Source organism: Balaenoptera musculus, chromosome 17, assembly GCF_009873245.2.
Source record: "Balaenoptera musculus isolate JJ_BM4_2016_0621 chromosome 17, mBalMus1.pri.v3, whole genome shotgun sequence".
NCBI lineage: Eukaryota > Metazoa > Chordata > Mammalia > Artiodactyla > Balaenopteridae > Balaenoptera > Balaenoptera musculus.
Genome location: NC_045801.1, coordinates 38,480,715 through 38,551,893, shown reverse-complemented (window position 1 = coordinate 38,551,893; position 71,179 = coordinate 38,480,715). Strand labels below are relative to the sequence as shown.

The 71,179-nt window shown below is 41.6% G+C and overlaps 2 protein-coding genes across 5 annotated transcripts; one reads left to right on the top strand and one right to left on the bottom strand.

Moving 5' to 3' along the window:
- Window positions 1-12,763: 12,763 nt before the first annotated feature.
- Window positions 12,764-20,803, bottom strand: RIDA (reactive intermediate imine deaminase A homolog). Its single transcript, XM_036830602.1, has 6 exons — window positions 20,607-20,803; window positions 18,304-18,409; window positions 16,773-16,827; window positions 15,399-15,467; window positions 14,423-14,478; window positions 12,764-13,439 (listed from the first exon to the last, which is right to left on the bottom strand). Exons 1-6 carry the CDS (start codon window positions 20,669-20,671, stop codon window positions 13,377-13,379), a joined length of 414 nt encoding a protein of 137 aa, XP_036686497.1. The 5' UTR covers window positions 20,672-20,803; the 3' UTR covers window positions 12,764-13,376.
- Window positions 20,804-20,895: 92 nt separating this feature from the next.
- On the top strand, window positions 20,896-62,726 carry POP1 (POP1 homolog, ribonuclease P/MRP subunit). 4 transcript variants are annotated; one of them, XM_036830601.1, is made up of 16 exons: window positions 20,896-20,970; window positions 27,751-27,891; window positions 29,374-29,541; window positions 31,249-31,424; window positions 32,656-32,904; window positions 36,942-37,029; window positions 37,851-38,038; window positions 38,728-38,984; window positions 39,109-39,202; window positions 41,387-41,498; window positions 42,023-42,142; window positions 47,990-48,105; window positions 50,154-50,345; window positions 51,431-51,585; window positions 59,886-60,227; window positions 61,191-62,726. In XM_036830601.1, exons 2-16 carry the CDS (start codon window positions 27,753-27,755, stop codon window positions 61,843-61,845), a joined length of 3,051 nt encoding a protein of 1,016 aa, XP_036686496.1. In that variant the 5' UTR covers window positions 20,896-20,970; window positions 27,751-27,752; the 3' UTR covers window positions 61,846-62,726. The 4 variants fall into 4 exon arrangements, with proteins under 4 accessions (XP_036686496.1, XP_036686495.1, XP_036686493.1 ...); XM_036830600.1 differs by having other exon boundaries at window positions 39,109-39,208; XM_036830598.1 differs by having other exon boundaries at window positions 39,109-39,214.
- Window positions 62,727-71,179: the final 8,453 nt, after the last annotated feature.

The following is a 71,179-nucleotide window of genomic DNA, read 5'->3' as shown; positions in this document are numbered from 1 at the left end:
GGTGTTTTCTTCACTGTGGCAATGGGTCCATTCAGTGTAGAAAATGAGACCCTAAAAGAAAGTATAAACCTTTAAGTATAGGTGGCTGGAGAAAGGAGTTAGCAGAGTTTAGGGAGCTCATGATAATAAAGTCATACAGTTGGAATTAGGATGGAGTAAGAATGATCAACAATAACCGGGCAAACTATACCTAGTATTTCTTTCCTATCACAGAATTTAGAGCTGGTGGGAACCTGGGAAAGTATGTCATCTAATTACCTTCTCACCTTAAGTCTATCTACTACCATACATCCTTATTGATCATGGTGTATTAAATATGGTAACAAAATTCTTCTTAAAGGAATGCAAACTCTGGTGCTGTTATAAGATTAGGTATTTTCACAATGAAAGGTTACACATGTTTTATGTGCCATTTTGAATCGTCTAGTGATTTTATACTTATGTGAGGTGTTTCAATTGGTGTTATCCTTTTGACTGACATTAAAGGTATTTTAAATTAACTGACTTTTAAATGTATTTCAGAGGCAACAAACAGCAAGAATTAAAACCGAGATTTGTTGCCTATGTGGAGTCTATTCCTTGGGCCCTATTTTTTTTGTTTTTAAGATTACTCTGATTTGATATTAGGCTTTAGATGTGGAAAACAGCTGAAAAATCAAGATTTAAAAACCATGCATAATATTTCATTTGTGTTAAAATGATACACCATAGAAAGTCACTTTTCAAGTATTCCTCCAAAGTTGCCAAGGGATTTTGGTAAATGATGATATGTGAATAATAATAATGATAGCAATCTTGCCCACCAATGAGTGCCTTGTGTTTATGAATATCAGGATAGAATTATATTCTGGAAACATTTTGTAGTTTTATCTTATTTGTAAATATGTAGTTTAAAGATAACTGCTCAGATGAATTAACTAGACTCTTTTACTTTAGCTTCTGTATTAAACTGACTATTAAGATGATGTAATTAATTTTAAGAATATAGGATAGAGGGAAGAATTATCATCCTTACTCTGATTTTAATGTTAATGTTTCTGACTTTAAAGAGTTGAGGTAGCTAACAAGAGGAGTTACTTGAGTAGATGACTTCATCCTTCCTGCAAAGTAAAGAAGCTGGATTGTGATTTTATTGAGAACAAGGATTGTTTTATGTGTCTTTGAATTCATACATTTAGCTCTTTTAATGGGACATGATAGGTGCTTGATAAGTATTTGTCAAATCAATAAATGAATAATAAATACCAAGTGTTCCCATTTACACTTAATTCATTAAAAAAGAATATAGAATTCTTTATATATTGCATTTGAAATATGAATTTGTGTGACACTAACGTTTTCATTCCAAAGCTGCTCAAGGTTAGTAAGACTATATATTTGGTGCAGTTCCAAAAATAGTAATAATTTGAGGTCAGAAAGTTACATAACTCAGAACTGATATAACATCTTTCAAGCTACATTTTGTAATCCAAAGGTGTTTTTCCTGACCCAAAGGTATTTTTGTATAGATATCTAGTAAATAGAAAATGTCAGAGCTTAGTGTAAAATATGATCACCTTAAAAAGTGATTGTACTTTGTATCAAATACTGAAATAGTAGGATTCATTTACTAGGCATAAAGGTCCATTCTCCATTGTGTGGATTTTTAAAAAAATCTCTAACATATGTTAAAGAGATCTCTATTCAGAGCTCATTCTTGAAAGAAGTCTTTCTCAAAAGCATTATTATATAGTTGTAATGTAAAAGTTTTCAAATTACTTATTAATACCATTATTTTCCATAATAACTAAAATCATTTATTCTCAGAAAAATTTGGAAATTTGTATAAATTTCTGATACTTTCTATACTTTTGTCTTTGGCCTTTAATGTGGTTACTAAGACATTTTTAGAAATTATTCTTTTAGATAATATTAATAACTTTGTAATTCAAAACCTATAAAGAAAATTGAAATGTTCCATAATATTTGAATATTCCAAAATTAAAACATTTCATCTAAATAATCTGCTAATTTATTTTTTTAAACAAAATTAAAGTAATAAGTGCCTGTAGTAAAACTCAAATAATAAAGAAAGGTATAAAATGGGAAGTAAAGTTGTTCCTCCCATATCCTTTAGTCCTTCTATGAAAAGATGATAAAGCTTCTTGTGTTTACTTCCATAAGAAGGTAATGTAGGGACTTCCCTGGTGGTCCAGTGGTTAAGACTCCGTGCTCCCAGTGCAGGGGGCCTGGGTTTGATCCCTGGTCAGGGAAGTAGATCCCACATGCATGCCACAACTAAGAGTCCACCTGCCGCAACTAAGAGCCCGTATGCCTCAGCTAAAAGAGCCCGCATGCTGCAACTAAGACCCGGCACAGCCAAATAAATAAATAAATTTTTGAAAAGGGTAATGTATAAGCCAGGCTATATGGATATGCTAAAACAGAAGTGTATGCTTACACATCCACATTTTAAAACACAAATGACGGGCTTCCCTCGTGGTGTAGTTGTTAAGAATCTGCCTGCCAATGCAGGGGACACGGGTTTGAACCCTGGTCTAGGAAGATCCCACATGCCGCGGAGCAGCTAAGCCCATGCATCACAACTACTGAAGCCCGCGTGCCACAACTGCTGAAGCCCGCGCGCCTAGAGCCCATGCTCCACAACAAGAGAAGCCACCACAATGAGAAGCCTGCACACCACAATGACGAGTAACCCCTGCTGGCCGCAACTAGAGAAAACTCCCACTCAGAAACAAGACCCAACGCAGCCATAAATAAATAAGTTAATTTAAAAAAAAACCACGAATCACTATTTTGTCCTTACATTGTGAAAAAGTGCGTGTAAAACCATGAATCCATCCTTTCCTATGCTAGAATTTTTTTCTTTTGCCTAAAACTGGTATATAGACTTAGCATAGCAAAGTGCATTCTAAGTCCCCAGACTCTGAGAGGAGTTTATCAATTTTGCTTCCAGATTCAAAATGCACAAGTTGGATAAGGCTTGAGCTATTTATAATGAATTAATAGAAAAACTACCATCAGGGCTGGATTTTCCACTGGATTTTCTAATTCCAGTGGCCATACAACCACTTTGTAACCCAGTTTTGTGATCTATTAAGATGATTGCAGAATTCTCTGTATCTAGCTGGGAAGGAAATGGTGAACAAACGATTCGCCAGCTGGCATCCCCATTAGGGAGTGAACGTTGGCGTTTACTGACAGAGGGTGCCAGTTGCAAATCTAGGAAATTCCCAATCCAGATTCCAAAACTCTTGGCCAGATGTGCTCTGTACCATCTCCTGATACCAAGCAGGGCCCTGTGGGGCTCCTGGGCACAAAGCCTTTCTGTGTCCCCCATTTCTTTGATTACAGGAAACAGCCTTCATTCAGCCTCCATGACCTTCCCTGAGTTCCAGCGGGCAGATTCAAGCAGTTGTAATTAGGGAAGGGAGGGGATGCGAGACCAGGGAGAAACAAACTGTCAAGAGCAGCCTTGGGGCAAGGCTCTGTTTCCCCATCAATGGATGCACACAACAATATCTTTGAGCTATTTCGCAGATACTGAAACCCCCTCCAGGTGAGAGAAGTTAACGATTAACGATGATATGCTGCCCACAAGCATGTAGACCCCAGACCAGTTGGACCTGAAGGTTGATGATGCCGACTCCTACTTACCTCACCACCAACCCATCAGAAGAATGTCCATGAGCTGATCACGCCGTATTTGAACAATTACTATAAAACTTCTATCTTCTCCAAGTGAGGACACACAGTTTTTTGAGGCAGAAGCCTGCTGTGTCCCCCTTTGCCTGGCAAAGTAATAAAGGTATCCTTTTCTACTTCACCCAAAACTCTGTCTCCAAGATTTGATTCGGCACCGGTGTACAGAGAAGCTGAGCTTTCTGCATCACTCCTGGGGGACCCACAGGATAGGAGTGTGTGGCCAACATGTGACCTCATTGCTTTTTCCATTTAAACTTTGCAGTAAGAGTCCTAGCATAGCTAATAGCCTTTGAGCAGTCGAAACACCCACGTCATTATTTAAAAAAAAATTTTTTTTGCCCATGCGGCACGGCTTGTGGGATCTTAGTTCCCTGACTAGGGATCGAACCCAGGCCCTCAGCAGTGAAAACACAGAGTCCTAACCACTGGACCACCAGAGAATTCCCTATCATCATTCTTAACAAATGCTTTATTCCACACTTGGCCTTGAGTTAAAAATGGCTTTTAAAGGAAAATATTTCTTTTCCACATTGAAGTAATCAAAGAGTGTTGGGTGGTCATAGTCAAATAATCTGTGCTCTTTTGGTAAATACAATAGCTTCTTAGAGCATCTAACATTACAATCATCTCATTTTTATAAAGCTAATCTGGTGACCCAATTCTGAATTGTTTCACAAAAGTCAGCAATGTGAACATCATAAAGCCATTCATGTAGCCCAATACATCCGTTGGGTGAAAGGAGAATGAACCTCTAATAGCAAGGCATGGCTGTATCTGAAAAGTTGAAAGCATTTGCTCACAAGGTGTCATTTAATCTAAAACTTTGTCAGCTCCTCTTGTCCCCAGAGCTTATAAAGTTAACGAGTGAGATTGGTTGTAATCGCAAGGTTTTAATTGCAGAGTCAGTGTAATCTCAGAGAACTGTTGACAGGTGTGGAATTTCTCTTTTCAGTTCTTGTTACTTTCAGCAAAAGTTAAGGAATTCCCTGTCAGTGTTAACCCATATGGAGTCAAACTGGAGACCTTCAGCTTTACTTCAGAAATACCACCCAGCAAATGTATTGGGCAATAGTTGAGATATTGCAAGCTAACAACCATATCGTTACTTCCGCACCTAATGAAAGAAGTCTCCAGACATCAGCCAGGCTTTAATAACTTTTGAAGGTCGAAGAGGGGCCAGTCTGTATTATGTTAATGTAAATTACCCTTTCTGTTTAATAATGTGCAACTGACGTGAATAAACATGTAACTCTATCCACTATTGGGACAGAGATCTGCAAGCCTCACCAGTTTCCAGAAAAAGAGTTCTGAGAAACCAGTTAGGGACAATAATTTTGGTTTGAAATCTGCCTCATTTTTTTTTCCTTGTAAAATATAGGTAGTTCTCAAATTTTTCTTAACAAAATAAAAGTAACTGTAACAAAACATAATTCATGCTATCATATAAATTGATGAAAAAAGTAATGCATATTATACTGAATCAATTTATGTGACCCTGATTCCAAATACTTAAAAAAAATATATTCAGTGATAAAGAGAAGAGGCTCTCCACAGCAGCTGTACTGTTGTAGAGGGGCTTCGGGCTGGGAGGGAGTTTCAGCCCCAGCACCTCACTAGGAAGACACAAGGCCCAAAGGTGAACTCATAGCAGTCCACTGTGAAAACAAGTGAAAAGTTTATTTCAGCTAGTGGTTATTTAGTGGATCAGTATGGATTTGCTTCAAGTTTTCTGGATATCAGAGCTTTGTTAAAAAGTGTGGTTTTTTTTTTTTTTTTTTGGTAAAAACACTGCTTCTGTCTAAGTACTTGTATATGACACAGTGATTATTTAGGTAATAATTGCAAGGAAGAACTCCTTTACTATTAAAATAATAATTTTTTCTTAGTAAAAAATGAATACATGTTCATGGTAGAAACTTCAGAAAATATAAACTTTAAAAAGAGGAAATCTAACATTACACATAATACAATCAGTCAAAAATCATGTTGATGCATCTGAGGGATTATTATTATTTTAGTGTTGCAATAGCAAGTTAGCCAAAGCACAACTATTAATAGAACTTTATGTCTGTTGAACTGCTGAGCATAGCACTTCTGGATTTTCCTCACTGGAATCTATTGGAGATAGCAGGTTACAGAGAATGTTCCAATAATCCTTGCTATATTAGTAAATATTGATGAGTGTTATAAAGAGAGCAACTATGCCCAAGTATATTAGCACTTAGCTGACCACAGTTTATGATAACTAATTTTTTGATATCTTAGGAAAAAACACAAACTAAAAATTTTATTTGAAGTTATTGTTAATGCTTTCTAATTGTTGACCAAATGTTAGTGAAAAGATTGTAAGCTCTTTAGAGAGCAGGAAAAGTGTCCTACAGGGCCTAGTACAAATTTTGCACTCTAAATGCTTGTTGATGACAAATGCTCTTTATTCTTATATAATCATGATAATTTCCTCAGAACTGAATATAATTGGCTATAGGGAAAATATGGCCAAAATTTTTATAAAATTATTTTGTACTGCTGGTTCAATATTTACAATTTTGATTGAATGTTATTAGAAATAAAGTGTTTGAAAGCTTTTCTCTGTATTTATGTGAATTTTTGTTATAGAAACTTATTACTTTTGACTCATTGTGTCCTTCAGAAAGAAAAGCGTTTTTTAGGGCTTCCCTGGTGGCGCGGTGGTTGAGAGTCCGCCTGCCAATGCAGGGGACACGGGTTCGAGCCCTGGTCTGGGAGGATCCCACATGCCGCGGAGAAACTGGGCCCGTGGGCCACGACTGCTGAGCCTGCGCGTCTGGAGCCTGTGCTCCGCAACAAGAGAGGCCGCGATAGTGAGAGGCCCGCGCACTGCGATGAAGAGTGGCCCCCGCTTGCCGCAACTAGAGAAGGCCCTCGCACAGAAACGAGGACCCAACACAGCCAAAAATAAATAAATAAATAATTAAAAAAAAAAAAAAAGAAAGAAAAGCATTTTTTAAATTACCCACTCCCTCAAAGGTAACGAGTATGACAATAGCAGGGAAATATGGGTGACTCTTTAGACATTTTATGATCATTTATTTAATGATAACACACTTCAAAGAGATTGCTATTTCTTTATGTTTAAAAGGTTAACGTGCAATGTGTTCCTTTTCATGTTTAACAAAATCATGATTCTCCTTGTGGAAAGAAGACTCAAAAATCCCAACCCAGCCACTAACAAACCAGCTTGGATACCAGCACTTTATTTCCAGCTTTCTCATTGTAGGGTTAGAATTTGAAGTCATGACCTATCTGTAACTGTGCCCCTTAGACTGTGATTGGCCAGAGTAGTATCTGATTTCCTGGCTACAGTGACTGGTTTAGGAATGCGTCCCTATCCTGGGCTGGACCAATCAGAGGCTTCTCTGAGACTCTCCTGCCAGAGATATCAGGAAACGATGTCTTTCTGCTGGGTTAGTACCTTGGTGGTCTCTCTCTACGTTGGTGGCCCTGCAGCATCTTCCCCTAAGAGACAGATGGAGCCGGGAGGTTTCTGGAACACACATGCTTAAAGCCAGCTGTACTCTGGATTTCTCTGTTACATGAGCCTATGAACTCTTTTTTTCTACTTATACTAGTTGAGTTGGGTTTCTGTCACATCCAAATAAGAGTCTTAATATTCAAAGTAGAAAGAAGTGTCATAAATGAGCTGAAGAAAATATTAAATATAAGAGCAGAAATTAATGCTAAAGAAAAGAAAGGTAATAGAAAGAATCAAAAGAGCCAAAAAATGGTTCTGTAAATAGATTAATAAAATTGATAAACTTCTGGGCAAGATTGATTAAAAAACAATAGAAGCACAAATTATGTTAGATGAAATGAGGGCACTTGAATACAGACAGATGCAAGAGATTAAAAAGGTGAAATTTAGATGAAGTGTGCAAATTCTACAACAATGTAAATGACCCCAAACTGAAGTAAAGACTAGAAAATCTGAATGTTCCTGTTACCATGAAACAAATTGAATCAGTAATTTAAAATTTTTTCCCAAAGAAAATACCAAGCCCCAACAGTTTTATAGGTAAACGCCATCAAACATTCAAGGATAGATATTTACAACCATAAACTCTTTTATAAAAGAAAAAAGCCAGTCTCACAGATGAACATAAATGTAAAGATCCTAAACAAAAAAAAAATACATCATTCTGAATTTGAGTGTATAAAACATACATTATAATATATATGTTGACCAAGTTGAATTTATCTAGGAACGAGAGGTTGGTTCTACATTATAAAAAATTCATTACTATAGTTGTATTTTACCATATTAGCAAATTGAATGAGAAAAATCATATCATGACCTCTTAGATAACAGAAAAAATTCAACGAATTTCAGCAACCATTTTAAACTCCAATGTCACCTTCTCACTGACCCTATTAAACCTGCAATCCCCTATACTCTCCAACTCCCCTTGCTTTGCTTTTCCCTATAGCTCTTAACAATCTAACATACTTTTTTGTGCCTGGTTTTTCTTTCTTACTTCAAAAATTGTGATAAAATATAGATAACAAAATTGACCATTTTAACAGTTTTTAAGTGTACAATTCAGTGGCACTAAATACATTCACAATGCTGTGCAACCATCCCAATTATTTCCAAAACTCTTCCATCTCTTCCAACAGAAACTGTAACCCATTAGGCAATAGCTCCCCATAGCTTGCTACTCCCAACCCCTGGTAAGCTCTAATCTATTTTCTGTCCCTATGATATATATTTCCCTAGTATATAATTTACTTGCTTTGTTTGTGTAAATTCCCTGAGGGCAAGAATTTTAGGTTGTTTATTGTGGAAATCACGGCACTCATGACAATATCTGGCTTATTAAGTATTTGTGGAAGGAAGGAAGGAAGGAAGGAAGGAAGGAAGAGAGGGAAGGAAGGAAGAAAGGAAGGAAGGAAGGAAAGAAGGAAGGGAGGAAGGGCTTTTAGCAAAGTAGGGCTAGAAGGAAATTTTCTTGATCTAATAAAAGGGATATATAAAAAACAATAGTGGGGCTTCCCTGATGACACAGTGGTTAAGAATCTGCCTGCCAATGCAGGGAACACGGGTTTGAGTCCTGGTCCAGGAAGATCCCACATGCTGAGGAGCAACTAAGCCCTCGAGCCACAACTACTGAAGCCTGCGCGCCTAGAGCCCATGCTCTACAACAAGAGAAGCCACTGCAATGAGAAGCCTGCGCACTGCAACGAAGAGTAGGCCTCGCTCCCCGCAACTAGAGAAAGGCCGCGCGCAGCAACGAAGACCCAATGCAGCCAAAAATAAATAAATTTATTAAAAGAAAACCAATAGGAAGCATCATACTCAATGGTGACATGTCAAAGACATTCCTTTAAAAACAAATAACAATGCAAATATGATTTCATTTTTGTTTCAGCTCAGAGACTTAAAATAATTCAGTGATTCAAACATATGATAACAGAAGAAAGAAGAAATGATAAATCAAAATTCAGGTTTCCTCTGAGATGGGAGGGAAAGGCACATCCAGATTGGAGCATCATATCTGGTCTTATTATATAGCAGTAAGAATGTTCTTTTTCTCAAACTGTGTGGTAGGAACGTGGGTGGTCAACATTCTTTTGTATCTGCTTGGTATTAGATGTTTAAAATTTTTTTAGACCATAATATTGAGTGAAAACAAGTCAGACAAATATATTCTGTATATTATTAATATAAAATTTAAAATCAGGCAAAACTAAATGATCTTCACTTCTTATTTGAATGCATAACTTCTAAATGGCAAAACTATAAAGACAAGCAAGAATAATTCATATAAAATTTAGGACCGTAGTTACCTTTGGCAGAAGTGAGGGTAAGGGTTTATGCAGGGCTCCCAGAGTATTGGTGATGTTCCTTTCTTGGGCTGGATTTGGTACGTAGGTGTTCATTTTATTATTGTTTAAACCATGCATATAAATTACATAGCTTCTTTGATAAGTGTGAAGTAGTGGATAATAAACCAGTTTTTGATGGGTAACATAAACTCAGGTATTGTCCTAGAAAAATTTCATCACCTGCCAACATTTTTCCAAGCACACTTTGCTGGGGGTGTTTGTCACCTGCTGATTTTCCTACGTCTTTTTTTAAAAAAAATAATTTATTTATTTATTTATGATTTATTTATTTTTGGCTTCATTGGGTCTTCGTTGCCGCGCGCGGGCTTTTTCTAGTTGCGGTGAGCCAGAGCTACTCTTCGTTGCAGTACACGGACTTCTCATTGCAGTGGCTTCTCTTGTTGCGGAGCATGGGCTCTAGGTGCGCGGGCCTCAGCAGTTGTGGCACGCGGGCTTCAGTAGTTGTGGCTTGCAGGCTCTAGAGCGCAGGCTCAGTAGTTGTAGCGCATGGGCTTAGTTGCTCCTGCGGGATCTTCCCAGACCAGGGCTCGAACCCGTGTCCCCTGCATTGGCAGGCGGATTCTTAACCACTGTGCCGCCAGGGAAGCCCTTTCCTAAGTCTTTATATTTTTAGGCAATACCAGTTAACTATGAGCAACATTTTTTAACTGAAAGGGAAAAGACTTTTCACTTAACAGTCTACCATAGACTGCATTACTACAGTCCTTAAAAAAAAGGTTTAAATTTTCTAGGGCATTTGTATGTACAAAGAGTACCCAAATACTCCTCCCCCTCACTGCACAGTTTCCCCAATTATTAACGTCTTTAATTAGTGTGGTACCTTTGTTTCAATTGATGAACACCGACACATTATTATTAACTAAAGCCCCTAGTTTACATGAGGGTTCACTCTTTGAGTTGTACATTCTATGGCTGATAAATTCATGATATGTATCTACCATTACAGTATCATACATAGTAGTTTCACTGCCCTAAACATCTCCTGTGCCTCACCTGTTGCTCCCTCCCCTACTTCCTCCGCCACCCTGGCAACCACTGATCTCTTTACTGTCTCCAAAGTTTTGCCTTTCCCAGAATGTCACATAGTTGGAATCATACAGTATGTTATCTTCTCAGATTGACTTCTTTCATTTAGTAACGTGCATCTAAGGTTCCCCATGTCTTTTTGTAGCTTGATAGCTTATTTCTTTTTTCTTTTTTGGCTGTGCCACACGGCTTATAGGATCTCAGTTCCCCAACCAGGGACTGAACCCAGTCCATGGCAGTGAAAGTGCCAAATCCTAACCACTAGACCACCAGGGAATTCCCTCATTTCTTTTTATTGCCAAATAACAGAAAGGTTTCTATCATTATCATCATAGCTATGTGCCAGGCATTATTCTAAGTGCTCTATACATATTAACTTATTTAAACCTTACAACAACTTTATAAGGTAGGTCCTAGTAATATCCCCATTTTACAGATGAAACAAAGGAGATATTTTACAGAAGAAACAGAACAGAGAGCTTAAGTAACTAGCCCAAAGTTACAAAGCTAATAAGTGGTGGAATAGAATTTGAAATCAAGTAGTTTGGCTCCAGAGCCTACACCCTTGACTACTGCACTGTACTGCTTCATGTAAAAATGTCTAAAATAATTTTCAGGGCCTAATCTTGTTTATCAACTTATAGTGCTATACTCCCCAACTCTACATCCTTGAAGAATCCTCATCCTTATCTTTTATGTCAATAAATTTAGGTATGTAAATAGCAGAAACTTTTCCATCTAGCACATTATTCTATATGATAATTATTAAATACTGATGAATAGTGACAGCTTTTTTGATCCTTTGCTGTATGCTAGACACTGCTAAGTACTTTCCATATACATTATCTTATTTAATCCTTACAACATACCTTTGAGAAGGTGCAATTATTATCTCTCAAGAAACTGAGACTTAAAGAGGTTAAATAACTAGCTCAAGATCATACAGCTAGTAAGTGGTAGATCTGGGCCTTGAATCCCGTTAGAATTACTCCAAAGTCTGTGCTCTTAAACTCGTTATTGACTGGGCGATTTTTGCAGAAACTAACTCCTATGGCCGGTGATTTGTTATTAAGTGATATTGATATGTCTCTCTGGTCAATACCGTTCAGGTAACAAAAGACATTAATACATCTCTAGTCAATGTGTTAAAACTGCTCTTCCCAAGTGCTTCTAATATTATCTTTTGGTTTACCAAACTTTTCAAATTAGCATGACATTTCTAAATTAACCTCAAACAAATAGGTATATGTAAAATGTTATGTGTGTATGTAAGAATGTTACAGCAGCATTGATACGATAATTTTGCAAATATGGAATTGTTTGGATCAATGGTTAAATCACCTAAGGCACATTTACACAAAAGATGACTCCGCAACAGCTTTAAAAATGAGGTAGGATCAATATGTAGTTACATGGAAGACCTTCAAGACAAGAAGAAAGCAATCTGTAGAATAATATAAGCAGTAAAGCTCCATTTATGTCAACAAGCAAAAACCAAACTAGATGATTAAGTATATAATGAATAGAAAACTATCTGCTGGTTACACTCAAAACTCTTAGCAGTGGTCGTCTTTGGGGAGGTAAGTGGAATGGACAGTGAGTGAAGGGGAATTTTACTTTTTTTTAATATATAAATTTATTTTTGGCCGCGTTGGGTCTTTGTTGCTGCGCACGGGCTTTCTCTAGTTGTGGCGAGTGGGGGCTACTCTTCGTTGTGTGCGCGGGCTTCTTAGTGCAGTGGCTTCTCTTGTTGTGGAGCATGGGCTTTAAGTGCATGGGCTCCAGTAGTTGTGACTCACGGGCTCAGTAGTTCTGGCTCAGGCTCTAGAGCGCAGGCTCAGTAGTTGTGGTGCACAGGCTTAGTTGCTCCACGGCATGTGGGATCTTCCCGGACCAGGGCTCGAACCCATGTCCCCTGCACTGGCAGGTGGATCCTTAACCACTGCACCACCAGGGAAGTCCTGGGACTTTTACTTTTTAATCTACGTAATTCTGTGTTGGAATTTATTCTACAAGGAGGTATTCATGTAGTAGTTTCTAAAAATGTTAAAAGACTTCAAAGAACAAACACAAAATGGTTATACATAGCCTTATTACCACGGTGTAAAAATGTAAAGGCCGAAGTAAGCTTTGAGAAAAAAAGTTGGAATTTAAACCTCATAGTTCCCCCACCTTTATTTAGGTAATAGGATTTAGTGTATACATTAAACTGTTAAAAAATAAGTGAACAGAATCACACAAAGGAAAATCTGCATGCTATTTTATTTCCATTAGAAAAATATTATCCATATAAAATTTGGTCCAGTTTCTTCTCCTTTACCTCTACCATTCAAACTTAAATGCTTTAATTTTACTCAAGTAAAAGCAGAATCATGTATCTGACATGAGAACTAAATAGTTCACATCATTAAATTAATAGAGTTTAATTGAATTAGGTGTGCTCTTTATTATTTCTCAGGAATAGTAACTCATCTTTCCTACATGCTATTTCCCTTTACTTTTATTTTTCTGAGTAACTATGTAATGTGTGTCTCTTTTCCCACATCCAGTAATATGAGTGCTACAGAAGTGTAATTTATAACATCAGTAACTAGATTCATCATTAATCTTCAACTCATGTTCAATTCCCCTTATTATATGGTATTTTCATAATAACTTCAGATATTTCAGTCAACCTTACACTTTCCAACAAATATTGTAAAAATTAAGACGTTAATTTAAAAACATTATTAAAATTCCAGGCTAAATAACACTGGGCCCACTTAGAGTGATGCTGTCACGAGAGGTCCTTGGACAGCTACTGCTTCAATCTCAACACGGCCTCCCTGTCAGGAAAATAATGAATAAATTAAGAGAGCGCCATAATACCTACTAAAAACATATGCAATTTTTAACATATGCATTTTTAACATTAAACTTATCAAAGAAGTAAAGGAGGGGGCACATGCACCAAGAATCTACAGTAGGCCAGGTTACCATGCTCAATGTGTTCGTCTATGTTAGCTCATGTGATTCCCACAGCAGCTCTGTTATCAGGGGTTCTCTCAATGCAGAGGATTGATACACTGTAGCTTAGAAAGGTTGTTTAACCCATCCCAGGACACAAAACTAAACAGCAGAGGTTCAAACCCATGTCTTATAACTCCAAGTTCGGAGCTCCTTCTATCACATTCTATACCTTAATAAATTTGATGATACTGATCATTCCAAGTAACAACAAATTAAAGCAACAAAAATACCACTCATAGAAGATAAATTTCTTTAGTGGAAAATTGCCAGAAGTCCATGAGAGCTGCTTCTTTATAGGTAGAAATACTGTGCTGCTAAGGGGCATAGGAAGAGCTTCTAGTTCGACTAGAATACCAAAGTAGGAATGGTGAGAAATCTATGAGCCATTGGTTTTCAGATGATTTTTTCTAATAGAAGGTCTAGTGTTTTTTTGTTTTTTGTTTTTGTTTTTGTTTTGGCCACGCTGCGTGGCTTGCGGGCTTAGTTCCCCGACCAAGGATCAGACCAAGGATCAGACCAAGGATCAAACCCGGGTCCTTGGCAGTGAAAGCGCAGAGTCCTAACCACTGGACTAACCGCTAGGGAATTCCCCAGATTTTTTATTATACGATAGAAAAGTAAAATTTTTACTGCAGAACTCACAGACTTGGCTCAATTTATAGTCTCTAAGTAACAGTAAAACAATACAGCTGCTATTTTACTTTTTCTCACAATTTAAGTACTCTGATTCTGTTGTGTTCATGTCCATGTGTGGCCTTGATTTTTAATTTTCTTAATTTTAAGACAAATGTGTACTTACTTTGGGCAAAGCAGCAACCTGGTAAGCAGCTCTTGCAGGAAAATTACTCTGGAAATCTAAATTTAAAAGAATTTCATTTTAGTTTTCAGATACTATGCTGAAACTCAACACTGCAGGATCAAGAATCTGGTAAGTGCTTCAGATATGTGTCAGTTCTTAGATATAAGCGACGTGGAAAAAAAGAAGCTCATACTTATATTTGTTTGATAAAATACTTTGCCATGATTCCCATGATGTTTAATATTTAAAAAAATATCTTAGTTTTCTGGGAAAAAAAATGAAAATACTCACATACTCTGACACTTTGATCTTGTTTGACATGAAGGAGGTTGTTTTTAAAGTGATAATTGTTAAGTAATGATGCCTTTTGCGTGTTATACCTTTGTCTTATCTCACCAGGTGGTAGGGATACTCATTTTCCCCACTAGGACAGCAATGTTAATAATAACAGATAACACTTACTGAGTGCTTACAACGTGCCAGCATCTGTTCTAACATGTTTACATGTTGTATTAACTCATTTAAGATTCCAACAAACTTACAAGGTTTTATCCCCATTTTGCATATGAGGAAACCAAGGCACAGAAATATTAACTAACCAGCTAATGATTCTGAGAGAGTAGAACAGAGGTGGTGGCTAGATCTTATCACAGCAAAAATAAATACAATCTATGTGTTGAAAAATGATTAGGAGGGCTTAGAAAGCCTGAGAAGGGTGTAACAAAATTAAGCTTTAGGGAAATGGATTTGTCTGGTTGTAGTATGTTATTCTAGGGAATGCAATAGAAATATCTTGGATGTTTTCATGGGGGCCACACTGTGTGTTTCTAATCAGGCTATTAATTCTTTTAGGACAGGATCTATGACCATTTCTTTTGCATCTCCCAACATTCCTAATTCATAATGGACACTTATTAAGGTTAATAGATATATTTCTCTTTAAAATGGAAAACAGTAATAAAGCCAAATTACTTACATTGTTTGTAGATGTCATTGACAGTATTGAAGTCGTTTATGTCAGCCAGCAAAACAGTTGTTTTTACCACTAGGAGATATATACATTGTCATTAGGTTTATTTAGTTATTTGGTCTAATCCAAAACGTTACTTAGAAAAACAGTACTGATGAAATAAAATTCATATTTTAAGGCAAGACAAGAAAAATTTAAACATAAAAATTTTTTCTCTGCCCATTTAGTCCTCCTCTGTCCCCTCTAGTGTGCAGTGTGCACCTGCACTGAGCATTAGCCGGACCCCTCCAACAACAGAAATACCTGCCCAACCATAACGTTCAGTTCTTCTTCTGCTGGTGCCAGCCATGTAACCCCTTAGAACATAACATTACTTACTTATGACCTTATTAATGTCACTAGCTATATTACTTGTGTTCTGCCTATTTTACAAGATTATTGTTTCTTGCATTATCAAATGTGACTGAGCCTCCCATAAATAACTAGATGACTTGAAATTATTTACCTAAAATATAGTTCTACAGGATCAATGATTATAATAGTGTAATTCTAGATATGGGAAGAAGCAACAAGAGAGAATCATTTCCTGGCTTTTGGCTACTATGAACAGAGCTTTAGTCCACTAATAGCACATTGAGTGGCATATCAGTGAAACCCTCGCCCGACCTGGGAATGAGCATTTCTAGCACCGCAAGACAAATTGGTCACGAAATGCCTCCCAAACCGTGGCTGAAATTAAGATCGAAAGAGAGGGGATTGTAAAGTAAGAATGTTGCCCACCATCCAGTTCTACAAGAACCAAGTCATTAGCCACTGCAGTCGCTGACCTACAATACATTGAGAAAGGAATTCAGGGAAAAGATCAGGGTAAGGCACTTTGTGCTCTGGGAAAACTGGCAGAACTGGCTCTCAGATATTTTCAGGAGAAAATTTTATGAACCTAGTTTTTCGCATGTTCCCATACTAAGAGAAGCACTAAAACCATTAACTAAGATATCTGTTCCTTGCGAACAGTAGTAACCTTCTACCAAGATGTGTGCCATTTTGATTGCATGTACTCCTTTGCCAAAATCATATATATTCTGGTCTTTCCCCTTACCTCTTCGCAACAGTCCTCTGATCTTTCTGTAAGTCTGCCAGGTTATAATCCTCAGGTTGGGTCAAATAAAATTTTCCATTTTTTTTCTTAGATTGACTAATGATTAATTTCTCATTGATATTATGTATATGGCTCTGGACTCTCTTGATTAAAATGGGACTGAAATTAAACCAACTTCAAATAACAAAGATATGGCATGACATATTACTGGATGCCATTTGTTCTTCAAAAAGACCAAAGAAATATCAAACAGAAATGTGAAATAATATCAAGTTGCTCACCATTCGTGAAGTCACAGCTCGCTGCTTTCAGAATTTCACCCATGTTTGTAAGAGCCTGTGAACAGAGATAAGAAAGGCCTAAGGCACTGATGCTACGTTGAAGCTTTAATTCAATTCAATTAACCGTCTTTACTAATATCTCCTTAAATAGCCTATGTTGCAGAAAAATCTCCCTTTTCTAGGAAATTCTACTCTTTGTAGGCCACCTCTATACAAGTGAATTGCTTCTTGGCTTTCTTTAATGGAATGAATCTTTCTGAAATACAGTGACAGTGAGAAGTTGCCTCCTTTTGTGAGGAAAAAGACTGAAGTCTCTTCCTCAGTGCTAGAATGGTGAAATTCTCAGCCAAAGTCCACTAAGCTAAAACAGAAATTATTACTGGGGCTCCTAATTCCATATCACTCTGAGGATAAGTATGAGCTAGTAAGCATTAAAACCTGTTTTCTTTAAAGCAATATTTGATTTTAAAAAGGTTTTTTTCCTTTTTATTAGTTTTCAATTCATTCTTCCACTTTGATTGGTCACATTATAATAGTTGATGATTTAAAAACATTAATCTTCTAAATAGGTAATACATAGGTATGACAAAATATTCAAAAGCTATAAAAAAGCATATACAGTGAAAAGATGTCTTCCACCCTTACTCCCCCTCCCCAGTTTCCTTCATCAAAGGTAACCACTGTTTCTAGTTTCTTGTATATCCTCCCAGAGACAGTCAATGCTTGTACCAACATAAATGTATGTATCCTTAGACACACACACAGATGGTAGCTTATTGTGCATGCTGTTCTGCCTCTTGGTTTTATTTTATCATATAATAATTTATCTTGGAGATCTTTCCACATGAATTTAGTTGTACAGATCTAGCATGATTTATTTAACTAGCTCCTCATGGATGGACATTTAGGTTGTTTTCTATCTTTGGATATTATAAATGACTCAGTGAATGTATTAAATTATAATTTAATTCCATTTATTGGATTAGAATTATATCTCCCATTCTTATTTAAAAAAATGTACTGCATGTAACCTTTGATATTTCTCTTTCTAACAAAATGTTGACTTTTACTTTTGTGGTGGTGGATTTTTTTTTTTTGCAGGTCATTGGCCCTGATAAAACAATTTCCCAACCCATGTGGAAGTGGCAAGATGTTTTCAATAATTCAGGGTTTTTCCCTCCCATTTTACTGAGATATAATTGACATATAACATTTATTAGTTTTAGGTATATAACATGATGATTTGATACATGTATATACTGTGAAATCATTACCACAATAAGTTTAGTTGATATCCAATAATTCAGGTTTAAGGTCACCTTGGAAAGTAAAATCATTTTTTTTTTTGGTTGTTAAATGACTCATCACATTTCCAACTTTCTACTGACATAAAACTGTCTTAAGTCAACCAGTAACTTAAAAAGTACTTATCTGATTATCTCTATAATAAACAAATCAGCCAAATGGATTCTTAATACTCAATATTAAAAAGGAGTAGAGAAGGGAACTTCAAATGTGGCAAATGACTCACTTGTTTAGCCTCTTCTGCCACCCCTCCTGGCACAAGCTGTCCACTTGCAGGATCCATGCCTAGCTGTCCTGAAATGTAAATGGTCCTGTCGACTAACACAGCCTGACTGCAATGAACAGAAATCCAGGATAAATGTAAAACATAAATATAAAATGTAAAACTCAATGCTAAAAGATTTCTTTGCTAAGACACAGAAAGAACAAAATGTAAAATAAAAAAAAATTGATAATTGGACTTCATTGAAATTAAAACCTTTTGCTTACTGAAAGACATCTTTAAGAAAATGAAAGCCCAAGTCACGGATTAGGAGAAAATATCTGCAAAACACATATTTAACAAAGGACTTGTATTCAGAATATATAAAGAACTCTTACAACTCAATAATATAAAGACAACTCAGTAAAAAATCGGCAAGTGATCTGAACAGACACTTCACTAAAGAAGACATACAAAAAGTGAAGGAGTAATGCAAACCAAAGCCATACTTATGATACCATCACACACAATAAAGCATCACTGATAGTAACAAGTATTGATGAGGATGTGGAGAAACTGGAACCTTCATACTTTGTTGGTGCGAATGCAAAATAGTACACACACTCTGGAAAATATTTTGGCAGTTTCTTAAAAATTTAAACAGGGAATTCCCTGGCGGTCCAATGGTTAGGACGCGCTTTCACTGCCGAGGGCCCTGGTTCAGTCCCTGGTAGGGGAACTAAGATCCTGCAAACTGCGAGGCGCGGCCAAAAAAAAAAAAATACAACCCAGCAACTTCTTTCTTAGACAACTACTCAAAAGAAATACGTCCGAAGACTTTACATGGATATTCAGAACAGCATTATTCATGATAGCAAAAAGGAAAAACAAAAATTAAAAAACACCCACGGATAGATCCAACTAAAGACTACATATTATTTGATTCTACTTATACAAAATTCTAGAAAAACAAACAAAAAAGCAGCAGAAAGTAGATTAGTGGCTGCCTGAGGTCAGGGGTAGGGGTGGGAATTGAACACAAACGGGTATGAGGGATTTTTTTTTTGCAAGGGGGGGTGGTTTGCGGGGGTGATGTAAATGTTCAAAAACTTGATTGTGGTAGTAGGCACAAGACTCGATACATTTACCCAAACTCATGGAACTCTACACTTAAAATGGTGAATTTTAAATGTAACTTACAACTCAATAAAGCTGTAAAACAAACAAAAGAAAGCAATGCCAAGAGCACTCTTAAGAAAGTAAGTAATTAGACAAGGTTAATCACTGCTGAAGGGTCAATTAAGGATACACTTGTGAGGGTACACTTTTCTGCAAAGTGCTTACTTTTGGAACTGATTATTTCTGTAACGAGGATACTAAATATCAGAATTAGGATAAGATCACAGGAAAATGCATAAGCTACATTGAGAACTGAAAGAGAGCCAAACACATCAACTTCAAAGGCAATTTATTTGTTTTTGGATAAAGAAAGCCCCGTCATTGTTTCTCTTAACTGTGATAAAAAATATACATCAAACATAAAATTTCCCATTTTAGGGACTTCCCTGGTGGCGCAGTGGTTAAGAATCCACCTGCTAATGCAGGGGACACAGGTTCGAGCCCTGGTCCAGGAAGATCCCACATGTCACGGAGCAACTAAGCCTGTCCGTCACAACTACTGAACCTGCGCTCTAGAGCCCGTGCGCCACAACTACTGAAGCCCGAGCGCCTAGAGCCCATGCTCCGCAACACGAGAAGCCACCGCGATGAGAAGCCCGTGCACCACAACTAAGACCTAACACAGCCATAAATAAATAAATAAATAAATTTATATAAAAATAAAATTTACCATTTTAAGGTACACAATTCAATGGCATTAAATGTTTAAAAATTTTTTTTGATAAAGAAAACAATATCAATTTAAATTCAGAAGTAAAATTTGTTTTACCCCATTTCACGGTTATTTAGAAAACAAGATATTCTCATTTCTAATTTTCTAGTTCCCTATAGTTTGTTTTCCAACATGCTCCCAACTTTCCTATCTTTCATTTCATGGCATTTCCCCTGATTTGCAGACCGTTATCTTTTTTCTTTATAATTTTAAATACAAAATATATAATTTTATAACACATAGTAGGTCTCTCGGTGGGCTTTCCGCTTTCCCGGGTTCCGTTTCCGGGTTCAGCATGTTGTATGAGGTTGCCCGGTGAACCCCAAAGGCCCGCCGCAGCTCGGACCCGGACTGGCCCAAGCCCCCAACTTCCGACCCCACAACCTCCGACCCCACCGGCCCCGCGTCCTTCTCAGCTCCCAGAGGCCTCCTGTACCTGTAGGGACCAATGGCCGCTGGGGCTTTCGCGGTGCTGATGACCTTTCTGATCAAAGATGACATGGCTAATCCTTTTCCCTTGCCGCCCCTCGGAGACAACTACCCCGTATACGGCTCCTACTCGCGTCTCACGGGTCTAAACAGCTGGGGCTAGAATCCCTGCTTTAAAGAGTCGCTGGTTGGCGGGGGAGGGGGGCTTCGCTCGGCATTCTGGGAGTTGTAGTTTCCGTGCGACTCCGGGCCACGTGGAGGCCGCAGTCACAGTGGCGCATGCGCCCTCCAGCTCTCTCGGCGCTCACGTCGCGTCGGAGACTGTGGTAGAACATTGTCATCCTGACCTGGGACCACGGAGCGTCTGGCAGGTAGGTCGTGAGGGGCTGGCGTCCGCCAGGGTTTGCAAGTATGGGGGAGTGTGTGTGGCGGTCCCCACCGGCGCCCCAGTACTGGCCGGGCTCCCCTCGGATTCTCTCCCTCACACCCAGCTGACCTACTCTTCTTCTCTTGCTGCCTGCGCAGGGGCCCCTCTTCCTGCATGGCACCTCTTTCTGTTATCCAAGAACTGGGTTCACGTCTTGGTGGGTGTCAAGACAAACAAAACTAAACAAAACCAAAAAAAACCAACCAATACAAAGATCAGGAGAAGGAAGGATTTATTACTTGCTGCAAGTAAGGAGAACACCGGGGATCTTTCCCAAAGCAGTATCTCCCCAACAGAAAAATTGTGGAAGTTTTAAGCTAAGGATACATGCATATTCATGAAGGGGCTCCAGCAGAGGGGAATTCAGCATTGTATTGTGGCAAAGGTCAACAGTGTCCAAGCTTTAGTTGAAACCACGAGGGTCATAAGAAAGGTCAACATCATCATCAGTTAGGTTCTGTTGATCTGGTGACTGAGTGCCCGAGGGGGTTCAGATTATGCAAAACAGGTCAAGAAAGTGCTTCAGGCTAACCTTTGTCATGGAAATAGAAATGGGAGTTTACAACTGATTTTTACTATTGTTACTTCTCTTGCCTGATAACAGTCGTTTGTTCTTTAGTTCCCTTAAGATCACTATTACTGAGACCTGTTTAAAGGCAAGCATTGTGGCCAGACTTAGATCACCAAATGGCTTGGGCCAAAAATGGCTTCTCTTATGTCAAGAAATCCATGCCTGGTTCTCTTTCTCCGGGGACCCCCTACTTCATCTACTTACACTTCAGCCCCTGTGACTGAGCCCACTGTGTCTGTCATTTCTCTGCATTGCCCCTCCGGGCAGAGGCCGTCCTGGGAGCAGGCTTGCACATCTTAAAGGAATAAGATGGGTCATTGAGGGGACCACAGTGAGACCTGGGCATTGTTCACCTCTCCCCTCCCATGCTCCCTTCTCTGGGAGAGCTCCCCAAGATTTTCAAGGTGTCTCTGCGTTCCCTTTCTATCTCAGCAGAAGCCTAGCGACTGGGATCTGATTTCAGGTAGGAGATTATAGGTCTTGGTGCAGCAAATGGCCCCAGAGCTGTTCTCTTGGCAGATATTCGGTCATGCTGTATCAGAAGCGGTGGCACTTGGCTAAGTATTTTTTACTGTTAATATACGCACTAGGGCTTCCCTGGTGGCGCAGTGGTTGAGAATCTGCCTGCCAATGCAGGGGACACGGGTTCGAGCCCTGGTCTGGGAAGATCCCACATGCCGCGGAGCAGCTGGGCCCGTGAGCCACAATTACTGAGCTTGCGCATCTGGAGCCTGTGCTCGGCAACAAGAGAGGCCGCGATAGTGAGAGGCCCGCGCACCGCGATGAAGAGTGGCCCCCGCTTGCCACAACTAGAGAAAGCCCTCGCACAGAAACGAAGACCCAACACAGCCATAAATAAATAAATAAATAAATAGATAGATAGATAGAAATGACAAAATTTAATTAAAAAAAAAATAAAGAATCTGCCTGCCAATGCAGGGGACACAGGTTCGATCCCTGGCCCAGGAAGATCCCACATGCCGTGGAGCAACTGAGCCCGTGCGCCACAACTACTGAGCCTGCGCTCTAGAGCCCACGAGCCACAACTACTGAAGCCCACGCCTAGAGCCCGTGCTCGGCAACAAGAGAAGCCAGTGCAGTGAAGCCCGCGCACCACGACAAAGAGTAGCCCCCGCTCGCCGCAACTAGAGAAAGCCTGCGCGCGGCAGCGAGGACCCAACGCAGTTAAAAAAAAAAAAAAAAAAATATATATATATATACGCACTATAGGCACGTTTCACTCCATTTATGCATGCACATGTACATTCAACAAGTATATATATTGAGTCCCTGCTTTGTGCAAGGCTAGGTCCTGGAGATGCAGCAGTGAAAAAGACTGGCAAAATCCCTGCCCTACCCTGCTTCTGAAACGGAATATAAGAAAATCCTCGTTATTCCCCCTCATTTTGTTCTACATACTGCTAAGGTTTTGGCTTTCCAACTTCTGGCTTTTTCATTGGTTTAGAGTTTTGGCCTCCCCTTGCCTACTCAGTTTTATCCCCTTCTACTGTCTCTTCCCGTTCTAGTCTAGTCATCCAGCATCCTCACTCCTGACTTCACAAAGCAGATTCCTGAATACTTTCTTCCCTAAGTTCCAACTAGTGAAATCCTATTTTCTCATTGACTTTTCCTGCAGATTCACACTTTTTCTTTCCCTTATCCAGTTTCCTATTGTGCTATACTGCAAAATTTAGTCTCTTATTATATGTGGTCTTATTCTTTAAGTTTTTTTTTTTTTATTTATTTTATTTTTAATTTATTTTTATTTATTTAATTTATTTATTTTTAATTTATTTTATTTTTGTTTACTTATTTACTTATTTTACTTATTTTACTTGTTTACTTATTTTACTTGTTTACTTATTTACTTATTTACTTATTTTTGGCTGCGTTGGTTCTCTAGTTGCGGCGAACGGGGGCTACTCTTAGTTGCAGTGCGCGGGCTTCTCATTGCGGTGGCTTCTCCTGTTGCGGAGCACAGGCTCTAGGCACGTGGGCTCCAGTAGTTGTGGCACACGGCCCTGGTAGTTCTGTCCTGTGGGCTCTAGAGCGCAGGCTCAGTAGTTGTGGTGCACGGACTTAGTTGCTCCGTGGCATGTGGGATCTTCCTGGACCAGGGCATGAACCCGTGTCCCCTGCATTGGCAGGCAGATTCTTAACCACTGCGCCACCAGGAAAGTCCCCAAGTTTTCTTTGTTTTAAAAATAGTGAATAGAGCCAGACTGCCCGGTTTGAATCCCAGTACAACGACAAGCTTCGTGTGACCTCTCTGTGCTTCAGTTTCTTCATTTATGAAATGAGGATAGTGCTAGTACTTACCTCATGGAGTTGTGAGACTGGATGAGTGAGGCATGGGGAATAGTGCCTGACACAGGAAGTTCTCAGTAAGTGTTGGCTGCCTGAGATGACTAATTCTTTAAGGACGGAGGCCGAATCCGTGTACTACTTTGGTATACGCACAGCCCAAAGCTATTATGCACATAGCAGGTACCCAAAAGCTTGTTAAGTTTGATTAAACTGGATAATTAGGAGGTGTTTTTAACTTCCAAAACAGTTCACCATATGATTCTTTAAATAAGGTGCTTTCTTGGAGCATTACAAATAATTAAACTTGAGTGAAATATTTCTTGTGAAACAACATACCTGTATTCATAAGGCAGACTTTATATTAAGTCTGAGTCACCAGTTTTTTAGATTGAAAGAAATCAGACATAACCCTTTTAATCCCCAGGTTTTCAAACCAGAGTCCACTCTACCAAAGGGTGTGTCTGATCAACCAGGGGATCATATGCTGTATGAGAAAACATGACATGTCCAATTTGAAGATTTGGGAGAAAACACTTTTATAAAGCCTGACACATATTTAGTGCTCATTAAAATTTTGACTAAATGGATATGAAAACAAACACAAACTGTGACTATTAGGAGTAGATGTAAAGTTCACATGAATGTTAAGGTAAGAGTTAAGATTCCTTCTGGAAGCTATTTTAAACTAAATCCTCAGACTTGATAAGGATGTATTCTATATTCATTCTCTCCTGCTGTCAGAACTGTTTGAGGATCATTGCTAGTTCAATCTGCTAATTTTTTGCTCTCGAACCTAAGCTCAGAGATGTGACTTCTGAAGGTTACCCTAACCCTGGTGTCCCACCCAGGGTTCCCAGGTAGTGCTCTGTTTTGCTGGGCAAGTTCTGATTTAAGCAGGTGGATTAAATTGTTTTGTAGGATAATTTTGAATGGTTCTTAATACAGACTGATCTGAATCGTGTCCTTCACTAGCCAACAAGCTCTGTAGAACTCCATTTACCTCCTACATATTTTTTAGTTTGAAAAATGTTTTGGGGTGTAGATCTGGTTGTCTTTCATTTAGGTCAAAGCAGAATGGAGTGAGAAAGTGAAATGACATAAGTCTCTGTTATTTCATTCATTATTTAAGAATAAGAGCTACCATAAACTGAGCCCTTAGTTTATGCAAAGCCCCATGATTTGTGTTATGTACATTACCTTATTTAACACTCATAGCAACCTGCTGATTATTCCCATTTATAGAAGGAGAGACCGAAGCTCAAAGAGGGAAAGTAACTTTCCTAAGATTATACAACTAAAAAGTGTTAAGGAAGATAGTGAAGGCTCTTAAACACTATGCCACATAGGTTACTCTTAATTTTGCATGAAGTCTTGCATTGGAAAGGTGGTAAGTGAATGGAAGGTAGTTAATTCAGTGCTACTTATTGGACGTGGTGCAAATCCGGATGTGGCATTTGAAAGTTTGTGCGGGTGTTTTGGTCGGCATAATGATTGGGGTAACACTGCTGCCATTTACTGGGCAGGGGTCAGGGATGTTAGCCATCCTGCAGGGTGCAGTACCTGACTCTGCTTTGCATGAAAGCATCGGCTTCATGGATTTAATATACACTGAATTTTCCAGGAATACAATAAATTAGGCAAGATTGTATTTTTTTTTAAATTTTGTACTTTACCAAAGAGTGTTTACCAATTTGGGAAATTATGTCGCCAGTGGCATTACTACCTTCTCTTAGAGGTACTAGTACAAGACACCGGTATTACTTTGCCTCTGTAGCTGTTGCAGACATGTAATCCTTTTTTTTTTTTTTTTTTTTTTTAAAAAGAGCCTCTGTTTTTTTTTTTTTTTTTTAAATTTTATTTATTTATTTTATTTATGGCTGTGTTGGGTCTTCGTTTCTGTGCCAGGGCTTTCTCCAGCTGTGGCAAGCGGGGGCCACTCTTCATCGCGGTGCGCGGGCCTCTCACTATCGCGGCCTCTCTCGTTGCGGAGCACAGGCTCCAGACGCGCAGGCTCAGTAATTGTGGCTCACGGGCCCAGTTGCTCCGCGGCATGTGGGATCTTCCCAGACCAGGGCTCGAACCCGTGTCCCCCGCATTGGCAGGCAGATTCTCAACCACTGCGCCACCAGGGAAGCCCAGTAATCCTTTTTTTAAAAATAAATTTATTTATTTATTTTTGGCTGCGTTGGGTCTTCATTGCTGCTCACGGGCTTCTCATTGCGGTGGCTTCCCTTGTTGCAGAGCACGGGCTCTAGGTGCGCGGGCTTCAGTAGTTGTGGCACACAGGCTTCAGTAGTTGTGGCTCACGGGCTCTAGAGCACAGGCTCAGTAGTTGTGGCCCACAGGCTTAGTTGCTCCGCAGCATGTGGGATCTTCCCGGACCAGGGCTCGAACCCGTGTCCCCTGCATTGGCAGGCAGATTCTCAACCACTGTGCCACCAGGGAAGCCCCAGACATGTAATTCTATGTTTAGGTATGAGTAAAGACTAGTGTTAAAACATTTAAATGCTTGGAGAATAGCTTGGTTCTGCTACTCTGAGCTTCCCAGCCTCCTAGTGTCCCCCTTTTCCTGCAGGACCATTCCCTGTGTCTGACCTCCCTACAGTCAGCAAGGAAAGAGTTAATGACTGTTGCATGGGGGCTTCAGGACCTTTCTCCAGCTCTACAGATTGTGCCTGTGCCTGTGTTGGTGCCTGTGTCAGTGATTATCTCCCTGGGTTGAAAATATCTCTATTTCATAATGCCATCTAGTTATGGTGAAATATTTACATACAGAAAATAGATATTATTTTATTAGAATTACTTTTAGGGGGCTTCCCTGGTGGCGCAGTGGTTGAGAATCTGCCTGCCAATGCAGGGGACACGGGTTCGAGCCCTGGTCTGGGAAGATCCCACATGCCGCGGAGCAACTGGGCCCGTGAGCCACAACTACTGAGCCTGCGCGTCTGGAGCCTGTGCTCCACAACAAGAGAGGCCATGACAGTGAGAGGCCCGCGCACCGTGATGAAGAGTGGCCCCCACTTGCCACAACTAGAGAAAGCCCTCGCACAGAACGAAGACCCAACACAGCCATAAATAAATAAATAATTAAAAAAAAAAAAAGAATTACTTTTAGTTCTCCTTTACATCACAATGAGGACACATATTGTAGGACATGTTTTGATAAAAGTTATGTGTCTAGTAGGTTACGTAATTAATGAATTTCATTTAAAAACAGGTGTTCAAACTATTCAGTTAAAGAAAGGGGGCATTGAGTTTGAGAGTTGAGAAACTACTGTGTAATTAGGCTCTACTAGGTTTTTGTCCTTTGTCCTTCTTACTTCAAACTGAAATCTTTTTGCTATTCTAAATTAAAGGTACACCTGGCCTCATCTCAGCAGTAGAAATGAAAACATCCATAATTAATGTTCAGTTTTTGGTGAGGTTACCACATATCTGAATAGTGTGTCCCATATTTCATTGATTCATGTGACTCGTTTCACCTAAGAGTTTTGATAAACAGGTTTAGCTAATTTAATTTTTTTTACCGTGGCATAGGGATCTTATCTCACACTTCATTTTTCATTCTTCCAACAGACTTTATGCAGTGTCAACACTGGTATGTGACTTAATTATTTGACAGTGCAAAACAAAATTATTATTTTCTGTTGAATCGGGCTTGGGGTCCTTGCTGTAGATCAGTATCATGATAACATTTTGATATCATTAATCCAGCTATAATAAATGGAGATTTATTATACTGAAGAATCAAATTTTGAGTCACATGAACATTTATTCATTACATTTATTTTTATTTTTGAAAGGAAGTTCCTTCTCCCTGTACTAAATTTATTACTTTCTTTCCAGAAATGTCTAATGCAAAAGAAAGGAAACATGCTAAGAAAATGAGAAACCAGCCCACCAATGTGACTTTATCCTCTGGCTTTGTGGCTGATAGTGGTGTAAAGTACCATAATGGAGGTGGAAAACCTTTCCAGACTCAAAAAGGTAAGATATACATGGTGCTCTCTACACATACTTCCATTTGGATCAGATTGCTCTTGTCAGCTCCTTTTGATAGTCATAATCTAAATGATAAAGGAGTTGAGTTAAAAATAGATACAGTTGACCCTCATTATTTGCAAGTTTTGTATTTGCAAATTCACCTAGTTGCTAAATTTGTAACCCCAAACTTAGTACTCATGGCACTTTGATGGTCATTCGCGGAGGTGCAAAGAGTGGGAAAAATTTTGAGTCACCTGACGTGGGTATTCCCAGTGGAGGTTCCCAGTGCCTTCCTGCTTCAGCTTCTTACGGAGATGACCGGAGGAAGGAGACTGGTGGGACAGGGCAGTGTAGTGCAAGAAGCTCCAGCTCTCACCGGGGTTTGAATTCCGATTGTGGGGCAGCCTCAGGCAGGTCACTTAACACTTCTGAACCTCATTTTCTCTTTGTAAGAGAAAGGAAGTAGAATCTACTAGGATGAGTTGCTCTTACGATTTAAGATCATAATCTCTGTGAGATGTATATATACATACATACATAGATACATACTTATTTTCTCTAGGAGCAGTGGTTCAGTGTTCACTAGTTCAGTGTTGGCTGTGACTTTCTAGAACATAACTGCTGGGAATAATGAGAATTGGCTGTAGGTATTTTAGAGCTGATATATTTTATCTGTACCTTAACAGTTATTATTAAATGACACTTCTATATTTCCTAAAAGAAATGCAGTGCATTCATCTTATCTGCGTTTAACTTGTGTGCTGATTTTAGAACCTTGTAAGTGATATGAAGGGGATAGCTGTTCATCAGGCAGCAATAGAAAATTGATTCAGATCCAACATTGATGCCCACTGTGCTAATGAGAAGCTGTAGCACACATTATCTCATTTAAACCTCACAATGACAGACCTTGCAACATGTTTCATGATTATAGGGGCTTTATAATTATCACTGCCATGGAAATAAGCAGGAAGGCTGTAAAATTCTCTACTGATCTTTCCCTGTATTCATAGAGATATTGTGTTAAAGTCAGAATGGTTTGAATGCCTAGACATTTGTATAGAGACTCTGCTTTTATTTCTTTCTTAGCATAGTGGCTCTCAACTTGAGTGTGCCAGAGCATTATGATGAAAGACTGAGTATGCAAAATCATGTGGATTATAGTATTTAAGGGAGCTTAGGTGTAAAAGCCACATTGCACTATTTATATGGAGAAAATTTCCCTCGTATCTGTTATACCCAAGGTTCTTTCATGTGTCACACTGACATGATTAGCTAGTGTGCTGCCTCCTAGCTATGTGACCTTGGGCAAGTCAACTCACCTCCCTGCCTGAGATCCCTCCTCCTTAAGGGGAGGACAGTAATAGCCACTTACAGGGTGGTTGCAGGATTAAAAACCTGATCAGTTTTCACCCAACACTCTAATCCTTATCTCTGATAAAAGTGACGTTTTTCTTTCTGTTTTCTTTTTTGAAAATGTACTAGAGCCTCATTCTGGAACTTCACGACAGCGGCAAACCAGAACGACCCACCATTCACTGGCCGAATCTGATGCGAAGGAGCAGTCTTCCTCCAGGGTAACCTTTAAAAAAAAGGGAGGATGGAAAGCAGGTCCCGAGGGCACTTCTCAGGAGATTCCCAAGTATATAACCGGTAGGTATTTGTACGGAAGCCAAGTTTGATTGTACCGGGAGCTCTGTTTCTCCTGCAGCCAGATTTCTAATGCCTTCTCTCCGCCGGGGCCTTGGCCCTGCCTCCCCGTCTCTCTCCTCCCCTCCGTCCACATGGGCGCATCTCACCTCCAGCCTGGACTCAGGCCAGCGCCTCCCTGGGCCTGCTAGCTCTCCCTCCTTCGGGCTCCCTCCTCTCTCTTACTGTCTTCTTAGAGGTTCTGATTTGTGAGCTGTTCTTTTTTGTCTTAAAGTCGTCTCTGCCACCCCCTCCCCCCTTTTTAAAAAATATAAAACACTATCCACACTCCTCAGCACAGCATCTCCAAAGATAAAACCCAACTTAACGCACTCTGAGGGCAGCCAAGACCTGTAAGTACCTGTCTCCAGGCCCTTTCCAGTCTCATTTCCCAATACCCCCCTTCACGCTCACCCCTCACTACCTGGTAACCCTGTATTCCTTGTACACACCTTAAGCGTGCCTTCTGGTGTTTCTTTATGCCTTCTTGGAGGAATTCACTTAAATTTCTCCAGTGCTCTGTTTATTATTCAGAAAAAATAGTCTATTTTTCAATAAAGAAAACTAAAAATAGGTATGGTCACATATTTGTAAAAAAACAGGAAATATTAAGGAAGAAAACCCCTGGAGTCAAAATCATTTAAAATTTTGTTTTTTCTTTGTTTTCTTGTGGGATTATTACACTTAAGAATGGTTGTGATTATATTGCATGTAGCTTTCTATTTTTATTATTTTTTTAATAAATTTATTTATTTTATTTATTTTTGGCTGCATTGGGACTTCGTTGCTGCACGCGGGCTTTCTCTAGTTGCAGCGAGCGGGGGCTCCTGTTCGTTGCGGTGCGCCGGCTTCTCATTGCGGTGGCTTCTCTTGTTGCGGAGCACGGGCTCTAGGCATGCGAGCTTCAGTAGTTGTGGCACATGGGCTCAGTAGTTGTGGCACGTAGGCTCAGTAGTTGTGGTGCATGGGCTTAGTTGCTCCGCAGCACGTGGGATCTTCCTGGACCAGGGCTCAAACATGTGTCCCCGGCATTGGCAGGCAGATTCTTAACCACTGTGCCAGCAGGGAAGCCCAGCTCTCTGTTTTAAAAAAACTCTTTTTTACCTTATTTTTTAACTAAATTTTTTCTGATTAGAAAAGTAAAACTGAATCCTTAGTTTCACAATCATATAACACAGAAATAACTACTATTGGTGTTAATCTATTAGAAGTTAGGGTAGTGGGTGAATTGGAAGCTCATGTGCTTCAAATCTGTTTTCCTTCTGAAACCTACCAGGAAAAGTGTCAATTCAAGATCAGTTTTTTTTGTTTTTGTTTTTGTTTTTTTTTAAAGGAACTCCTTTATTTATTTATTTATTTATTTATTTTGGGCTGTGTTGGGTCTTCGTTTCTGTGCGAGGGCTTTCTCTAGTTGCGGCAAGCGGGGGCCACTCTTCATCGTGGTGCGCGGGCCTCTCACTATCGCGGCCTCTCTTGTTGCAGAGCACAGGCTCCAGATGCGCAGGCTCAGTAGTTGCGGCTCATGGGCCTAGTTGCTCTGCGGCATGTGGGATCTTCCCAGACCAGGGCTCGAACCCGTGTCCCCTGCACTGGCAGGCAGATTCCCAACCACTGCGCCACCAGGGAAGCCCCAAGATCAGTTTTTAATGACGGTGGTGTTTTCTTCGACAGCTTCTACTTTTGCTCAAGCTCGAGCTGCTGAAATCAGTGCCATGTTGAAAGCAGTGACCCAGAAATCTTCTAATTCACTGGTTTTCCAGACGCTGCCACGGCACATGAGACGAAGAGCCATGAGTCACAATGTCAAACGCCTTCCTCGACGGTTACAGGAGATTGCCCAGAAAGAGGTATAAGTGTCCCTTAATGTAAATGTTTAGGTTAGTGGTTCTTAAAGGAAATTGAGAAGTATTAACCTAACAGAATTTATTAAAATGAAGACTAAAAAATAGCGTGCTCATTTTGCATATTTTTTGGTTTAATCATTATCTTCCCCACCTCCACCTCCACTCCCCTCCAAAATTAGCAGGCCGTTGGATATTACAGCTACTTTTAAATACAGCATTTGGAACCTCTCTCTCTTTATGATGTTAAACAGTTGATGTTCCCCTGCCAGATTTAAAATGAAAATTTGACCTTCTTACCAGATAAGTAATTTTAGCTCTGCACTTTGTGGGTGTGACCAGTTGAGAGTTGGAAGGTTAAAAAAGGCAGCATCAATGCCTAGTATTTGCCTTTTGTCTTTTTTTAATGTTGAAAACTTGAACTTGGATTTAATTTTTTGTTCAAGTCCAATTGTTTTTGGCTTTACCAAAATTCTTGGCTTGGACATTCTATGATTGTCTAACCACCCTATGTCTTTACTAATTTATTCAAAATTTCTTTATCAAGTACCTTTTGTGTACTGGTATTATGCTGGTGGTGGGGTTAGGGTCCATTAAGGTAAAGTCCTTATTCTTAAGGGGCCCACAAACTAATGGAAAAGAGTTTTTCCCACAAAAGTTTAGCTTAGCTATGGAAGAAATGAAGAATGAACACTAAACAGGAATTTTGTTCTCTAGATTTAATGTGAGGTCTGTTTCCTAGTGATAGCATTTAACATTTGTCTGTCAGTACCTAAGTGATATGAAATGTGCAGGTTCTCCCCACTTTTATATCTTTGGTCCTAAGTTTTGGGTTTAGCTATATTCTTCGATGTTAAAAAACAATAAAAAAATCAACACAAAGCTAGCATTTGATTTATTCTTTCTTGCTTTCTAATATTAATAGCTGCAAATAAGTTTGAGTTACTGTGTTGAACATTTTATCAATATTCTAATCTTCCCAGTCCCCGAAGCTTCCCCAGTTAGTAAGTGATAGAACTGTGTTTCCTTCCTAAGTTTGCCTTTTTCTAAAATCTTCACTCTTTCTGTTGCCTCCTCTACTTTCATTGGAGAAATCACCAAGTTAAAAAATTAAGCAAACTAATGGAGTCTGTAAGGTACTCCACGTCACCTAAAATTAGCTGTTTGAATTCCTAACGTTTAACTTTGTTTTGAGATGGTTACAAACTAGGATCTGCCTGTCTTCTTGAAACTATAGGCAGAGAAAGCAGTTCATCAGAAAAAAGAACACTCAAAAAATAAGTGCCATAAAGCTCGACGATGTCACATAAACCGGATGCTAGAATTTAACCGGAGACAAAAGAAGAACAAATGGCTAGAAACTCACATCTGGCACGCGAAGCGATTTCACATGGTCAAGAGGTGGGGCTACTGCCTGGGGGAGAGGCCGACAGTCAAGAGCCACAGAGCCTGCTATCGAGCCATGACGAGCCGCTGCCTCCTTCAGGTATGCTTTTCCGATTGCTTTCCCCTTTATTTTCATTTAGACCCTTTCTGATTTAGACTTTTAGACTAGTTCATGGTATGCCAAAGCCCTATCTGAGATTATTCATTTTAAAAATAATTGCTGGGCAAGAGGCATTTCGCCAGATGCTGGAGATGAAGCAGCCTAAAGTTATTGGGACACAGTGACATTAATCAAATAATTAGCCAAATATACAATTGTAAGGGAATACTATACAACACCGTGAGCGTTCGTAACAGGAACAGGAGTGCTTCCCCATGGAAGTGATGCTGAGCTGAGCTCTAAGGGGTAAGGAGATGGCAGAGTGGGTGAAGGCAGAGGCAGTCAGATAGGAGGGAAGGATTGAAATACATTCATTGTGACGAAGATGAAGAGAGTGAGAGCAGGGCTAACATAGGGCGAGATTAGTTCTGGAGAATAAGTAGGAACCACATCCTGCAGGATCTTGTTGGTCATGCTCGGGATTCATTCAGCAGTCATTCACCACCACAGATATTTGAGAGCCATCTATGTTGGGAAGTTTGTTTTAAACTCTTTGAGAGGACAGTTGGTTTTAGAGCTGCTGTATTTATTTGGCTGTCCTATCTTCTCCTGCGCCTCCCCCCACCCCACCCCGCCCCCGGTCAGTTGCTAATTCAGTAGCTTTCTCTCTCTTCCAGTACATGTTTAGAAATTTGTTCTTTGCAGAGGGCCTATCTTTCTTTTTTTTTCTTTTAGAAATTCACGTTCTTTTTATTTATTTATTTATGACTGTGTTGAGTGTTCGTTTCTGTGCGGGGGCTTTCTCTAGTTGCGGCAAGTGGGGACCACTCTTCATCGCGGTGCGCGGGCCTCTCACCATCGCGGCCTCTCTTGTTGCAGAGCACAGGCTCCAGACGTGCAGGCTCAGTAATTGTGGCTCACGGGCCCAGTTGCTCCGTGGCATGTGGGATCTTCCCAGACCAGGGCTCGAACCCGTGTCCCCTGCATTGGCAAGCAGATTCTCAATCACTGCGCCACCAGGGAAGCCCAGAGGGCCTATCTTTCAATGGCAGAATGGCCTTGGCCAACTTTTTTTTTTTTTTTTTTTTTTTCATTATTAATTTATTTATTTATGGCTGTGGTGGGTCTTCGTTTCTGTGCGAGGGCTTTCTCTAGTTGCGGCAAGCGGGGGCCACTCTTCATCGCGGTGCACGGGCCTCTCACTATCGCGGCCTCTCTTGTTGCGGAGCACAGGCTCCAGACGCGCAGGCTCAGTAATTGTGGCTCACGGGCCCAGTTGCTCTGCGGCATGTGGGATCTTCCCAGACCAGGGTTCGAACCTGTGTCCCTTGCATTGGCAGGCAGATTCTCAACCACTGCGCCACCAGGGAAGCTCCTTGGCCAACTTTTGAAAGCCATTAGTATTAGCATCCTCTGCTACCTCTTGAGAGCAATGTAGCAGAATAATCAATACAAGAACCTTAAAAAAAAATTGTGGTAAATTAGACATAACAACAGATTTGTCATTTTAACCATTTTTACGTATACAGTTCTGTGGCGTTAAGTATATTCACATTGTTGTGTAACTGTCATCACCATCCATCTCTAGAGCTTTTTCACCTCCGAGACCAAAGCTCTGCATCCATTAAACACTAACTCCCCATTCTTCTCTCCACCAGTCGCTGTCAACCACCATTCTACTTTTCATCTTTATGAATCTGACTACTCTAGGTACCTCGTATAAGCAGACTCATACAGTAAGCCAGCTCCTTTTGAGACTGGCTTATTTCACTTAGCATGATGTCTTCAAGATTAATCCATGTTGTATCATTCATCAGTTTCCCTCTTTTTTTTTTTTTACATTTTATTTATTTTTGGCTGCATTGGGTCTTCCTTGCTGCACACGGGCTTTCTCTAGTTGCGGTGAGCGGGGGCCAGTCTTTGTTGCAGTGCACAGGCTTCTCATCGTGGTGGCTTCTCTTGTTGCAGAGCACGGGCTCTAGGCGCTCGGGCTTCAGTAGTTGTGGCACGCGGGCTCAGTAGTTGTGGCTCGCAGGCTCCAGAGCACAGGCTCAGTAGTTGTGGCACACGGGCTTAGTTGCTCTGCGGCATGTGGAATCTTCCCGGACCAGGGCTCGAACCCGTGTCCCCTGCACTGGCAGTTGGATTCTTAACCACTGCGCCACCAGGGAAGTCCTCCCTCATTTTTAAGGCAGAATAATATTTCATTGTATATATATACCACATTTTGTTTATTCATTCATCTGTCAGTGGGCACTTGAGCTGCTTCTACCGTTTGGCTATTGTGAATAATGCTGCTATGAACATGGGTGTACAAATATCTCTTCAGTTCCCTGCTTTCAGTTCTTTTGGGTATATACCCAGGAGAGGAATTGCTGGATTATGTGGTAGTTCTATGTTTAACTTTTTTTTAGGAACCATCATACTTTTTTCCATAGAGGCTACACTATTTTACGTTCCCATCAGCAGTGCACAAGGGCTTCAGTTTCTCCATGTCCTACCAACACTTGTTGTTTTCTGTTTTTTTGATAATTGCCATCCTAATGGGTGTAAACTAAATACAAGAACCTTTTAAGAGCCTTTGATTTGAAGACTCAGCAGCAGAAATCATGGATTATAGTCAGATTCTTCATTTTGACTGTTGAGGAGCCTGGGATCCAGAGAGATGAACTGACTTGCCTAGGGCTGCACAGCTCGTTGGTGGCCTACGTAGCAAGATAGGCCCTCCCCAGTGCTACATCGGGAGCTGATTCCCCTGGCCTCTGCTTTTTCCACTGTACTCTGTCATCTCTCAAATCTTAAGGCAGACATATAGTTACTTCTCATTTTGGACAGAAGTTTTGCTGAGGTTATCAGATATCTTCTTTACATTTGATTAGTCCTAAGTAATAAAAATAATAGCTAGTAAAAACAGATATTTTTGAGTACTTAATTTATGTCTGTTTTAGTACTTTACATGTGTTAACTCACTTAATCCTTACAACAACAGTATGGGGTAAGTTTTACCATTATTTCCATTTTACAAATGAGAAAACTGAGACGTTGAGCAGTTTATCCCCGGCCATACAACTGATGAGTGGTGAAGTTGGGATTTGAGCCCAGGTAGTCTGGTTCCAGAGTTCCACGCTCTTAACCATTATTCTCTGCTGTCACCCAGTTGTACACGCTCTGGTGGGGTTCCTCTGCCACTGACAGCTGAGAGTGGATCGCTATTGCTGGGAAGGTTTCTGTGTGTGAGTGATAGCATTGATTAATGTGAGTTTGTCAGAGCCTTACCTATAATTTTAGTTTCAGTTGCTGCGTGTACGGAAATTGCTTAAAGGTGCTATGGCGGAAGGGTTGGTTCAGGGGTCAGTGAGCCTGACTTGAGCGCTAGCTTCTCCACTTACTGATGATATGCCTCTGTTCAAGTAACCGTCTCTGTCTCAGTGTCCTCATCTGTCAAACAAGATTACGATAGTACCTGGTTCATCAGGTCTTGGGAAGATTAAATGGCCGTCCATGTAAGGAGTTAGCCCAGCACTGGCACTCAGTAACCTTCCAGTATCCATTAACCATTATTTTAGTTCTTTAATGTAATTGATTTTATTAGCTCAGTCTGAGCTCTCTTCATCTTATTTAAATTGGTACGGCCTTACTCCGATTGCTCTCAGTTTTCCTTGCACATTGCTTAGCCAAATTTGGATATCATGGTCAAGACTGAGCAGTGGAGAAATACGGGATAAACTGCCACATGTGTCTTTAGGCTCAGTGTTTAGTAATCCTGTGGTCCTGAATTAGGTAACCAAAGGGAGCAACCTTAACATAATTTTGCTGAATTTATTACTGTCTTGCTTATTCTACTTTGATTTTTTTACTTTAGGTAGGTTTTGGGGAGGGATAATCCGTTACTTAGAGGCAGTAGTTTTTACACCCTACTTCGAACTTATCTGTGAATATGGGATAAAACACATATTTTCTTTCTAAAAAGTAAGACATTGCCACTTACATTTTCAATAGAAATTCAAGTATTTGATTGTATCTCCCTCTTTTTGCAGGATTTATCCTACTACTGTTGTTTGGAGTTGAAGGGCAAAGAGGAAGAAATACTGAAGGCACTTTCTCTAATGTGTAGCATAGACACAGGTAAACTTGTTTCAGAGCTGAGTCCCATTTTATTTTATTCTATTTTTTATAAATTTATTTATTTTTATTTATTTTATTTTTGGCTGCGTTGGGTCTTCGTTGCTGTGTGCGGGCTTTCTCTAGTTGCAGCGAGCGGGGCTACTCTGCCTTGCGGTGCGCGGGCTTCTCATTGCGGTGGCTTCTCTTGTTGCGGAGCACAGGCTCTAGGTGCGCGGGCTTCAGTAGTTGTGGCGCGTGGGCTCACTAGTTGGGGCTCGCGGGCTCTAGAGCGCAGGCTCAGTAGTTGCGGCGCATGGGCTTAGTTGCTCCGTGGCATGTGGGATCTTCCCGGACCAGGGCTCGAACCCGTGTCCCCTGCATTGGCAGGCGGATTCTTAACCACTGCGCCACCAGGGAAGCCCAGAGTCCTATTTTAGTCTTTATATATATATTCATTTCATGAACAAGTGTCTGCTGTAAGCATTTTGGAATTTAAACATGCTTTACTGAGACAGTTCTTGTTACCAATGACTATGTTCATATAAGGAGAGCTTGGGGTGGCTTTTAAACCATTCCAAATATTGTTGAGTGTAAAGTGAGAGAACCATTATTCTGGTGGAGTGAATTTAGGCAGGAGGAAACTCAAAACTCATTAAATCATTTACTCAAATATTTGTTGAGAACTTCTTGGGTGGTTTTGATGACTTCTTGATCTAAGCAGTGATCAAAACCAACACCTCATCCATCATGGAGATAGACAATAAATAACAGTATGGCTATCAGGAACTAATACTGCAGTCTCAGCACTTGAAATCTTAGAATTTTGTTTTTGTTTATGTCAGGATTGACTTTTGCAGCAGTTCACTGTTTGTCTGGAAAGCGCCAAGGTAGTCTCATGCTTTACCGGGCAAATAAATATCCTAGAGAAATGCTGGGTCCTGTGACATTTATTTGGAAGGCTGAGAGGACCCCTGGTGACACTTCTGAGAGCAGGCAGTTGTGGATCTGGCTTCATCCAAGTCTTAAACAGGTATAATCCTTGACAGTATTTCCTCATCACTCTGTTACTGTATTCTTGATTACTGTTGGAAATCAGTGCTATAGAAATTTCAGTAGTCTAAAAGTTTGATTGATAGCTTGGTATTTGAATATAGGGAGGATAGTTATGTGAATATTAAGTGGAGCAAATCTTGAGCTGACTTTTAGTAAGCTCTAAGTAGAAGGAGAGATGTAAACCAATCTTATTATGCAAAGGGCTTGAAATGGTGCACTGGGACTAATCCTTCCATCAGCCTGAATTGGTTCATTGGTATTCAGGTGCTTGTGAGAGCCTGTTTGATGATGAGAATCTGTTTTGAGTAATTCTGATGATTTTTTAATACTGCATTTAGCTTAGCTTTCCTTTTTTAGCATACTCACTGTTTTTATACAGTAGACTGTAAATTTTCTCCAAATTCCTCTTTAAACTAGTTTTAAAAAAAAACTGGTCAGAGTATTCATGTTGTTTTCATTAATCTTTGACATTTCGGAGTTCTTTTTTTGTTCTAAGTGCAGAGGAATCAAAAAACCTTTTTGATGATGATAAATTTAGTTTAATTTGTGAAGAATAAAAATGTACATTTTTAAAGGTAGAAAAAATAACATACACTAAACCAGCTTAAATTCGAAACATATTTAAATTCCAGAGTTTAAAAGTAAAATGTTTGAACATATCCTTAGGATATCTTAGAGGAAATAAAAGCAGTGTGCCAGTGTATGGAACCCACCAAGTTGACTGTCTGCCTCCCTGATCCCCTTCTGACACCATCCCAAGAAAAAAGCCAAACTGACCTGCCCAAAGAGAAAATTGGCAAGAAAAGAAAATGGAAAGATGATGAGGAAAATGCTAAACCAATTAAAAAAATCATCGGTGATGGAACTAGAGATCCACTTCAACCGTATTCTTGGGTCTCTCCGACCACAGGCATTGTAATCAGGTATGGGCTGAATTTGCTCTGAACCTACTGACCGTTTTCAATGAAGGTGTGCTCTGTTTTTGCTGGTGAAACAGACATCATATACGATGGAAGTTTCCATTTTAAGACCTTTTCTTTCTTTCAGTGATTTGACGATGGAGATGAACAGATTCCGGCTGATTGGTCCACTTTCCCACTCCATCCTAACTGAAGCACTCAAAGCTGCTTCTGTCCACACTGTGAGAGTAAACGTGCTTGTAATGTTTTATTCTGGTCACCTCCTTCTTAGCAAATTTGTGAAACCTAACGTAATTTGGTAACATTTTGGGCCATGGCTTATAAATGTTTGTTTCCCTACTTACGCTTATGATCAAAGACTTTTATCTTTCCCTTTTCCTAGAAGAGCAAATCTAAGTGAATGTAATAAGTAAACTGACTTGTTCTTATTTAAATACAGACTGCTTCTGCAGCTTCTGAGTCTTGTAGAAGGTTCTTAACTTCTCCATAGGCAGCTAACAGGGAGCCCCTAAAATCCTGGAAAGTATATGCTAGTTTTTTTTTGTTTGTACTTGTGTGATGCATATTTTTGGGGGCTAGTTTTAAGGGTGATATCTAACAGGTTGAGAACAGTGTGTTGAGTGCTTCTCTGTCCACTAGAACGTTCTGCGAGGGTGATGTTTCTTTGTGCCGTCCATTCTGGAGCCACCAGCCACATGTAGCTACCGAGTTGCTAGCGTGACTGAGGAAGTGAATTGGTTCCTTTATTTAATTTTAATTAACTAACAGTTAAATTCAAACTGTTCTCTGTGGCTAGTGGCTGCCATGTTGACAGTGCAGGTCTGGAGAGTAGAGACTAGATTAGGAATCAGACACTTTGGGTTCAGATTCGGTTTGTTTTTCGGTATTTGTGCAATTAACCTCTCAGTGCCTGTGCCTCTCGCAGATTGGACACGTTGAATATGGTGATAGGTCTGAACAGAGTTTGAGCTGTTAGAAGACAGATACTTTAAAAAACAAAGACGACTTCTCTCTCCCTCTTCCCTGTTTCCACAGTAGTCTCAACCACTGTTGTCTCTTTCCTGGATCCTGAAGCAGCTTCTTAACTTTCCTTCATTGCTCTCGCTTTTCACTCTCTTCTCCACGCAGGAGGCAAAGTGATACTTTGACAATTTATTCACATCGTGCTACTTCCTGATTAAAAGCTTTTGGATAGCTTCTCATTGTATTTGAGATAAATTCCAGAGCCCTTAATTTGACTGGTAATCTTATACCTTCATGTCTGTCTGGCCTCATCTCTCCTCACCTTTGGCACTTCAGCCAGCCTGGCCTTCTTCCAGGTTCTAGAATATGTCAGCTCCCACCTCCCTTAGAGCCTGTCTGAATGTCCCACCTCTATCGCTCTTCTTGGCTAAGCCTTCCTCATTCTTTAAGTTTCAACATCTATATCATTTTCCTCTAGCATCCTTTTCTGATCCCCTAAGTTAAATTATATCCCTCCCGTTGTTTTCATCCCATCTTGCACATTTCCTCTATTTACGTCTAGATTTGTTTGCATATCTGTTCGATGTTCGTGTCTCATTAGAGTCTGAGCTTCGTGATGGCAAGGACGGGGCAGTCCCATTCTTTACTCTGTCCCCTGGGCTTAGCACAGTGCCCGGTGCAGAGTTGTTACTCCATGCTAGCTCATAAGTTGCAGAGGGAGGATTCGAACCTAGGACGTTTGGTTCCAGGGCCTGTACTTTGAACCACTAGTTTGTGCCACCTGAGTTTGTGTGAGGTAAAGGGCGCATGTATTACAGGTTAGAATCTGTAGGGGCACATCCTACTTCAGTGAACTTTGGTATGAATCATGGCTGTAGGTTCTCTTCCTGGGCATGCTTACAATACTTGAAGTGCTGTTTGAAACCTTTCCCAATTCCTAGTTCTGTTCAGAAAGAAGGCAAGTAAAATACTTGTGTAACTTTCTTGAAATTTCTAGAAATACTATAGTAGTAATAAATCCTTTTGCTGAAGATTTCTTCAAAAGGTATTGGTTTGGTTTTTCTTTGGTGAGGAAAATTTTATTGCTTCATTCTGTGGTGATGAAGTTGGTAGAGTGGGAGAAGAACAAGGAGCAAGGCATCTCTTGTTGGCACTGTGCTACAGAGACCACAGGTGTGCAGTAAATTAGGTAGGTAGTCTCCCAGAAAACCACGAATGTTTTTCTTAGTTTGTGAAATCTTGAGAGAAGTATAGTCCTGTGTCCTTGTCTGTAATTAGAAGAATCATTAGTCTGATATGACAGTTTCCCTGGTTCCCCTCATAAAAGATTCATTCCCACAAACAGGGAAAAAAGGATGGGGGCCAATAGCACAACCATTTTAACCAAAATTATTAAGTCTGATCCATTATTTGTCTGGTGAACAGGAGTTGTTGTTTTCCAGGAGGGAGAGGACACAGAGAAGACACCTCACTCTTGGTGGATTGAAACCTGCAGGAATCCTGATAGCGTTTCCCTTCATCACAGACAGGAAACCATTTTTGAATTGTTGGGAGGTATAACAGGGGGGATACTGGGTTGTACTGGGGAAGAAGGGAAGAGTGGGAAATGGGTTAAAAGAGCATCTTGCAGTTGAGCTACCTAAATGTAGTGGTGCTTTTTAACTTGTAACTGTTTGTTAAAATACAGCAAGAAAGCACAAATGAGGTGTTAGTATTCTAAATAATTGGCATTCCATTGCTATAGATAAATGTATGTACCAGCTACTAAAATCTTACTTACCTTCACATGATTGCATTTGTGTGTGAAGCTCCTGTAGTTATTGACAGGAACATACATGTTCATGTCATAAAATAACCTGTTATGTTAATTTAATGTTTTTTGTAAGAAACTTCACTCTTTATGAACGTTCATTTATTCTCTGAAAGTATCTTTGGGGAAAAAAAGAGGAATACGTGTCTTTACATAATTAGCCCAAGATGAAAGTTTCATTAGAAAAATTTGAAAATAAAAGCAAATATATATGTATTTGTGAATAACTTTCTGTTTGCTTTTTGTTTTGTTTTGTTGTTTGCTAAAGGAATAACATCACCAGCAGAAATTCCAGCAGGTACTATTCTGGGACTGACAGTTGGTGATCCACGAATAAATTTGCCTCAAAAGAGGTCCAAAGTTTTGCCCAATCCAGAAAAATGCCAAGGTAAAGTTCTTGAGACAACCTGGTTTTCCTTACTATTTAGAGCAGTCAGTCCCATTAAAAGGGTTCTGTCTGTGACACTTTTGAGGTAACTTTATCTGTAGAAGAATTAGGGCAGTCTTTACCTGCCTACCTTTCAAGGTGATAATGATCAAAGGAGATGGTGTATGAGGAAGTATCTTTCAGCTGTAAACATGTAGCCTGATCCTTATGTTCATTTTTTTCCCTGAGTTCTCTATTTTTAGTATCTAGTAAAACCTGTCTCTGCAAACTTGGTTCTCTGAAAATGCCTGGCTTTTCAGAATTTTAATTGTGAGGAAGGGATCTGCACCCGCAGCTGGTCTTGTGCTCTTTGGAAGCCTCTGTCTGACCATACAGATGATCCAGGTTCGAATCCTGGCAAGGCCATCCCAGGTGCCGAAGGGTAAGATGTCTTGGTTTAGACTCAGTAGAGTGGCCTGCAGGAGTTCTTTGGGGTGACACGGTGGGGGATGGGTAGGGGCTGGCTAAAATTTTAGTATAATATTGCGATTTGCAGCAATTGTGATAATGTCTCGTATTTACTGTCATTCAAACACGGTTAATTGGAAGAATAATTAAAATCAGCTTATGAATTTTTGGAGAAAGGATACAGGTGTGTGTAGAAACAACTTCAGAATTTTTTTTTTTTTACCTTCACATGTAGTTAGATAGCTTATTAAGGGGGCAATAAAATACTCTGCCAGAACTTTACATGAAAGGCGGATTGGATGAGGGAGGAGTTTAAGATATATAGGTAAGTTAGTTAATTACGGAGCCGAACACTTTAATCAATGAATTGTTGCCTCTTTCTTTTTTAATAGCAATATGGTCTGGAACAACCATAAAAGTTAACAGCGTCTACTACACCAATAAATGTTTACTGTCGTAATCATCTCAAAACTGTAGTTAAACTCTACTTAGTTTCTCTTGCTGCCTCAAATCCTGTTTTGGAATAAGGCAGTATTAAATTCTTCCTAAGGCTTTTGTCTTAATATAAATCAGTTCAAGGAAAGTTAAAGTCTATCTTGAAAAACATGATTTAATTTCTACTATTAAAGCTTACCATCTTATGAGTCATTGTGTTTTTTAATAATCAAAGTATAATTGATTTACAATATTATATTAGTTTCAAGTGTATAACATAGTGGTTCAATATTTTTATACATTACCAAATGATCACCAAGATAAGTCTAGCTACCATCTGTCATCATACAAAGTTATTTCAATATCACTGACCATATTCCCCATGCTGTCCATTACATCCCCATGACTTACTTATTTTATAACTGGAAGTTTGTATCTCTTAATTTCCCTCATCTTATTTCACTCATCCCCCCCACATGTCTCCCCTCTCACAACCACCTGTTTGTTCTCTGTATCTAGGACTCTGTTTCTGTTTTGTTATGTTTGTTCATTTGTTTTTTAGATTCCGCATATTAGTGATACCATATGCTGTTTGTCTTTCTCTGAGTTATTTCACATAGTGTAATATCCTCCAAGTCCATCCATGCTGTTGGAAATGGCAAAATGTCATTCTTTTTACGTCTGAGTGGTATTCCATTGTATATATACCACATCTTCTTTATCCATTCATCTGTTGATGGGCACTTCCATACCTCGGCTGTTATAAATAATGTTGCAGTGAACATAGGGGTGCATGTATCTTTTCGAATTAGTGTTTTCATTTTCTTTGGAAATACACCCAGAAATGGAATTGCTGGATTGTGTGGTAGTTCTATTTTTAGGTTTTTGAGGAACCTCTATTCTGTTCTCCATAGTGGCTGTACCAATTTACATTCCCACCAACAGTGTATGAGGGTTCCCTTTTCTCCACATCCTCGCCAGATCTGTGTCCCCAGGAGGACTCCCAATTGCCTTCTGCCTCTCTGGGAAACTCTCTAAGATCAGCAAGTGGCTCTTTTCAAATTACTGCCTCTGTGCTGGGACTTGGAACGTGTAGATTTTGTGTGTACCCTTTAAGAGTGGAGTCTGTGTTTCCTGTAGCCCTCCAGCTCTCCTGTTCTCAAGCCCAGCTGGCCTTCAAAGCGAGACGTTCTACAGGCTCATTCTCTCTATGCAGCACCCCCCAGGCTGGGGTACCTGATGTGGAGCTTGGTCCCCCTGCTCCCTCAGGGAAACTCTGCAATTATGATTCTCCTCCTGTTTGTGGGTCGCCTACCCAGGGGTGTGTGTCTTGACTCTACCATGTCTCCACCTCTCCTACCCGGTTCCTTCTTTATTATCTTTAGTCGTGGAGAGCCTGTTCTGCTAGTCTTCAAGACGTTCTCATAGATAGTTGCTCTGTAAACAGTTGTAATTTTGGTGTGCCCTTGTGAGGAGGTACGTTCAGGGTCTTACTTCACCATCGTGGCTACCAATGTTATTATTGTATTTTATTAAAACCTGTTTTAAGTAATTTCTTTGAAGAAGTATCGGCATGTGAGCTATATAAAAAAGTAAACTTTTTAAGGAGTTAGTATTACACAAATATTATTAACAAGTGTAACATACCATCTGGGATGACAATTCAAAACTAATTTTAGAAATATACTTTGATGAGCTGGGTCAGTTAATAAAAGATTAATCCTTGGAAGAATCTTAAGGTCATGATGGTCTTAATTCACTGACATAACTTACAGTCTATCTTTCCATATCTGAAGTCATTCTTCGTTTTGAAGGTCATGATGGTCTTAATTCTCTGACATAACTTCCAGTCTATCTTTCCATATCTGAAGTCATTCTTTGTTTTGACTTGGACAAAACAGATCAATTCTGGTGCTACTTAAACCATAGGTAGGAAGGGTTTGCCTGACTTGCATAACATAAACAATTTATCTTCTTATGTGTGCTGGGAATTATAGAGAGCTTGGAAAAGAGAAGATACAGCAATGTGATACTGTGAAGTAATAAGAAATACATGTTTTGGTGTTTGTCCATGGTTCCTGAAACCTTGCTTCTAAAATTCTTGTCATTTCCTAAGTGACAAGAGCCTTAAAGGCTAAAAGGAGAGCCTTTTCTTATTCCTAACAAGCCCCTTTCAACCACACCTGAGTTTATGTTAATGAGGTGTCTTTTGGTAAAGCCCCTAAGGTTGGGGGCTGGTTGCCAGGGGAACCAACCAAAATGTTGGAACTTTCAGGCCCCACCCCTTCTCTCCCTGAGAAGGGAGAGGGGCTGGAGAGTAAGCTTAATCACTAATGGTGAATCAATCATACCTACCTGATGAAACCTCCATAAAAATCCTAGAGTGGAGTTTGGAGAGCTTCCTGTTTGCTGAACCCTTGGAGGTGCTGGGTGGTGGGGTGCCCAGAGAGGGCATGGTGGGAGCTCCACACCCCTTCCCCTTTACCTTGCCCTGTGCACCTCTTGCATCTGGCTGTTTCTGAGTTGTATCCTTTTATTAAAAAATCACCCAGTAATGTAGTAAGTAAACTGTTTTCCTGAGTTCTGGGAGCCATTCTAGCAAACTATTGGACCTGGCCAATTTATAGCCAGTTGGTCAGGACTTAAAATTGCCGTCTGAAGTGGGAGCTGTCTGTGGGACTGAGCCCTTAACCTGTGGGATCTGATGCTATCTCTAGGTAGGTAGTGTCAGGATTGAGTTAAATTGTAGGACACCCAGCTGGTGTCCCCCTGCTCCAACAAAAGGGATGAAATTTAAAAATACAAGTTCTGCTCTACTATCTGTTCTTTTAGTATTTGCTCTCCTTAACATCTGGTTTGCTTTGTTAGATTATTTTAACTAGTCTTTGTCTTCCAGAGATGAATTTGCTTTGGAAAACACTGACCTTACATTGTGCTCATGGGCTCTTTTTAGTCCTTCTCTTTGCACCCTCTCTATTACCGTGTACCCCAAACAGTTGACTTTCTCAAGTGCCCAGTTATTGGTCATTATTGCCATGACTTCTCAGTTTCTGCTCTTGGGAGAAAAAATATCTGATAGCTTCAGCTGGGAACTGTTCTGCAAATTTAATTTAAAATAGAGTGAATTTGAAGGCTGTAACTTTGGTTCATTTGAATCCCAAATGATTAAATCTTTTATTCATTTCCTTTGCTTCTGTAAGAAACACTTAAGAAAATTTAAAAATCTGGTGATCTTCAAATACATTTAAGAAAGGAGAAGATAAGCTATTCAACCTTTAAGTCACAATTCTGGAGTTATGTAGTCAATTAGCTTTGGTCCGAGATGAAAGAGAATGTGCTTTATGTGAGTCTCGGGGGAAGGACTTAGAATTACGCTCGGAATTGACGGTCATTCTGGGCACACTGAGGGGCGTGCTGACTCAGCTGATAATATTTTTTTCTCAGTAGTGAAGACTGTTGACTTAAAAGGCCTCCTTTGCCTTCAGACATACTCTGCTTTGTCATTATAGTATCACACAGAATAGTTTCACTATCCTAAGTCGGCTGTGCTCTGTTTATTCATCCCTTTCTCACTGCTTCCAACCCCTGCTCCTTCAACAGTCTCTATGGTTTTGCCTTTTCCAGAATGTCACATAGTTGGAATCATATAGTATGTAGCCTTTTCAGATTGGTTTCTTTCACATAGTAATATGCATTTAAGGTTCTTTCTTGTCTTTTCATGGCTTGATAGCTCATTTCTTTTTAGTGCTGAATAATATTCCATTGTCTGGATGTACCATCTACTTTGTTTCATCTATTTACTTACTATATTTTAGAATATTTGAAGATGAAGTTGTGCTTTCCTCTGCCTTTACACCCTAAGTATTAGCCATCTCTTTTGTCTGCAGCCAAATCTGAATAAAATCCCAGCTCTGTCACTCAGATCTGTGGCAGCACTCCACAGGAAAGCCTTCTCGGCAGACAGCTGTTTGATGGGGCTTTTTAGCTCCTAGACAGGCTGTGTGAACTTTTACAGCATACGTCAGTTGAGATGGTGCTGGTTATTCTTTCCAGCAGCACTAGAAGCAGTTGCTGCTTTTAAGGAGCTTTCATCGCAGATCTTTTCATCAGTTTAGTTTTTTCTAACTTGTTTATCCCTGATATCTGTCACATTATGGCCAAGTCACTTCCAACTTATTTTTTTTCAGCCGTCAGACCCATGCAGGTTGAGTGACCTTTCTATGTTGGCATTTTAGGACCTTAGCCTAAACTCATGAATTGTCTGACTTTTTACTTTTAATTCTTCAGTCCAACAAAATAAGATTTGAAAGATTTTTTTTCCCCTAGTGTTTAAGTAATTGCACGTAGGAAGTCTCTTCTATCAATATATATGTTTATAACTGAAAAAATTCCTCCTCCTTTCCCACTAGAGTACTTTTTGTCATGGTGTAGCTCGTTTAAAGGGATGAAACAACATATTTCACAACAAATATATTCATTTTAAAGGACAGAAAAATACATCCTTGAAGTAATAGGACAGAAGAAGAGGATGGTATCTGTTGGCTGAAGACCATTGGGTCAGGGATGATATAAAGAGCCCTGAAGCCAATAGTTAAAATATGATTTGTGCCGTCAGAGCATATAATCAAGAAATGGTTCGCCTCTGCAGTGATGCCTAGAACGTGATTATCTTAAATGTGGAATCAGGCAGATATTTAGAGGCAATTTAATGTAATATTTGCATCTTACAGACTAAAAATAAATGTCAAAGAAATAAGTTTAGGAGCCTTTGCTGTTTCACAGATTATGAAACCAACTGTAAGAATAACAATTTCTACTCAAGTAAATAAATTCCTCTAGAGAAGTTAGGCTTCTAGAGGAGCCTATAGAATAGTTTCCTGTAACAAAAGGTCACCTGGCTTTGTTTAGAATTTGACCTCACTGATCTAAGGAATGTGGTTTAAGGCTATTTCTTTTCCCTCTTAGATAATGAGAAAGTTAGACAGCTGCTTCTGGAGGGTGTGCCTGTGGAGTGTTCGCATAGCTTTCTTTGGAACCAAGATATCTGTAAGAGTGTCACAGAGAATAAAATCTCGGATCAGGTAACTAATGGTAAAGTCGTGAAAACAGGCTGAAATTCATCACCCTAGAGCCCATGAACGTTATTTCATACTTTATAGAATCCCATAGACTTCCTTTTATTTTCAAGTTTTTGATCCCTTACGATATATACAATGCTATTTTCCGTTTAGAGAAGAATAATCTCTAGAAAAGGTTAATACAAAGACTTTTTCTTGAAATGATAATCTTATGGTTTAAATTTTTTTTTCTTTTATTATTTTTTCCCTTAAATGTTCTCTGTCATTAATTTCACAATGATTGAGCTCCTGTCGGCCCCAGGTATTGTATTAGATAATGGGGTAGATGACTAGGATTAGGTCGAAGAAGTACAGAGCACAAAGGAGGCCCAAAGAAGGGGTACTGAGCCCGGACTAGGGAAACTGGGGAAAGCTTCCTGGGTGGAGGAGCTGGTATTTGAGCTAACTCTTAAGCGTGTGGTCAGAATTAACCAGACTTCTTGCGGCCAGGGGCCAGGAGCCAAGGCTACAGTGGAGAAAGGATTGTCGGAGTTGAGAACAAGGGCAAGGGCCCAGGCCAAAAACAGGATGGCATGTTCAGGAATCTCCAAGTAGAGCAGTATCTTGGAGTTAAGGGTAGGGTAGGAGATGGAACTGAGGAGATAAAAAGGGGCTATAGCATAAAAGACCTTGAGACACTTTTGGATTTGGACTGAAGATGCAGGGCCCATTGAAGATTTTGAGTTGGGCCATGACATGATCAGATTTCACTCTGGCAGTGCTGTGGAGACTAGGGATGGGGATAAGGGGGCGGAGGAGCTGGAGAGAGGGCTTGTGGTTGGATGGCCTTAAAAGATACCCTTGAAGTAGTGCAGATGGCATGATGGGGGCCTGAAGTGTGGCAGTATGGCTGGAGTGGAGGGGCTGGGGTTTAATACATATACCTGGAAGGTAAAACTGAGTAGACTCAGTGGTTGATTGGAGGATGGGAAGTGAGAAAGGAGGAGGCCTGTGGGTTAGCTCCTAATGGTCTAGCTTGGTTTTAGGAGCTCAGCTAAAAGAGAGCCAGAGCCAGGTCTGACTTGCCACTGCTGTCTTCCCAAGTTTTAGCTAAGTGCCTGGCATGTAACAGGTGTTTAGGAAATATTTGAATGAACAAGGAAATGAATGAAGACTAAATATTTGAAAGGATGAATGAATTAGCTAATGAACTGTGAGAATTGTATGTCATTCAGCCAGCCGGGGCACACAGGGAAGAGAGTGACGCAGCGGGGAAGATGAGTTTAGTCTCAGATAAACTGAGGGGCCTCAGGACGTCCCAGGAGCAGATGTCCAGGAGACAGGTTTCTATCCCAGGAGGAAAAGTTGGGACTAAAGAGATAGATATTTTGGAATTACCAATATGTAGAAGGTAGTGGAAACTTGACCAAAGGTAAAAAAAGGAGACTCGGGACTTGGTCATGCATGAAGGGCATTCACGAGTTAGACTTTGTAGCATGGAGGTGGTCTCCTGTGTAGTCTTCTCAACTGAGCGGCAGGCCTGTCTCCAGCTGGCAAGAAAAATCTGCAAGGATGTTGTTATCCACTCCCTGCAGTCCACTTAATAGGTAATTTATAGCATCTTCTCTTTTAAGACCTGCTGAGAAATTTTCTTAAAAGCTAGAGTATTTTCCCACTTGCCTCTCCTTGAGAAGTTGTTGTTTATAGCCCTTTTACTTCATGACCACCAATCTTAACCAAAATAAATGTAGGGACAGAGTATCAAAATATAAGATTAATCCTGATAGATAAGGAATTAGCAGAATGAATGTATATGATTTCATTACTTTGAATCACCTAGTATATTCTAATTTAAGACCATTTGGCATTTTCTACCAAAGCACTTGTATAGAGGAAAATCATCCTGGGAGGAATACCTTGTACTTAAAATGGCTCACATTTATTTGTCGAGAACACCTTTTTCTTGCTTTTTAAAAGAGCATTTAACTTTCTAAAGCTGCTTATAGGGAGACCCAGTAGGATCTCCCGGAAGACTAGGGTTGTTTGTCTTGAATTATTTTCTTCCACTTCAGGATTTAAACCGGAAGAGGAGTGAATTGCTGGTGCCCGGGTCACAGCTCTTTTTAGGTCCCCATGAATCCAAGGTTCCTATACTTTTGATTCAACAACCAGGAAAAGTGACTGGTGATGACCAACGAGGCTGGGGAAGTGGCTGGGATGTCCTCCTCCCAAAGGGCTGGGGCATGGCTTTCTGGATTCCATTTGTAAGTTACTCTTCGATGCTGACCAACAGTTACAACATTTGAAATACATTCCTAGGGAATGCCAAGCCCTGAAAATGTTCCTGACTTTACGCACGACCTAGAAATTGAGTGCTAGTTTTCTGCCCTTTGAGCTATAATCCTGGATATGAGATACTTCATAGAGTCCCTGGAGCCCGGTTTTCATTACTAAGAGTTGTGCTGACATTTTTTGAATTTTTGAGGTTTTAAAAGTGGCCTGATTTTTGAATAGTAGTGGCAACAAAATGTTGAGGTTTCTTTACTTGAAATTTGTTACAGTTTAAAAGCCAAAAGACTTAGTTTTTATAGATGTATAGAATACAGTTTTTTTTGTAAGTGCTGTTCCATATATTCCTCGTTTATTAACTGCAGCTAAAAATTTTATTAAAAATCTAATGTGTGTTTTTTTTCCCCTGGTTAAATAATTACTTTGAGCTAGAGAGCATAAAGGACATGACATGTAAGACTGTTAGATTCAGGCAGATAATTAATTTTAGTGATTATGCATAGTGCAAAGGACATTCAGTTAATCATTTAGGAGTGGGAATATTTTTAAATCTAACTTTAAAATTATGAACTGTTTTAAGCATACAGAAGGTATACCTGTGTACCTTTCACCCGCCATCCATGAACATTATAGGTTCATTGGAAGCACTCTGTGTATCCCTCTCCAATCCCATTTCCCTCTCTCCTTCTAAAGGAATCACTAGTCCTATTTTTGGTGTTTGTCACTATCATGCATGTTTTTATAACTTTATTAAGTATGTGTGTATATCCTAAAATAAAATAGCTATATTTGACATGTTTTTAAACTTTATTCCTTATATAAATGCTTTTGCAACTTGCAGTATTCACTCAACATTGAGATTTTTCCATGTTGATTGGTGAAGCTCTATTTCATTCATTTTTACTATTGTATGGTAACCCATTATGGGGTAGTTCCCCAGTGTATTTATCCGTTCTACTTCTGATGGGTATTTAGGTTTCCCATTTTTCCCCATACAAAGAATTTAGCAGTTTCACTTTAAGTTGGTATAGTGACAGGATATTTCTGGCATTTCTTTTAGATCTATCGAGGTGCAAGAGTTGGAGGATTAAAAGAGACTGTAGTGCATTCTCAGTATAAAAGGTCACCTAATGTCCCAGGTGATTTCCCAGACTGCCCTGCCGGGATTCTCTTTGCTGAAGAGCAAGCTAAGAATCTTCTTGAAAAGTACAAAAGGTAAGAAACTGGCTTCTCTAGTTTGATGTCTTTTTTTTTTTTTTAATAAATTTATTTGTTTTTTGCTGCGTTGGGTCTTCCTTGCTGAGTGTGGGCTTTGTCTAGTTGCGGCGAGCAGGGGCTACTCTTCGTTGAGGTGCCAGGTCTTCTTATTGCGGTGGCTTCTCTTGTTGCAGAGCATGGGCTCTAGGCGTGCGGGCTTCAGTAGTCGTGGCTTGCGGGCTCTAGAGCACAGGCTCAGTAGTTGTGGTGCATGGGCTTAGTTGCTCCACAGCATGTGGGATCTTCCCAGACCAGGGCTCAAACCTGTGTCCCCTGCATTGGCAGGCGGATTCTTAACCACTGCGCCACCAGGGAAGCCCGGCAGGAGGGCTCTTAACCACTGCATCACCAGGGAAGTCCCTAGTTTGATGTCTTAAGGGGAAGACACATTGAACAATCATGTTTGTCCTGGCTTCAGGGATTCTTACTATATAATGTGGAGTTCCTAGACTTGTCAACATTCCCAAGACATAATTAAGAAGATACTACTTAGGTCAGGAGATTGCCCTATATCTAGATTTTATAGCCCATGCAGGTTACAAACCTTTCTCTTGGTTATTTGCTTCACTGATGATGGTGTACACCTAATCTGTGGACCTGAGTTCCAGGCGCTTGTTAATTGATCCCCGCTACTGAGCCCTACCTTCTCAAAATGGAAATTGTGTTTTTCGTAATGGTTATAGATGGAGTACATACTTATGAATTTTAATGAAAGTATGGAAACAAACAAAAATACTTTATAAACTGGTGTATTCCTTTTATCCAGAGAGATAAGCACTGTTTTTACATTTTGGTATCTATCCATCTAGACTTTTTTCTTTTTCCATTGGAGGAGTGGCCAGTGAGGGGCTTTATTTCCTTTATACTCTGGGAAGGAAACATAGGGCACCTGTATTTCCTACTGAACTGTAGACTTCTGGAAGCACAAAAACTCTCTTGTTTGTTGTGGCATCTGCAGTATCTAGCCAGTGCCTAGTGCACAGTGGGCCTTAATACCTTTTTTTTTGTTGACTGATGAATGGGTGACTAATTGAATGTTGTATTTCCTTGACTGTGAGCTCCACAGTTGTGCTCTCCTGTGCACTGCTGCAACCTCAGAGACAGGCCCTGCTTGGCTTTCCAGCTATTGTTTGAATGATGGATGAATGAGTGAGTGAGTGAACGGGGATACGTTCCTGGATTGCTGGTTTACAAGCCCTTTGAGGGCAGCCGTTGTGTGTTGTACATCCTATGCCTCCCATAGTGTGCAGGGGCTTCTCCATGCTTGTTAAATAATAATTGACAGTAATACTTATTTCTCACCCTTTAGATTTTTTTATGTATATAAATTTTTCATAGACACAAATTTTTTTAAGGCATTGTATTACATATACTATTTTGAAACCTGCTTTTTTCATTTAGCTGTATATTATGGAAATTTTTCCCATATCAATAAATATGACTCTAAACCAAGAGTTGGCAAACTTTTTCTGTAAAGGGCCAGATGATAACTATTTCTGGCTTTGTGGGCCCTTTGGTCTCCATGGCAGCTACTCAACTCTGCCATGTGGCACAAAAGCAGCCTCAGAGGATGCGTAAATGAGTGGGCACGGCTGTGTTCCAGGCTCACGCTATGGACAATCCTATTTGAATTTCATAGCATTTTCATGTGCCACAAGATATTATTCTCTTGTGTTTTTTTCTTTTCTTTTTTCTTTTTTTTGGCTGCACCGCGCGGCTTGTGGGATCTTAGTTCCCCAACCAGGAATGAAACCCGGGCCCCCTGCAGTGGAAGCGCGGAGTCCTAACCACTGGACCTTCAGGGAATTCCCTCTTGTGTTTTTTTCAACCATTGAAAAATGTAAAAACCATTCCTAGCTCGTGGGTCATACAAAAACAGGCAGTGGGCCAGGTTCGCCCAGTGAGCTGTAGTTTGCCAATGCAGTATGGCTGTTTGTGATTTATCAGTGGCCCTTTAGGTTCTTTCTGATTTTTTGCTCTGTGCTTCTGTGAACAGCTTTCCATTCGTATCTCTACGTACTTGTCTGATTTATTCATTTAGCACATGTTTACTTAGAACTTGCCATGTGTCAAAAACCTTTCTAGGCACTGAGGCTGCAGCAGAGGACAGGACGGGCAAAGTCTGCTCTGCCCCTGTGGAGCTTATTCTTTTTTTTTTTTTTTTAACATCTTTATTGGAGTATAATTGCTTTACAGTGGTGTGTTAGTTTCTGCTTTATAACAAAGTGAATCAGTTATACATATACATATGTTCCCATATCTCTTCCCTCTTGCATCTCCCTCCCTCCCACCCTCCCTATCCCTCCCCTCTAGGTGGTCACAAAGCACCGAGCTGATCTCCCTGTGCTACGTGGTTGCTTCCCACTAGCTATCTATTTTACGTTTGGTAGTGTATATATGTCCATGCCACTTTCTCACTTTGTCACAGCTTACCCTTCCCCCCTCCCCATATCCTCAAGTCCATTCTCTAGTAGGTCTGTGTCTTTATTCCCGTCTTGCCACTAGGTTCTTCATGTCCTTTTCTTTTTTTTCCTTAGATTCCATATATATGTGTTAGCATACTGTATTTGTTTTTCTCTTTCTGACTTACGTCACTCTGTATGACAGACTCTAACTCCATCCACCTCACTACAAATAACTCAATTTCATTTCTTTTTATGGCTGAGTAATAGTCCATTGTATATATGTGCCACATCTTCTTTATCCATTCATCCGATGATGGACACTTCGGTTGCTTCCATGTTCTGGCTATTGTAAATAGAGCTGCAATGAACATTTTGGTACATGACTTTTTTTGAATTATGGTTTTCTCAGGTGATATGCCCAGTAGTGGGATTGCTGGGTCGTATGGTAGTTCTATTTTTAGTTTTTTAAGGAACCTCCATACTGTTCTCCATAGTGGCTGTATCAATTTACATTCCCACCAACAGTGCAAGAGTGTTCCCTTTTCTCCACACCCTCTCCAGCATTTATTGTTTCTAGATTTTTTTGATGATGGCCATTCTGACAGGTGTGAGATGATATCTCATTGTAGTTTTGATTTGCATTTCTCTAATGATTAATGCAATCTACAGATTCAATGCAATCCCTATCAAACTACCACTGGCATTTTTCACAGAACTAGAACAAAAAATTTCACAATTTGTATGGAAACACAAAAGACTGTGAATAGCCAAAGCAATCTTGAGAACGAAAAATGGAGCTGGAGGAATCAGGCTCCCTGACTTCAGACTATACTACAAAGCTACAGTAATCAAGACAGTATGGTACTGGCACAAAAACAGAAATATAGATCAATGGAACAGGATAGAAAGCCCAGAGATAAACCCACGCACATATGGTCACCTTATCTTTCATAAAGGAGGCAAGCATATACAGTGGAGAAAAGACAGCCTCTTCAATAAGTGGTGCTGGGAAAACTGGACAGGTACATGTAAAAGTATGAAATTAAAACACTCCCTAACACCATACACAAAAATAAACTCAAAATGGATTAAAGACCTAAATGTAAGGCCAGACACTATCAAACTCTTAGAGGAAAACATAGGCAGAACACTCTATGACATAAATCACAGCAAGATCCTTTTTGACCCAGCTCCTAGAGAACTGGAAATAAAAACAAAAATAAACAAATGGGACCTAATGAAACTTAAAAGCTTTTGCACAGCAAAGGAAACCATAAACAATAAGAAAAGACAACCCTCAGAATGGGAGGAAATATTTGCAAATGAAGCAACTGACAAAGGATTAATCTCCAAAATTTACAAACAGCTCATGCAGCTCAATAACATAAAAACAAACAACCCAATCCAAAAATGGGCAGAAGACCTAAATAGACATTTCTCCAAAGAAGATATACAGATTGCCAACAAACACATGAAAGAATGCTCAACATCATTAATCATTAGAGAAATGCAAATCAGAACTACAGTGGAGCTTATTCTTGATGGAAGTACGTGTTTCTACGCTAGTGGGAGGGATCCAGGCAAGGGGAGGGAGGCTGAAATGGCAAGAGCAAAGCCCTTGAGTGAGGAAGACGGGGTAGCATCCAGGGCATAAGGGGAGGAGTGGCATTCCTTAGGATCAGGCTTAGCTGTCTTATTTTAATAGGCTGGAAGGCTGACTCTGAAAATGTGAATACAGATTTAGGTAGGCTAGACTCTGCGCAGAGGTTGGGTAGTAGTCTGATTGTGACCGTCTTCTCAGTGAAAAATAGGCAAGGTTATCATCTAGGAATAAGGGAGAGAGAGGCTGTTGGAGATCTGAGGAGAGAGGAATTGATATAAACAGTGTTCTGGGAGAGTGGAAGATAGAATTGACTGGAGAAACGTATCAGATTTGTAAGAAATGTAAGAGTCCACTTAAGTTGTGTTGATAGCGAGACCCTTCGGGACTACCGCATGTTCTTCCCCAGCCATGTTCTGCCAATCAGGTGCTGGCGTGGGGTAGTGGAGGGTTGAATGTAACCAGGAGGGGCTTTGCCGGGGGAGGGACTTGGGGGTATGTGTAAAGGGAGTGACTCTCTTAGGAACGGTGGCATCTAGGCTTCCAAGGAGAGAGATGTGAGGACGGTAGTGAGCAGTGATGAAGTGGTAAACGAATACAGTAAGTCTCCTACATACGAACCTTCAAGTTGCGAACTTTCAACGATGTGAACGTGTGTTCCATCAGCGTCAGGCATGAGTGAAATTGCAGCTTGCCCTCCATCTCCTATTGCTGATGATCCTTCAGCTCTACCATCTCCCACCTCCTCTTCCTCCTCCAGTCAGTAACTCTTCTTGCCTGTTCACTCGATGCCAGCCCCGTATGCCAGCTGTTGTACTGTACTACTGTACTTTTCAAGGTACCGTACTGTAAGATTAAAAATGTTTTCTTTAGTTTTTGTGTTTGTTTTTTATGTATTATTTGTGTGAAAAGTATTGATATTATAAACCTATTACAGCACTATATAGCCGATTGTGTTAGTTGGGTACCTAGGCCTACTTTGTTGGACTTACGAACAAATTGGACTTACGAATTCGCTCTTGGAACGGAACTCATTCGTATGTAGGAGACTTACCGTAGTAAGTTCCAGTGGTTGAGGAATTGTTGCCGTGGAGAGGTAAATGGGCAGGCAAAATAGGAGGCATCATTCTGAGTGAAGGATACTTGAAATTGAGATTTTAAGGTGGAGCAGGTGTTGGCAGTGACCAAAGGTAAGGTGTGACCAGGAGAGTGGGTGGTTGAGATGGGGTGAAGTAAAAGGTGTGAGAAGTTTCTGGTGGACCAGGGTACTAGAAGGATGATATATGTAGCCGCTGAAGCCATTGAGAATGGGTCGGGATGGAGGGGAAGGCAGAGTGGCAGGGAATGGGGTGCCTGGGGAGTTGACCGAGGACCTGGCTGAGCAGGGAGAGCCAGTGGTTTATCTGATGGCTTGTGCTTCAGGGGAGCAGGAAGGAGAAGAAAAGCGGTCTGGGGTCATCAGGAGGAATGTGCCCACCCCTAGGCCTGTGGAGTGTGAAAAAGAAAGAGCTATCACTTGAGAGGAGCTGTAGGGGAAAGAAGGCAAAGAAGGACCTTAGGCTCAATCTCATAAATAAGATTTCTGGTTAAAAAAAAAAAAAAGATGCATGTTTTGAGGATTTGATGTACTATTGACAAATTGCTATTTGTATTAGTGTAGAATTTTTTTTTTTTAATTATTTTCTTTTCTTTTTTTTTATTAATTAATTTATTTTTGGCTGTGTTGAGTCTTCGTTTCTGTGCGAGGGCTTTCTCTAGTTGCGGCAAGCGGGGGCCACTCTTCATTGCGGTGCGCGGGCCTCTCACTATCGCGGCCTCTCTTGTTGCGGAGCACAGGCTCCAGACGCACAGGCTCAGTAGTTGTGGCTCACGGGCCCAGTTGCTCTGCGGCATGTGGGATCTTCCCAGACCAGGGCTCGAACCCGTGTCCCCTGCATTGGCAGGCAGACTCTCAACCACTACGCCGCCAGGGAAGCCCCTAGTGTAGAATTTTACCTCTAGTTCTGAGGGTGCCTGTTTTCCCTCACATCTCGATAACATGGGCTATTACCAATCTTTTATTTATTTTTTTAAATTTACTTAATTAAAAAAAAATAAATTTATTTATTTATTTATTTTTGGCTGCGTTGGGTCTTCGTTGCTGCACGCGGGCTTTCTCTAGTTGCGGTGGCTTCTCTTTGTTGAGGAGCACAGGCTCTAGGCGTGCGGGCTTCAGTAGTTGTGACTTGTGGGCTCTAGAGCGCCGGCTCAGTAGTTGTGGCCCACAGGCTTAGTTGCTCCACAGCACGTGGGATCTTCCCAGACCAGGGCTCAAACCTGTGTCCCCTGCATTGGCAGGCGGATTCTTAACCACTGCACCACCAGGGAAGTCCTTACCAATCTTTTAATACTAACAAAACATAGATGAAAAAATGGCATCTTACCGTTTTCATTTTTTGTTTGTTTGCTTACAAGTGAGGTTGGGTACTCTTAAGCGTTTTCACCATTTTTTGTCTCTTTTTTTGTAAACTGCCCATCTCTCTTTTTAAAGGTTTCTGGGTGAGGCAAGTACCCTGAGAGGGTTTTTCACCAGCTGCCACTCTCAGGAGGCCAGAACACATTTGGTTCAATCTCCAGAATATAGGCTCAAACTGAACCTCTGATTAAGCGTACAGGTTCATTTCCATTTGAGGTCCTAGGGCATAGCACACAGTAAGAAACAAAGGAGGGAAGGAATGTCTGGGCCTGTCCCCGAGGAGACCATTAGCCTGAGGGTGCAGGCTGGGACTCCCACAGAGTACCCCAGCCCAGAAGGGCCCATGGCCAGGCTGCTTCCTACCTCTTGGGGTCATTACATACCAGAGCAGGCCCTGGTTCCCACTAGTCTGTGGTTTTTCGAAGGTTCTCCCTCACTTACATGTTTCTGGAAGGGTCATTTGGTATCACCCATGTGGAGGGCAGTTTGGAAATATCTGTCAAAATTGCAAGTGCTAATAATACTCGTTGCCTTAGCACTTCCACTCCCAGGACTTTATCCTGTGGATATACTTGTACTTGTACAACATGTTCAAGGTCATTCATGGCAGCATTGTTTGTAGAAGCAAAAGCTTGAAAATAACCAAAATGTCCTGCAGGAGAGGACTGTCTAAATAACTTAGGGTATAACCATCCAGTGGGATAAGACTTGTGCAAAAGAGTGAGGGATGTCTTGATGTGCTAATATAAAATGACCTCCAAGATATTTTGTTAAATGAATAAAGTTAAGCAAAAGAGTACAGGATCGGTTTGCCACCATTTGTGTAAAATGGGTAAAAAAAGAAATATGTACATATCTGCTTGTAAGTTTATAAAATGTCTCTAGAAGGATATCTAAGAAACAGATGATGATATTGTCTCTGTGGAGGACAGCTGGGTCACCAGAGGTCAAGGGTGAGAGAGAAACTTCACCATCACCCCTTTTGTACCTTTTTTAAAAAAATTTTTTTTTATTTTGGCTGCATTGGGTCTTAGTTGCAGCATGTGGGATCTTGTGTTGCAGCACGTGGGCTTCTCTCTAGTTGTGGTGCACAGGCTTCTCTCTAGTTGTGGTGCACAGGCTCAGTAGTTGCAGCATGCAGGCTCTCTAGTTGTGGTGCACGGGCTTCTCTCTAGTTGTGGTGCACAGGCTCAGTAGTTGTGGCATGCAGGCTCTCTAGTTGTGGTGCACGGGCTTCTCTCTAGTTGTGGTGCACAGGCTCAGTAGTTGCGGCATGCAGGCTCTCTAGCTGTGGTGCATGGGCTTTCTAGTTGGGGCACGCGGGCTCCAGAGTGCGCGGGCTCAGAGTTGCTTAGTTGCCCCATGGCATGTGGGATCTTAGTTTCCTGACCAGGGATTGAACCCGCGTCCCCTGCATTGGAAGGCGGATTCTTAACCACTGGACCACCAGGGAAGTCCCCCTTTTGTACCTTTTGAACTTGAAACCCTGTGAGTATTCACGGGCATCACTTCACAGCTCCAGGAGCACCCTTTACCTGCAGTTCTCCAGGAGTGGCACTCCCTGTAGTGGTGCACGTAGGGTGACTTTGTGGGTGCATTATCTATTACAGTAAAAACCGAAGGAAACGAAAAAGCTCAGCCAGTAGAGTTGGTTATTATTATTTTTTAAAATCGTATTTCTTAGAAAACTTTTTTGTATGTTTGCTTTTAAAATAGAGATGGAATACGGTGGCCATGGTTATTTTGATTGTCCATCTTAAATTGTTCAAAATTGGTCCTCCTCTTTGATTTCCATTAGACGCCCTCCGGCAAAACGGCCCAACTACGTTAAGCTTGGCACCCTGGCACCTTTCTGCTGTCCCTGGGAGCAGTTAACTCGAGACTGGGAATCAAGAGTCCAGGCCCAAGACGAATCGTCTGCAGCTTCCTCTCCAGGCGGTGAGGAGAGTAGCCTGAGGAAAGATGTGGTGTCTTGTGCTCCCGTGCCTGGAAGGACTCGTCAGCTGTCTGATGACGAGGGCACACCCCTAAACGACTCCAGCGAGCCCAAGGGAGTGATGGACACAGGTGGTCCAGCCTGGGCGGGGACTGAGGGCGTAGTGGGCCAGGGTGCCACCGGCAGTCTCCTCTGCGTTCTGAGGTAAGTGCACACGACTTCCCGGTACGTCTTTGGATTGTCTGTTTTTTTTTTTGATACTGACCAGGCTACAGGAAGTAAAAGTTATCATTGTTCCTTTACACAAAGCCCAAGTGAATTTATGGACCTTCTGGAAGGGAAAGCCAGTGAATCATAGAGGGCCCAGGGAAAAGGCTAAATCGCATACCTTTGATTTGGGGCATGTTGCTAACTGACGAAATGATTTAAAATATCGCATCAGTAGATCTAAACCAAGGCAGTTTATGACCTATTTTATTTAGTCTTTGCTCACAAAGCAGTCCCCTCACGATGGTGATCTTAAGTAATGAAGAACCCCTGCAAGCATTCTTTAAATCGTTGAATTAGATTTCTTCCCATTGCTTTTGAATGATCTGCGTTTGTGGCCGACTAGATCCCCATTCACTGTGATATTGTCATCATATCACAGAGGTTACGGTGTAAAATGTGTTCTTCTCTCAGTGCTGCTGCAGGCTATTCGATTCTGCTTGTCATTTACCCTTTATTCTGTGCTCTGATTTTAAAAGAGTGCCACCCCTTTGCTTTATACTTATTTTTCTGTACAGTAATTTCATATCCTTCCTTCTTACTTTTCAGATAAGTGCCCCTTAGAGTTTCTTTTTTCATCAAAACATCAGTTCCTTTTTACTCTAATCCTCTCACTGTGAATATAGCCATAGATTCTACTCCACTGTCTTATTTTTCTCTGCCTTCAACTTTAAACCTTTAATCCTTGAGTCTCAGAATAGTAGACACATAAAAAAGAAAAGTATCATTACATAAATGTGTAAATGTGTATTTTTGATTTTTAAAAAATCGAAGTTTTGATCCTTTCCCCCTATAGAGTATTAAAAAATCAAATGAACTCTAGCGATGTCCAGTCTTCTAACTGCATATTTTCTCCTTGAACAAAATATCCTCAAAACGTGTGTCTCCCACTTCATGCAGGAGTAGAAAATTACTGAGGCAGCTGTCAGCCTGGTGTGGGCCCAGTTCTGGGGACAGTCGGGCAGCCCCGCGAGCTCCTGGCACAGGGCAGCAAGAATTGAGCAGAGAGGCTTGCCTGTCCATCCTGGACCGCTTCCCCAAGGCCCTGGTGTGGGTCAGGCTGTCCCTGCTCAGGAAGGGCAGCCCCGAGCCGCACACCATGATCTGTGTTCCAGCTGAGGAGGACCTCCTCCAGCTCAGCCAGGATCGGCTGTACTGTGGGCCCCAGGAACCCAAGCATAGTGACCCATTCAAGAGCCAGATCCGGAAACAGAAGGAGAAGAAGAAACTAGAGAAGAGGCAGAAGCGAGGCTGTGCTGCATCTGAGGGCCTGGCAGAGGGGGACCCTGCAGCTGGACACCAGCCTCTGACCCTGGGCTTGTGGTCAGGCCCTCTCCCGGTTGTGACTTCTCACTGCTCCAGAGTTCTCCTTGGCTTTGTCACACAGGGAGATTTTTCCATGGCTGTCGGCTGTGGGGAAGCCCTGGGGTTTGTTAGTTTGACGGGCTTGCTGGATACGCTGTCCAGCCAGCCAGGAGTGGAGAGGGGTCTCGTGTTGCTGAGGCCGCCTGCCTCTCTGCAGTACCGATTTGCGAGAATCGCTATTGAGGTGTGAGGTCGGTTTACATCCTGGCACAGATAATAACTGTGTTTGCCAAGTCCCACAACTGGAGAGTTGTTTTTGCTGTCTTCCGTTTCAATATGTCATGTGAAATTCCTTGGAAACGAGAATTAAAAAAATTATGTATTTATGCAAATGGATGAAATGTTTACCTCATTCCAGTAATGTCCTTGATTTCCATCTTTCCCTGTCCATGCTGTAATACTTTAAAATTTTTTGGCATATATAGCCAAAAGCTTTTGTATTTTGATTTCTTGGTCTGTGTAATTCTTGCTGAAAATAATTAGAAGCTCTATTGTTTTCTTGTGTCCTATCAAGAACAAAGGGCTGTCAAGTCTATTTGAAAAATCTTGTAGTCACGTGATAAGCGACGACGGTTGTTTAATGATCTGATTGTTACAGAAGAGGAAAAGACTAGAAACATCTGGTCTCTGTGCATGAAGTATGGGCCCCTGTGGGCCACGTTCAGTTCTGTGCTCTGATCAGCATGCCCAACGCTTTACACCATAAAGAAGGAAATCATGGAAAATGTATTGTTGCCTCTTTTCAGACAGGTTCAGTTTACGGCAAAAGTGTTGAGATGGAACTAGAGTGGTGGTCTGTGGTCTTATGACCACTCGTCCTCTGTCGTTGTTGACCAGCGCATGATTCCAGGAGTTACTTAATTTTTCTGTGCTTTGTTTCTGCAAAGAATTTTTCAAAGCCATAGAGGAGCATTTCTCAAAATATATTCTATGAAGTATGTTACCTAAGGAAAAGAGTCCAAGGACAGAGTGGGAAACTCTGGGTTAAATACAGTTAAGCGGGACTTCCTTGGTGGCACAGTGGTTAAGAATCCACCTGCTAATGCAGGGGACATGGGTTTGAGCCCTGGTCCGGGAAGATCCCACATGCTGCAGAGCAGCTAAGCCCGTCCGCCACAACTACTGAGCCTGCGCTCTAGAGCCTGCGAGCCACAACTACTGAGCCCACGTGCCACAAGTGCTGAGGCCTGCACGCCTAGAGCCCGTGCTCCGCAACAAGAGAAGCCACCGTAGTGAAAAGCCTGCGCACCGCAATGAAGAGTAGCCCCTGCTCGCCACAACTAGAGAAAGCCTGCACTCAGCAAGGAAGACCCAATGCAGCCAAAAATAAATAAATAAATAAATAAATACAGTTAAGCACTTCTTTTTAAAGGACTTCTAGAACCTTCCATGTGATAATGTACATTGTGATTCTCTAAGAAGTGGATAATAGTCTATAGTATCTTATAAATCTTTTGGAGCCCCAAATTCTGTTTTCAAGGAGAACTTTGTAGGACCCGTGTTCTTAGGGACATACTTTGGGAAGTGCGGCCGTGCAGTGCAGCGATGACCTCTGCAAGGTGATAGCTAAAATGTCGAGCTGCTTTTAAACGTTCATGCAGTCCCATTGTCCACCTGACATTTTGAGCAGGGTATAAAAGAGGGGTCTCCTCCTGCCCCATAGGAAGAGTGGCGTCATCACTGCTTTTTCCCACTTGCAGGGAAGCTAGGTGCTCATCAGCTTTTAGTGGCTGTGCATGTCTCACTCATACTCTTACCCTGTCGTTTTCTGCCATACATTTCTAGCAGAGCTTAGGTGGGATTAGTATTAATTTTTTATTTAAATGTACAGTTAGGTGTTATTGACGTAAATGCATTGTGTTTTTGCAGTAGCGTTTGGCAGTGACTGTCTTTGGGAGTGACAAGTTGGGGAGACATACAGCAGTACTACAGTAGCCAGTGAAACGTCTGTCATTTTCCCTCTCACCCTGCCTCTGAAAGTATTTGTGTCCAACACAGATGAGACTGAAAAAAATAGTATAATTTTTTTTTGGTTTCTGTAAGCAGAATAAATTAAAATGTCACCTGGTGCTTGGTTGTTAATATTTGATGGGCCATTCCTCATTTGTTTTCTAGGCTCTAAGCCACTTCTGTGGCCTAGCTCGCTTGATGACAGAAGTCTGAGCGAGCTGCGTCACTGAGTCTCATTCCGTACAGCACCCCGCGTGGGCCCTGCTGCCCTGCCCTCATCACAGGGGACAGGGCACAATTGCTCTGCTTTGTGGTGGCAGGTCAAAGAACTATGCGCTGAGAGGATAGACTAGCATTTCCCAAAATACATTCCTGGGAGCGCTGGTCCCTGGAGATGTTTCCTGGGAAAAAAGTGTTTCATGGCTACATAAATTTGGGGAAGGCCATATACTGTACCCTCCTATTGCAGATCCACAATGAATATTTGTATAGTTGAGGCTCTGCAAATACCTATAGGAAGGAAATCTGTCTTCCACAGACCACCACTTTTTTTTTTTTTTTTGCATACCTATTGTCTGGAGAATGCGTGGAATATACCTTGCAAAACAGTGTGACAGAATTTGCATAAATAGATAAACAGGAAAGTGTCCATTTCTGTTGTGAAAAAGACTGATAAGAATGGTCTTATTCTCTATAGCAGTGAAACGAATGGACGTGTTTATAGTGATCCTACTAGGTGTCTGCCGAGCCACCAAATAAGTACAGTGTGGCTCCTGCCTTCTGGTTGAGCAGCAGAGATTTCATTCGGTCAGGAAGTGTCCTGAACAGCCAAGTTGTGAGCTGAGCACCTGGAGACCAGCTGCACGCCTGAATTGTGCATGAAACAGAATTCTGTCTGTGTGATTATGCTCTGCTTTTTAAGAACATTACATAAGTAATATTTTTATATTAATAACCCACATTCATCATAAAAACCTAGAAAATGCAGATAAGCAACAACAATACCAAAACTTAAGTCACCTGGATTTTCACCATCCAGGTTGTAGGCACAGTTACCTTTCTGGTGCATATCCTTCTAGGCATTGAGATGTATGTCGGCAGTTTTCTTTTAAGGAAAATAGCATCAGCAATATATGATGTATAAAAAACCCATGCAGGACATGTGCCGCTTAAGTGCATGTTGCCAGTTCCTTATAGAGCTTGATTATCGTGACCCTAATGTTCATTCTCCTTTTATCGGAAGTTAGCACTCAATGTTTCATTGCAGTCTTGGCTGCCACCTGCCCAGGGTGAGTTCTTTCTTCCCGGCCAGTGGCAGGTGGTGTTGCCGAAATCTCGGCTTCTCTGTGCACCGATGCCGAACAGAATAGGGAGACAGAGGTTTTGGAGGATGAGAGAGATGGCTTTATTTTTCTGCCAGGCAGAAGGGAAGACACAGCAGGCTAGAGCCTCAAGAACTGCGCCTCCCTCCTTGGGGAACTGGAGAAGATTTTATACGCGGGGCTTGCAGTCCGGGGTATGTGATAAGGATCAAAGTAGTGAAGGCCTTGTATTCTTTTTCCTTTGCATTATTTCAAAGCAGTCATAGCTGGCATCAGGCAGCCCGGTAACTTGGGTCCGTTTGTCTCTGGTTTATCGGCCGGCGACCTTCTCTCTGAAATGGTGACCCTACAGGGGGTGATTTGTTAGAAGGGGGCATAAGGAAGGTAAGCACGGGGATGTAATAAGGTTAGGGAGTGATAGGCACAGGATGTAACTCACACAGAGTTAGGGGTGATAGGTGCAGAGTGTAATTTACAAAGTGTCAGGGAGTGAGGTTAGCTTTGTGAAATACAAATCTAGTTACAGACACTACGGATTAGTAACAGTCTGCCTGCCAATGCAGGGGACACAGGTTCGAGCCCTGGTCCGGGAAGATCCCACATGCCGCGGAGCAACTAAGCCCGTACGCCACAACTACTGAGCCTGCACCCTAGAGCCTGTGAGCCACAACTACTGAAGCCCATGAGCCTAGAGCCCATGCTCCGCAACAAGAGAAGCCACCGCAATGAGAAACCCGCACACCGCAACGAAGAGTAGCCCCCACTCGCCACAGCCACAACTAGAGAAAGCCCGCGCACCGCAACGAAGAGTAGCCCCCACTCGCCACAACTAGAGAAAGCCTGTGCGCAGCAACAAAGACCTAACTCAGCCACAAATAAATAAATAAATTTATTAAAAAAACAAACAAACAAACAAAAACTAGGAGTGATTTAACTCTTTCAGGCCAGGTTATGTTTCTTCTCTAGTCTGTTCGCTGTTCCCTTTTTTTCCCTTGCTCTCAGGAAAAGGAAAATTCACTTCTATTTTTGCTGCAAGAAATTCCCCACTGCTAGTTCATTCCCTCCATATCAATGAAGGAAGGGAAACGGGTGTCATTCTCGTCTGGCTGAGGACAAAACTTCAGTTTTGCTCCATTTGACAAACACCAGCTGTCTGGTCCAGGGGCCTATCTATCTCCTACTTCAGGCCCACCCCCAGGGATGCCGACTTCACGAGTCAGGGCTGTGGCCTGACTTTGGGATTCTTATGAGCTCCAGGTGACTTGCAGCCAGGATTGAGAACCCATGGTCTAGACTTTAATATGAGGTTCAATGCAATTAGCCAAGGACACAGAAGCTTATCACCTTATCATGCAGGGCAGGAGCAGATAGATGCAGGCTGTCTTCAGCAGGGCATGCAGCTGTCACTGATGTCCCCGGATGGGGTCCTGCTGCATTGGAGCAAACGGCCCAGTTCACATCATGGCATTTTCCTTCTTCTTTTTTAAAAATTAAAATTCAACCACGTATTGTTCTGGAAGAACCCACCCTAACCACCCGTGTGCTTTCGCTTAGGGAAGTGTTTACAAACGCGGACCACTCCTAGGTCCTTGCCCCAGCCTCACTGCACCCCCTTCGTCCTCCTCACTTTGCACTGAACACACTGCTCTTTAGGCTCCTTGACCAGCCAGGCTCTTGATGCCACCAGACATGTGCTGTGCTTTGCCTTCATGGAATATTGTCACCCCTCCCCCATGCTTTCTGCACCCCTGTCCCTCTCATCCCATCCTGCTGAGCTTGGCCTAATGTTTCTTAGGGAGACTCACTCCTGCCTACATTATTTTCTATCACACAATGGATTTATTTCCTGATGACAGCACAATGTGTAATGATTATTTTGTTGTTTACTTGTTTGTTGTCTTTCCATTAGGCTGTGAGCTTCATGAAGGGGAGACCATGTCTTATTTGGTTACCATTGCACCTCAGATTCTAGCACAGTCCCTCACCCATATCTTTTTTTAAAAAAATTCATTCATTCATTTATTTTTGGCTGCATTGGGTCGTTGTGGTGCGCTGTGGCTTCTCTTGTTGCGGAGCACGGGCTCTAGGTGCACGGGCTTCAGTAGTTGCAGCACATGGGCTCAGTAGTTGTGGCTCGCGGGCTCTAGAGCGCAGGCTCAGTAGTTGTGGCGCACGGGCTTAGTTGCTCCGTGGCATGTGGGATCTTCCCGGACCAGGGATCGAATCCGTATCCCCTGCATTGGCAGGCGGATTCTCAACCACTGCGCCACCAGGGAAGTCCTCACCCATATCTTGTATTTAATATATTTTTGTTGAATCGATGTCTTAATCAAAGAGGGTGTTTGTGTTCAAACTACAATACCATTTATCCCCAGTGTGTGTTGTAATGGACTAAGGGGCCACTAGGTGGTGCCAAGACCTCATGAGAAAACCGCCTGCTGTGGAATAACATCGGAACTGGAATACAATTCAGTCGTGTGTGTGTTGTTGGACTGGGGGAGTTCATGAGGTTACAGATCAAGCAGTGTTCCCTCTTCTGGGGCAGACCCCTACTCCCAAGATCCTACTTTGAAAAGGCTCCGTGATTTTTAAAGAGGGGCCTAGAGAAGAAACAACTTGAAAAGCTGTCATCTAAAAAATGAATCCCATACACATTATCCCCAGTAAGTTTGCTGAATGCCTCCAATGACGGGGAGCTCATTACTTCACCTGAAGATGCCATCTCCCCCTTGGCAGCATGCTGATGGGCGACCTGGCCCTTTAGCCCCGGCTTCAGCCTGTATCCCCTCCTCCCTGCTTCCGTCGGCTAACATTGAGAACCAGCACTTTACTTTTAGGAAGTCAGTTATTAACCTTTTTGCTTTCTCTTCTCCAGGCTAAACAAGCCCCATTTCTTTTAGCTTCCCTTCTCTTGTTTCCAGCAGCTCACAGAGGACCTTGAATTATTTTTTGGACAAGACATAATTTGTTCTCAGAACACCCCTGCACTGCTGCGTGAGCCTCGGGCAGGGGCTGCTGGCTTTAGGGAGCGCCTCGAACGTTCTGGCTCGCTGTGGGTCCTCTCTGAAGTCTCCAGCCTTCTCCTCCCTTGCCCTGCAGGATTTAGCCGCTACTGCTTGAGGCGTGTGTGAGCGTGGTTTTCCTCAAAAGCAGAGCCTGGATGGCTTAGGGGCAGGTAGTTTGTTTTAGGAAGTGACCTAAGGGAACGGGAATGCGGAGCCGAGGCAAAGGGAACTGGGGAAGGAGTGAGAGCCGATGAAGCGTGCACTATTCAGCTGGTCACGCGTGGAGGCCAGTAAGGGCACCCCGCACTGTCCACGTGAGGCCCAGGAGAGGGGAATCTCTGTATCAGCTCTCATTCCTTCCGGGGAAAGGGCTGCCCCAGGGAGTCTTCCTTTCCTTGCACCTCCAGGTTTGCACAAGGGCAAACAGAACGGCAGAGTCTGCTCGTGGGCATCCCAGGGAGGCCCGTGCAAAGCCCCGAGGCAGAAGAGGTGCAGCTAAGGCAGGGCTGCAGCAAGCGCTGAACAAAAGCTGTGCCCGGGGGTAGAGCCCTCGGGATAGGTGACTCTCTCATGGTGCCACTTTTGAGAAGCCAAGGGGTGTGTGTGTGTGTGTGTGTGTGTGTGTGTGCACACGCTTGTATGGGGGAGGTGCTTGATGAGCTTTCTGGAATAAGTGCCAGCAGTTGGCATGTAGACTCTGAAGCTGATCTTGCCAAAGTGGGGACAGCTATGGTCCAACCGCTGCCACCTCTCCGACCGGGGGTGGGGTGTCTCTGCGGAGAGGCTTTCTCCTTTGGTGAGCCCTGCCTGGCACGGTTCTGAATATTCCCCATTGTACGCCTGCAACCGTCATTAGGAAACAAGTCCCAAGACTCGTGTCTGGTAAGGAAATCCCCCCGTGGAGATGTCCTGCTGGCTCCAGGACTGGCTCTCCCGTCATTTTTGCCCAGCTAGCTTCCAGCTCCCTTTGGCTCATCCCTACCCACCTCATTTTTTCCTCCTAACTCAGCGGTTCCTCTCTCAGCCTCCCCCATGCCTGCAGCTCAGTTTTTCCGTTTCCTCGGTAATATTGATAGGGACAGAGAAAAGGGCCAAAGTAGGTGATTAAATAATTAATCCCACTGGGGGATTGCAAGTAGACAAAAAAAGTATGGGAGTCCCCTGTAAATTAATGATCACTCAAGAAAGCAGGCTTGCTTAGTAACAAAACATGCAACAGAAGCATGAGACATGCCCCAAGACGACAAAACAATGGTAACATGAGACCCACGTCCTGCCCAGTGAGGTCAGTAAGTTAATGATTACTAGGGCACGCTCCTCTGCACACACTAAACACGAAAATACAAGGAAAAGATGAAATTAGACTGAAACCTGAGATGGTTTATCATATTTTAGTATACGTTACTTGCCTTTTTGCTCATTTCCGTTGTGCCATGACAGTCCCAGTTTGACCATGTAGGGACAAGAAAACTCCCCTGCCCGACATGCAGGAGGAACCGATGATGAAACGGTGACGTCTACTCAAGCATGAGGAAGAAGGTGGTCTTCCCCTCCCCCCAACTTTTCCTTTGATTATAAAACTGTAGCCCACTAAGTTCTCAGGGCACCACTCCTGTGCCCGCCCGCTTGTATCTCTCACAAGCATCCTGTACTAATAAATTCTCTCCTTACCTGTCATCTGCCTCCCCCTGAATTCCTTCAGCGCGGAGACAGAAGAACTTACGCTGTACTAAGTCCCGAGACACGTTCTGCCGGTTTCAATAAAGGGGAGGTTGGAGAACAGTCTTGCTGCTTAGAATGTGGTCCTGAGACCAGCAGCACCTGCATTAGAAATGCAGGGTCTCAGGCCGCACCCCAGACCTCCTGAAACGAGTTTGCATTTGAAGAAAGTCACTAGGGGATTCACGTCCGCAGGAAAGTTGCAGGAGCAGCAGATCGATTCGGTGGTTTCTAAACCTGGTTGTCATCAGGAGTACCTGGGGAGTTTGATAAAAACACAAATTTCTGAGCATCGGTGGCCCTGAAGTCTCTAATTTTTATTAAGCTCCCTTTGTGATTCCAACACAGGCCATTCGTGGGATCATGTCTGAGAATCACCAGAACAGGCATCTTTTGGCTTTTTTCCACTTCTAAGATTCTGACATTTTTGCCGCTCACTGACTTTTCACAACTTTGAGTGTCGCTCTTTTTGGGTGTTATGAATTAGCAGGACCTAAGGTTTTTGTGTGTATGTGTGTGTGTGTGTGTGTGTGTGTATGTTTTAAACAGGCCTGGTTTCTAATTTCTGAATGTTCTGGTCAGGAACTTGTCTTTCTTCCAACATCTAATGGCCCTGGAGTCCCAGTGTCCTGATGTCCCTTTAAGTAACTCATGGGTACTTTGCCAAGCCCTGCAAGCTCCCACTGGAGACGCTCCAGTGGCGCCTGGGATGGCGTTTTGCCTCAGCCCCTCAGGCGTTAAGCGCTGGATGCCGTGCCTGAGATGCCCGGTCCCGACTCCCTGGTGACGCTATTGAGAGATGGAGCCCGAAGCGTCTACGGAGAGAAGTCAGAGTGTCTGATTGCATTTGGTCTCATCAGGCGTCTCGGATGCCCCGAGTTGGTCCTGTCCACCGACCTCACGCCCACGCAAGCCTGAGCAGCCTTTGAGAAGCAGCTACAATCCCTCGCCATGGGTGCCTTGGCGGGGGCATCTGTGGTGGCACCTCATGTGGAGAGGAGCTTGGCTGGCTTGGCACTAACTGGCCCCGGAGCTCAGAGCACTGAGGCGGCTGAAGACCTCCAGGCACCCCAGCCGGGTGGCAGGAGGCACCAAGCCGAAAGAAAGATTTCCTTAGAAGGTCCTCCTAGAACTTGGGCTCTCATGCAAAGCCTAATATCTCACCCCATTAAATTCCTTGATGTGTCATTCATGGTTTTCTGCCTCTCTGTGGCAGGCAGAGCTATCCCTTTGGAACAGAGAGGAGAGAAGGTAGGAATTGTTTTTTCCTAAGGGCAGAGCTTGGCTCCTCAAAAAGCTTGCCATTCGTTTAGCTGAACACACTGGGGACGGGGTACCCTGGACGGGGAAGGAAGTGGTAGCCAAGGGGCAGCTGGCCTTCAGCCTGGGGTCAATGCGGGTTTGGGGTCTGGGGTTTGTTTTTCCTGGGCCAGCACCATCACAGACAGCTCTGCCCCCCCCACCCTCCCAGAGGCCAGAGTTGAGGGGGGCCATGGGCTGTGTGTCTGCCATGTTTGCAGCCTGAATC

Excerpts from the sequence above, each read along its gene's own strand:
- RIDA (XM_036830602.1), bottom strand. The coding sequence starts at position 20,671 with ATGTCATCTTTGATCAGAAAGGTCATCAGCACCGCGAAAGCCCCAGCG. Across the intron at positions 16,828-18,303 it reads TGGCAGAAGAGGCTAAACAA|GCTCTTACAAACATGGGTGA; the intron begins GTGAGTCATTTG and ends CTCTGTTCACAG. Across the intron at positions 13,440-14,422 it reads AGGTTGCTGCTTTGCCCAAA|GGAGGCCGTGTTGAGATTGA; the intron begins GTAAGTACACAT and ends TTTTCCTGACAG.
- POP1 (XM_036830597.1), top strand. The coding sequence starts at position 27,753 with ATGTCTAATGCAAAAGAAAGGAAACATGCTAAGAAAATGAGAAACCAG. Across the intron at positions 31,425-32,655 it reads AGGAGATTGCCCAGAAAGAG|GCAGAGAAAGCAGTTCATCA; the intron begins GTATAAGTGTCC and ends TTGAAACTATAG. Across the intron at positions 42,143-47,989 it reads CAATCCAGAAAAATGCCAAG|ATAATGAGAAAGTTAGACAG; the intron begins GTAAAGTTCTTG and ends TTTCCCTCTTAG.